Genomic DNA, 50,975 nt, shown 5'->3' with positions numbered 1-50,975 from the left:
ACAGAGTGTATTGAGGTAGTACAGGTAAAAACAATAACAGTACAAAGTGTCACAGTTACAGAGACAGTGCAGTGTAATAAGGTGTAAGGTCATAACAAGGTAGATCGTGAGGTCAGAGTCCATCTCATCGTATAAGGGAACCGTTCAATACTGTTATCACACTGGGGTAGAAGCTGTCCTTGAGCCTGGTGGTACGTGCCCTCAAGCTCCTGTATCTTCTGCCCGATGGAAGAGGAGAGAAGAGAGAATGTTCTGGGTGGGTGGGGTCTTTGATTATGCTGGCTGTTTCACCAAGACAACGAGAGGTAAAGACAGAGTCCACAGAGGTGAGGGCTGTGTCCATAACTCTCTGCAGTTTCTTGCGGTCCTGGGCACAGCAGTTGCCGTACCAAGCCGTGATACATCCAGATAGGATGCTTTCTATGGTGCATCTGTAAAGTTGGTGAGAGTCAAAGGGGACAAACCAAATTTCTATAGCCTCCTGAGGAAGCAGAGGTGCTGGTGAGCTTTGTTGGCTGCACCATCTGTGATTTGACCAGGACAGGCTGTTGTTGATGTTCACTCCCAGGAACTTGAAGCTCTCAACCCTCTCGACCTCAGCACCATTGATGTAGACAGGTGCATGTACACTGCCTCCTTTCCTGAAGTCAATGACCAGCTCTTTTGTTGACATTGAGGGAACGATTGTTGTCATGACAGCATTCCACTAAGCTTTCTATCTCCTTCCTGTACTCCGCCTCATCGCTGTTTGAGATACGGCCTACAACGGTGGTATCATCTGCAAACTTGTAGATGGAGTTAGAGCAGAATCTGGCCACACAGTCATGAGTGTATTGGGTGCAGAATAGAGGGCTGAGGACACAGCCTTGTGGGGCACCAGTGTTGAGAATAATCCTGCTGGAGGTATTGCTACCTACACTCACTGATTGTGGTCTGTTTGTTAGAAAGTCAAGGATCCAGTTACAGAGGGAGGTGTTGAGTCCTAGGTCTCGGAGTTTGGTGACAAGCTTACTTGGGATTATTGTGTTGAAGGCAGAGCTGTAGTCAATAAACACAAGTCTAACATAGGTGTCTTTACTGTCTAGATGCTCCAGAGCTGAGCGTAGGGCCAGGGAAATGGTATCCGCTGTAGACCTGTTTCGTCGATAGGCGAATTGCAGTGGGTTCAGGTTGTCTGGGAGGCTGGAGTTGATGTGTGCCATGACCACCTCTCAAAGCACTTCATGATGGTGGATGTCAGAGCCACTGGCATGTTACCTTGCTTTTCTTTGGTACCGGGATGATAGTGGTCTTCTTAAAACAGGTGGGAACCTGAGATTGAAGCAGGGAGAGGTTAAATATGTCTACATCATCATCAAGGCTGGCAGCTGAGTCTTTGAATGTGGACCAGTCCACTGTCTCAAAGCAGTCACATAGGAGCTCATCTGCTTCCTCAGGCCAGCACTACATGACTCTCAGTACCAGATCCTCCCGTTTCAGTTTCTGTTTTTATGCAGGGAGAAGGAGCACAGCCTGGTGGTCTGATTTCCCAAAGTGAGGACGAGGGGTGGCTTGGAAGGCATCTTTGATGGTTGTATAGCAGTGGTCAAGGGTGTTGGCACCCCTGGTGGAGCAGATGTGCTGGTAGTATTTTGGTAACACACTCTTGAGGTTGGCCTGATTAAAATTCCCTGTGATGGTGAAAAGGGCCTCAGCGTATCCTGTCTCAAGGTGGTTGACCACGGAGTCTCACTCATTGAGTGCAGGCTTCATGTCCATCTGTGGTGGGATGTAGACTGCCATCAGGATAGCTGAAGTGAACTCCCTTGGCAGATAGAATGGTTGACACTAAACCATTAGATATTCCAGGCTGGGTGAGCAGGAGCTCGCCAGGACCGTCATGTCCGAGCACCATAAGTTATTGATCAAGAAGCAGACCCCTCCACCTTGTATTCTATGGAACTTGTATTATGCCTTCAAATTTGATCTTCCAAAGTGTATCACTTCACACTTTTCCAGGCTGAACTCAAGGTACGGTGCTGGGATTCACTCCAATGTTGACATCCTCTGCCTCTGCCCCTGCCACTAACTAGGGCCAAGCAAGTTCTTCAGTGAAAGACAGATGTGGCATTGTTGTGCTTGTGTGTGTGAATTAATAACCCAGAGGCATTGGGTTCTGAAACAATTATATTTCCTTCACAGCCTCAGGTTCTTCCAAAACACTAACACAAGGTCTGTCCGTCCATTGTTAAAGGCCCTCAGGGCCTCTGTGTACCATCTCAGATAGATGGCGTGTGTGAGAGTGCAGCACTCCTTCGGTACTAGCACCAAGAACTGTGACTTCACTCTGTTCCCAAGCCTCTGATGTGACAGTGCGGGATTCTAAATTTAGATTACAAAGTGAAAACAGGATAAAAGTTCTTATCAGTAGAAGTGATAATGAAACTGTGAAAATCACATGAAATCTACTGGTTCACTGATGTCCTTTTGTGAAGGACACCTACCTTCCTACCCTGGTTACCCTCATCCTTTAATCCCACACCAAACACTTCACTGCCCTTTGATGGACCTGGTGATTCATTCAGTGGAGCAGAACAAGAAATACCGGCCTTGTCAGTGAGGGAACGACGAATCAATGTTTGGATACCAGCATCTCAGAAACTTGAAGCAAGTCTGCCTGTCAGCAGAATTGAAGGAACAGGATGACGACCACCTTATGTGAGCAGCTTCTCAGTGATTTAGAGGAGTTCAGGGTCACCCGGGAGATGGACAGAAGTGAAGGAGAGGATGGGTGAAGACTCAGGGTTCACGAGGACAGGGATAAAGACATCTTCAGATGACTAAAGGTCCTGGGGCAGATTTGGAGAGTGGGGTTGAGTACTTGTGTTTGTACATTTGTTTGACAACACTGGGGAAGAGGTCCATCAGGAAGTCCCAGGGTAAGTCAGGATGGAGCCTGTGAGCAATGGGGTGATGTGTAACCATCTCAGGTGGTGGGTAAATGGGGGAGGGAAGAGTGGTAAAAGTGCCAGAAACTGGGAGGTGATGGGTGGAAGTGACAAATGGCTGAAGATGATGGAATCTGAGAGGAGAAGGTGGTGGAGCATGGAATAAAGAGGGAGGTGGGGAGGGCAGAGGGGAGAAGTGAGGGGAACCAGTGTGTGGGTGATGAACAGATGGAGAGGGTGGAAGAGGGGAAAGAGACTGTGATGGGGAGCAGGTAGATCAGGAGGAGAGAGAAAAGGGACAGAGGGGGAGCAGTTACTGTAAGTTGGAGAATTCAGTGTTAATGCTGCCAGGTTGTAGGCTACCCAGGCAGAATATGAACACTCCCCAGGGCTCTGACGTTTACTGTGAAAGTCTTACCCTGGTTTGATTTCCCAAACTGCAACATCTCGCACAGAGTCACAGAACACAGAAACAGGACCTTTGGCCCCAGTTCATCCACTTTACCTGTCAGGCCTCTTGCATTGAAATAAATACAACTTAATCCAACAGACATTCCTTGCTCCCTGCCATGCTGCTGCTTGTCTTGTCGACTGACCTCGCTGGCATTGAATTCCATCTCAACTTCCAGCCTCCCATCAGCCTCACTGCTGCATTGGATCCCAAACCGCTACCAATCTAATTTAAACCCTCCCACCCAAATGGCACTTGCAAAACAGCCCTTCAGGATATTGGTCCCCCTCCAGTTCAGGTGCAACCTGTCCCTCTTGTATAGATCACCTCTGTCCCAGAACAGGTCCCAGTGGTCCAAAAAGCTGAATCTCTGCCCCCTGCACCAACTCTTCAGCCATGCATTCATCTGCCATATCCTGCTATTCTTACCCTCACTAGCACATGGCACAGGGAGTAATCCGGAGATTACTACCCTCCAGTTCCTGCTTTTTAACCTCTTTCCTCACTCCCTATATTTCCCCTCACAGGACCTCATTCCCTTTTCTACCTGTTCATTTGTGCCAATGTGTACAACCACTTCTGGCTGCTCCCCCTCCCCCCTTGAGAATGTTGTTCAACTGCTCAGAGACATCCTGTCTGAATTAAAACTCCACTTTGCCATTCCTCGGCCCACTTACCCAGCTGATCAAGATCCACTGTTAATTGTTGATAACCTTCACTGCCTACGATACCGGCTGTGTTAGTGTCATCTGTCATCAAATACTCAGGAATATGGGATCCATTCCCATGTGTAAGAGAACTCCTCCATCCAGGTATTATCAGTCATTTGGGCAAACCCCAAGGATGAGACTGAAAGGGAATGCCCCCTGCTTCAGTCTTTGTATACCTGGATCAGGTTTTAGAGACATACTCACATATGGGAGGGGGGAGGTTCCCAGTGCTCATAACACACAGTGCAGAGCAGGCCGTGAGGAGTGTGGCCTGGATTCAGATATTGGGTCGGTATTAGGAGGTTAATGAATATTGTATATACCCCTTCATTTACAATTCCAGAATGTGTTATCTCGCTAGATGCCGAGAAGGCATTTGGTAGAGTCAAATGGACTCGCTTGTCAAATCAACACGCTTGAGAAATTTAATTTTAGCCCAAATTTTATATCTGCGATTAAATTGATATACCATACACCTTTGGCTTCAATACTTACTAATAATCAGAGATCCCCCTGTTACGGACTCAGTGAAAGTCCCTTTAAGATAGAGAGTGTGTGTGTGTATGTGTGTGTGGGGCGTGCTTACGTCAATAGAAGATAAAGGACGTAATGATGTTGTTGAAGAAGTAAGAAGAAGAAGAAGGAGAGAGAGAGAGAAGGGAGAGAGACACCAGCCTGCTTGTTTTCTCTATCGATGGATGAGAAACAATAACTGTGTTTGCCACTGAAATCCATGTATGGAAGTTGAAGTAATCCGGTGGAGTTCACTTTGTTGCTGACCTGTAGAAGGAAACAGGTATTTGTATGTGGACGACCACGGTTCGGATGCTTTTCGGGGTGAGGAAGTCACTACCAAGTAAACACTGAAGTGTCGTTTGGGTTCCATCGTGGAACATTTGGATTTCGTATGTACTCTCTCTATGTTTTTCTACATCTACATCTTATCTTCAGACAACGGTGGTTGTTGAAGAAGCCCTTGCTCATGTTTCACCTTATGGCTTGCGGAACTGAACTTTAAAAACCATTCAGGAACTGGGAGTTTTGGACTTTGTCACACACACACACGAAGAGTTTAGTTTTGGGGTTAACGTTCGAGGTTTAACATTTTTGAATTCTAACATACTAACATTTTTTTTTACTTTTATTTTACGTATTATCATAAGTAGTGATTAATAAAATAGTTTTTAACACTGAATCATGCTCAGTGTGTTTCTTTTGTTGCTGATTTTGTGACAAAATTGGGGGCTCATCCAGGATAGTTCCCAAGGTTAACGTGATTCGTCCGGGATCGTTCCCCAGATTGACGGGATTCGTTTGGGATTCAATCCAAAGATTTTTGAGGGAGGTCTGATAAATTCCTTTTAATTGGCTTGTGTGTGTGGAAACCAGCAGCAATGGATATTAAGGCATTTTTGGAGTCACCAACCCAAAAGGGATTGGAGGTGGCGAAAAAGGATGATTTGATAAAGATTGCTACAAGGCTAAACCTTACAGAAGTAAAGCAGTCTATGAGAAAGGCAGATATTCAGAGACTGATAGCTGGCCATTATGTGGAAAAGAAGGTGTTTGAGAAGGAAGTGTTAAGACAGTTTCCTGGCAGTGAAATAGCAATTTCTGAGGCACAGGTGCAGCTGGCAAAGATAGAGGCTGAACGAGAACAAACCCAGTTAAAGATAGAAGCTGAACGAGAGCAAAAGAGATTAGAAGCCGAACGAGAGCAAACCCAGTTAAAGATAGAAGCTGAACGAGAGCAAACCCAGTTAAAGATAGAAGCTGAACGAGAGCAAAAGAGATTAGAGGCCGAACAAAAGAAATTAGAGACTGAACAAGAGATAACTCGGATGAAGTTAGAGGCTGAACGGGAACGGGAACTAATTCGGTTAAAGTTTGAGGCAGAGGAGAAGGAAAAACAGAGGCAGCATGAGTTACAAATGAAGCATAGGAGTTCGGAATCTGATTCTGATGATGGTTTTTCAGCCAGTAAGTAGGGAGGTTCGATTAGTCCCTCCGTTTGAAGAAGATCAGGTTGATCAGTATTTCCAACATTTTGAAAAGGTTGCTGTGAGTTCAAACTGGCCAAGGAAAGGATGGGCTCTTATGGTACAGAGTGTGATTAAAGGTAAAGCTCAAAAAGCTTATTCTGCTTTGTCTGCTGAGGATGCAGCTGATTATACCAAGGTAAAACAAGCTATTTTGAAGGCCTATGAATTGGTCCCTGAGGCTTATAGACAAAAATTCAGAGACTTGAGGAAATCTGCAGATCAGACTTATATGGAATTTGCCAATGGAAAGAGAATATGTTTTGAACGATGGTGCCTGGCTAAAAATGTAGATGGGGATTATGATAAATTGACAGAATTGATACTAGTGGAAGATTTTAAAAGATGTGTTCCAGCTGAATTAACAACATATTTAAATGAAAAGGCAGTGGAAACTTTACAAGAAACTGCTAGGTTGGCAGATGATTATGCTTTAACCCATAAATCCGAATAGGGACAACCTAAAACCTTTCAAAAGAGTTACAAAGACAATCCAGGTAAACCGGAGATTAAATTGAGAGGTAATCAAAAAGGAAAGGATGAAAAGAAGCCAGGGCTGGAGAAACCTGTTGAGCGTACTTGTTATTACTGTAGGAAACCTGGCCATGTGATATCTAATTGTGCCCTTTTGAAGAAAAAGAAGGAAGCTGGGCCCAATGCTTGCTTTCAGGCAATTAAAAATCAAAAAGGTTTAGGAGATGCTGTTAAAGATCAGACCTTGCAAGAGGAAAAGCGGAAAAGTTGGAGGAGGTGAGAAAAGAATTCCGTTCGTATGTATCAGAGGGTTTTGTTTCACTGAATGATGAGTCACCCCAGGTGCCAGTGAAAATTCTTAGAGATACTGGGGCTAGTCAATCTCTCTTGCTGGACAGTGTTTTAAATTTTGGTGAAGAAAGTGACACTGGTGAAGTAAATCTAATACGAGGCGTTACAGGTGAGACCATGTCTGTCCCTTTTCACAGGGTGATTTTAAAGTCAAAGTTCGTAGAAGGACCAGTCGAGATAGGGATAAGACCTAGTTTGCCAGTGGAAGGAGTTTCTTTGTTATTGGGAAATGACCTTGCAGATGGAGAAAGTGATCCTGTGGTACGGTTAACAACCAAACCAAGGATTGATGAGTCTGAGAATGATCCAGATGTTTACCCATCATGTGCGGTGACTCGAGCTAGAGCTAGAGAATTAGCCAAGACAGACAGTCCGGTGCAGTCTGATGTGGTTCCTTGTGACAGTCCTAAACAGGAAGAAAATTATGATGCCTTATCTGAGACTTTTCTGTCTTCACTGGAGGATCAACATCCTTATAGTGAGCCTGAATTTAAAGATTTGTCTTTGTCCAGGAAGGATTTTATGGTGGAACAGACAAAGGACCCTGAGTTGACAGAATTGAAAGAAAAAGCACTCTCATGTGAGGAGATTGAAAAAGTGCCAACTGGATACTATGTCAAAAATGGAGTGTTAATGAGGAAATGGAGACCTCCTCATGTTCCTGTTAATGAGGAATGGGAAGTTATTCATCAGGTTGTTGCTCCAAAAGTTTATAGGGATGAGATTTTAAACCTGGCCCAGAGTATGCCTTTGGGTGGTCATTTTGGTGTGAATAAAACTGTAGGGAAGATCTTGAAACAATTCTATTGGCCGGGTTTGAGAAAAGATGTGGTGATGTTTTGTCGAACCTGCCACACATGTCAGATGGTAGGTAAACCAAATCAAAAACCCCCTGTGGCTCCATTGAAGCCAATTCCTGCTTTTGGGGAGCCCTTTTCGAAGGTGATTGTGGACTGTGTTGGCCCCTTACCAAAGTCTAAGACTGGAAATCAGTATTTGTTAACCATCATGTGTGCCACTTCTAGATTTCCAGAGGCAATATCCCTTAGAAATATTAAGGCCAAGACGGTGTCAAAGGCTCTTGTAAAATTTTTTACCTTGTTTGGTTTGCCAAAAGAAATCCAATCTGATCAAGGTAGTAATTTTATGTCAAAAATTTTTCAACAAATAGTCTATAAGCTGGGAGCAAAGCAGATTGTATCATCTGCATATCACCCAGAATCTCAAGGAGCTCTGGAGAGATTTCATTCTACTCTCAAAAATATGCTGAAGACTTATTGCTTTGAAAACACCAAGGATTGGGACGAAGGTATCCATTTACTTTTGTTTGCCGTTAGAGAATCAATCCAGGAGTCAATAGGATTTAGTCCGTTTGAGCTTGTGTTTGGACATGGGGTGAGAGGACCTTTGGAGTTGTTGAGAGAGCAATGGGTTAATGAGGAAGTTCACTTGAGTCTGTTGGACTATGTCCAAAAATTTAAAACTCGGAGAGAGTCTGCCAGCTAGCGAGAGAGAATCTGAAAACAAGCTAGATAAGAATGAAGACATATTTTGATAGACGTGCTCGGCCTAGGACATTCGCAGTGGGGCAAAAGGTGTTGGTATTTTTCCCTAGCCAAAATAATCCCTTGCAATCTCGTTTTTCTGGACCCTATGTTATTGAATCTCGAGTGACTGATCTAACATATATAATCAAAACACCAGATAGACGCAAGAAAACACAACTCTGTCATGTAAATATGCTAAAACCTTATTATGAGAGGGATTCAGTTGTGGCCTTGGTGGATGATGTAAAGGTTGTTTCTAGAATGCCTGATGTTGATGTTGAGGAAGGCCAATTTAGACCAAATATTGTTCCATCGAAACTAAAAAACCAAAATATCCTGGAGAACCTTGAAACGAAGTTGGACCATTTACAAGTTTCACAAAAACAACAGATGAGAGAATTAATTTTAAAATTTAAAAATCTGTTCCCAGATGTTCCAAACAGAACATCGATAATTACCCATGATGTTGATGTTGGGGATGCAAAACCAATCAAACAACACCCATATCGAATGAATGTGGAAAAAAGTAAACTTGTTGATCAGGAAATAAAGTACATGTTGGAAAATGATATTATTAGACATTCTACTTCAAATTGGAGTTCGCCCTGTGTTATTGTACCTAAACCTGATGGAACTGTTAGATTTTGCACAGATTACAGGAAAGTGAATGCTGTAACAAAGTCAGATGCTTACCCTATTCCTAGGGTGGATGATTGCATAGACAGAGTGGGAAAGGCAAAATTTCTTACAAAGATTGACCTATTAAAAGGGTACTGGTGTGTTCCATTAACAGATAGAGGAAGGGAGATTTCAGCCTTTGTAACCCCTTCTGGATTGTATGAATACAATGTTTTGCCATTTGGAATGAAAAATGCTCCGGCAACATTTCAAAGAATGATTAATTCAGTGATTCATGGGTTAAAACATACAGATGCCTACATTGACGACTTAGTGACTGGGAATGATACATGGGAGGATCACATCTCTGCGTTAGAAAGGTTGTTTGAAAGACTTTCCAAGGCTAACCTTACAGTTAACTTGGCTAAAAGTGAATTTGGCCATGCCACTGTGACGTATCTTGGTTATGTTGTAGGTCAAGGCAAGCAAGCTCCTGTTCAGGCAAAAGTTCAAGCAATATCTGAGTTCCCTATTCCCACAGGTACGAGGACTGTTAGAAGATTTTTGGGAATGGTTGGATATTACCGAAAATTTTGTAAAAATTTTGCTGATATTGCTCTTCCCCTAACTAATCTTCTGAAGAAGGGAGTAAAGTTTGTTTGGACAGATTCTTGTCAAGAAGCATTTGAGAAGCTGAAAGCCATTTTATGCTACCATCCTGTGCTCAAAACACCTGACTTTGAAAAGCCATTTTCATTAGCAGTAGATGCCAGTGATGAAGCTGCAGGAGCTGTGTTGTTGCAGAAGGGTGACCTTGATGATATTGACCATCCTGTAGCTTACTTTTCAAAGAAATTTAATGAGCATCAAAGAATTATTCCACCATAGAGAAAGAATTACTGTCGCTTGTTTTAGCCTTGCAACATTTCAGTGTATATGTTTGCACCGCTCAGAAACCATTGACTGTGTATACAGATCATAACCCATTGGTGTTTCTGAGCCGAGTCAAAAACAAGAACAGAAGGCTGTTAAACTGGAGTTTAATTTTGCAAGAGTTTGATCTCATGATAACTCACATTAAGGGCAAAGATAATGTGATTGCTGATTGTCTTTCTCGATGTTAAATGGGAAACATGTATCTGTACTAATCTGATAGTCTGTAGTTGTGTAGCATGATAATTATTAACATTACTAACTGTATGCGCAGTTAAATTTTTCTTGGGAAAAATTTTTTTTTTAGGTGGGAGGTGTTACGGACTCAGTGAAAGTCCCTTTAAGATAGAGAGTGTGTGTGTATGTGTGTGTGGGGCATGCTTACGTCAATAGAAGATAAAGGACGTAATGCTGTTGTTGAAGAAGTAAGAAGAAGAAGAAGGAGAGAGAGAGAGAAGGGAGAGAGACACCAGCCTGCTTGTTTTCTCTATCGATGGATGAGAAACAATAACTGTGTTTGCCACTGAAATCCATGTATGGAAGTTGGAAGTAATCCGGTGGAGTTCACTTTGTTGCTGACCTGTAGAAGGAAACAGGTATTTGTATGTGGACGACCACGGTTCGGATGCTTTTCGGGGTGAGGAAGTCACTACCAAGTAAACACTGAAGTGTCGTTTGGGTTCCATCGTGGAACATTTGGATTTCGTATGTACTCTCTCTATGTTTTTCTACATCTACATCTTATCTTCAGACAACGGTGGTTGTTGAAGAAGCCCTTGCTCATGTTTCACCTTATGGCTTGCGGAACTGAACTTTAAAAACCATTCAGGAACTGGGAGTTTTGGACTTTGTCACACACACACACGAAGAGTTTAGTTTTGGGGTTAACGTTCGAGGTTTAACATTTTTGAATTCTAACATACTAACATTTTTTTTACTTTTATTTTACGTATTATCATAAGTAGTGATTAATAAAATAGTTTTTAACACTGAATCATGCTCAGTGTGTTTCTTTTGTTGCTGGTTTGTGACACCCCTTTTTCAGGCTTTCTCGAGGCACTAGATAGGGCTGCCCTTTTTAAGTCCTTTATGATTTGATATTGCCTTGGAGCCCTCGGCAATTGCCTTTTGGGACTTTTCTAACATATTTGGTATCACTTGTGGAAAGGGGACCCGTAAGATATCACTATATGCAGATGACCTGTTACTTTATATCTCTAACCTGGAGAAATCTATTCCTGCAGTATTATCACTACTTGCTCAGTTTAGTGTTTTCTCTGGTTACAGATTAAATCTTAATAAGAGTGAGTTTTTCTCATTAAATATGCAAGTCCCAATTTATAGGCAATTACCATTTAGATTAGTGACTGATTATTTTACTTATTTGGGTGTTAAAATTACCAAGAAGCACAAGGACTTATCCAAAGTTAACTTCTTGCCCTTAATCGATCATGTTAAACAATTGTTTAACAACAATTGTTTAACAACAATCGCCCCTGTGGCGACTCACTGGTATCGAACCGGCTCCCGAGATCGCAAGCGTCAGCAGAGGCCCCAACCCAAGATGGCACGGGGCCCTCCTCCATCGTTGGGCTAGGAAAGCCCGCACACGAAAAGGTCAAGTGACCCGCGCGTGACGTCAGCGCGGGAAGAGTTCGAGAATAAAAGGCGCACCGCGCCCCTGTCGAGCAATCGACTTCTGACTCCAAGCAACCGACACCGTGTTTTTATTTTAAAAGTAGTGTAGCTAGCCGGTACATTGGTGACCCCGACGGGCCCAAACATTTTGGACCTACGATGTCTGCACAGCAAGAGGTACAGGCAGTAGCCCTTAAACTGCCCACCTTTTGGACCCTCCGGCTATGTGTCTGGTTCGACCAGGCCGAGGCTCAGTTCCAGATTCACCAGATCACCAGGAACGACACCAAGTACTACTACGTGGTGAGCGCCCTCGACCAAGACACCACAGCCCAGGTCGAGGACTTCATCCAGGCACCCCCGGAGGAGAAGTATGATAAGTTCAAGACCCTCCTTGAGACTTCCGGCCTTTCCTGACATGAACGGGCCTCCTGCCTCCTCCACCTTGATGGGTTGGGTGACAGACCCCCCCCACCCCCCCGCACTCATGAACAAGATGTTGGCCCCAGCAGACAGCCACAAACCCTGCCTGATGTTTGAGCAGGCCTTTCTGGAGCAGTTACCTGACGACATCCACCTGCTCCTGGCGGATGCCGACTTCAGTGACCCCCCAGAAGGTGGTCGCCCGTGCTGATGTCCTTTGGCGGGCGAAGGAGGAGAGCGGGGTGTCTGTCAAGCGCGTTGCCACGCCACGTACCCAGCGGCCCAGCAGGCCAGACCCGGCAATCGACTGCACTCCACCCACCACCAGGTCTGAGACACCGACCGACCAATGGTGTTGCTACCACCAGCGGTGGGGTGCAGATGCCCGCAGGTGTCAGCCACCATGCAGGTTTCTGGGAAATGCCAGGGCCAGCCACCGCTGATGGCTACGGCGGTTGGCCACCCGGATAGCCTCTTGCATGTGTGGGACAGGCGTTCCGGCCGTCGTTTCCTGGTAGATACCGGAGCCGAGGTCAGCGTCATGCCTCCCAACAGCCATGAGACTCGCAACCGCACACCAGGACCCGCCCTCAAAGCCTCCAACAGCAGTGCCATCTGGACCTTTGGCACCTGTTTGGTGCAACTCAAGTTCGGCACCAGCAACTTTACCTGGAAATTCACCCTGGCCGCCATGGCGCAACCACTCCTCAGGGCAGACTTCCCTTTGCACCAACAGTCTGCTGGTTGACCTGCGGGGTAAGAGTTTGGTACATGCCAGGACCTTCCAAATGTTCTCGTTGGGTGAGGCCAAGCTACCGGCCCCACACCTCGACTCTGTCACTTTGTCAACCAACGAGTTTGCCAGGGTTCTGGCAGAGTTCCCGTCTGTACTAACGCCCCAGTTCTCCACCACCTTTTTCCAAGCACAGCATCCAGCATTACATCCCCACCCAGGGCCAACCCCTCCACTCCTACGTCCGACGGCTACCCCCAGACAAGCTCCACCTCGCGAAGGAGGAATTTAAGAAGATGGAGGAGTTGGGGATCATCCGAAGGTCGGAGAGCCCATGGGCCTCTCCGCTACACATGGCCCCCAAGGCAGCCGGAGGCTGGTGACCCTGCGGCGATTACCGACGCCTGAACGACATAACTACCCTGGACCGGTACCCCGTGCCACATATTCAGGACTTCGCTGCCAACCTGCACGGGTGGTCCGTTTTTTCCAAGGTCGACCTCATCCACGGCTATCACCAGATCCCGGTGCATCCGGATGACATTCCAAAGAGTGCTGATCACACCTTTCGGCCTCTTTGAATTCGTCCTTTGGCCTCAAGAGCGCTGCTCAGTCTTTCCAACGACTGATGGACGCGGTCAGGCACGACCTTGACTTCGTCTTCATATACCTCAACGACATCTTGATCGCCAGCAGCAGCAGCCAGGAACATCTTACGCACCTCTGCCAACTCTGTTCTCGCCTGAGGGATTTCGGCCTGACCATCAACCCAGCCAAATGCCAGTTCGGGCTCGAGACAATCAACTTCCTGGGCCATCGGATCGACAAACACGGCGCCTCACCCCTGCCTGCAAAGGTTGACACCATCCACCACTTCGCCAGACCCACTTCCACCAAGGGCCTGCAGGAATTTCTCGGTATGGTAAACTTTTATCACTGGTTCATACCATTTGCGTCCTGCATCATGCACCCGTTGTTTGCTCTCCTGTCGGGCGGAAGCAAGGACATTGTTTGGTCAGAGGAGGCTGACACCGTGTTCATCAAAACCAAACAGGCCTTGGCAGATGCGGTCATGTTGGTGCATCCTTGTACGGACGTCCCGACTGCCCTCATGGTCGACGCCTCCAGCACAGTGGTCGGAGGCATTCTAGAGCAGCTCATCGAAGGGCGTTGGCAACCGTTGGCATTCAGCAGACACCTTCGACCACCAGAGCTCAACTATAGCGCCTTTGACCGCAAGCTGTTGGCATTGTACCTGGCCATCAGACACTTCCGATACTTCTTAGAGGGCAGGCTGTTTACAGTTTTCACTGGCCACAAGTCGTTGACCTTCGCTTTCAGCAAGGTCTCAGATCCCTGGTCAGCACGGCAGCAGCAGCACTTGTCATACATCTTGGAGCACACCACTGTCGTCCGCCATCTGTCCAGGAAAACGAACATGGTCACGGATGCACTTTCACGGCCCACCATCCAAGTTTTGTCCTGGGGGTAGATTTCAGCACCTTGGCGGAGGCACAACAAATGGACATGGAGATTCCCAGCTATCGCACCGCAGTCTCGGGCCTGCAACTGTAAGACCTACTGGTGGGCCCCGGTGAGCGCACCCTGTTCTGCGATATCTCCACCGGTCAACCCTGCCCCATCGTTCCAGCTGCCTGGCGTCACCGGGGGTTTGATTCCATCCACGGCCTGGCACGGCTTGCATAAACAGGTTTCCGAATGGGCCCGGTCCTGCACACACTGCCTAACCTCGAAAGTACAGCAGCACATCAAGGCCCCTCTGCAGGACTTTCAACCTACCCACCGGAGGTTCGACCATATTCATGTCAACCTTGTCAGTCCCCTCCCAGTCTCCCGAGGAGTGCAGTACCTCCTCACGATTGTCGACCGCTGGCCCGAAGCCATCCCCCTCGTGGACACCTCCACCCGGTCCTGCGCACGGGCCTTTTTGTCAACTTGGGTGGCCCATTTTGGTGTCCCGGCCCATATCACCTCAGACAGGGGAGCTCAATTCACCTCCAGCCTGTGGTCTGCCATCGCTGACTTGTGGGGTTCCCAGATCCACCTCATCACCACCAATGGGCTGGTGGAGAGGTTTTGTCGGCACCTGAAGTGGCCCGCCTTAAGGGGCCCAACTGGGTGAACGAACTCCCCTGGGTCCTGCTGGGGATACGTACTGCGCCAAAAGAGGACCTGCATGCCTCATCCGTGGAGATGGTCTTCGGAATGCACTTGGTCGTCCCGGGCGAGTTCCTACCAGCCCCTTGGGGACCAGAGGAAGAACCTGCTGTGATGCTTGACCGGCTGCGCGAGTGGCTTGGCAACTTGGCCCCGATACACACCTCTCAACACGGACAGGCCCTGAACCATATGCCAACATCCCTCCGAGACTGTAAGTTTGTCTTTGTCAGGAGGGGCGCGCACTGAACTCCACTGCAGCGGCCGTACGAGGGGCCATTCCGGGTCGTCAAGAACAATGGGTCTACGTTTGTGTTCAACATTGGGGGGCGTGAGGAGGTTTTTACAATTGACTAGCTGAAGCTGGCTCATTTAGACCTGGACCAACCGGTAGTGGTATAACTTGCTTCTCATTCATGGGAATCAGAACCTTCCCTAAGATGATCAGGTATTCCCCAGCTCTGTAGTGTTCCCTGAGGTTGAGAATTAACCACAACATCTGGTTCTGGGGGTATTCCCCACTGTCTGGACCTTCAGAGTTTTCCCCAATGTCTATTCCTGGGGTGTATTCCTCCAATGTCTGGTCCTGGGTACCTTCCCCCAATGTCTGCCCCTTGGACTCTATCAAGTGCTGGTGTGTATCACCCAAATATCTGTTGTAGCCTATTCTATTCTTGGTTTGCATTAACTCAGTACCTATCCATGTATTCTACTCGTGGAGTGTTTTACCCCAGTATCAGGTGTAATTTCCTGCACTGGCATATTTTCTCATGATGTTCTCTCTTTCTGACATTACATGAAAACATGTTCATGGTCCACATCCAGCTCTGTGTCACCTGCACTTCTATCAACCCCTCCACTGCCTCTGACTTGGGACCGTGCAGAATGCACAGACTTTTCTTCATCTCAATATTGGGAAGACCAAAGAGGTTAACTTTGGTCCACACAGTGAATTCTGTTCCCAGGGCACTGACTCTGTTGTTAAGTCCCTTTTAAGTGACCTGAGAACAAATCTTCAGGCCGACTGTTCATTGTCGTACTGAGGGACAGAGGTGCCGCCTTTCAGCTGAGACACTGAAGTGAGACTATGTGTGCAGTGGAGAAGTTCTCTTCCCCACAGCTTTATGGGATGTGGAGTGTGGAGAGCAAGATAATACCTTTAAATATGGGATTGAGACACTCATTAGAACATCGCACAGTACAGGCCCTTTGGCCCATGATGTTGTGCCGACATTTTATCCTGCTCTAATATCTATCTAACCCTTCCCTCCCACATAGCCCTCCATTTTTCCATCATTCATGTGGCTATCTAAGAGTCATTTAAAGTCCCTAATGTATCTGCCCCACAACCTCTGCCAGCAGCGCGTTCCACGCACCCACCACTCTGTGTGTATAAAAAAAAAACTTAACTCTGCCATCCCCCTTATGCCTTCCTCCAATCACCTTCCAATTGTGCACCCTCGTATAAGCCATTTTCGCCCTGGGGAAAAAGTCTCTGACTGTCCATTTAATCTATGCCTCTTGTCATCTTGTACACCTCTGTCAAGTCACCTCTCATCCTCCTTCTCTCCAAAGAAAAATCCTAGCTCACTTAACCTATCCTCATAAGACATACTGTCCAATCCATGCAGCATCCTAGTAAATCTCCTCTGCACCCTCTCTAAAGCTTCTACAATCTTCCTATAATGAGGTGACCAGAACTGAACACAGTACTCCAAGTGTGGTCTAACCAGAGTTCTATAGAGCTGCAACATTACCTTGTGGCTCTTGAACTCAATACCCCGACTAATGAAGGCCAAGATACCATATGCCTTCTTAACTACCCTATTGACCTGCGCGGAAAGCTTGAGGGATCTATGGACTGGATCTCAAGATCCCTCTGTTCCTCCACACTGCTAAGTGTCTTGCCATGAACCTTGTATTCTGCCTTCAAATTCGATCTTCCAATGTGTATCACTTCACACTTTTCCAGGTTGAACTCCATCTGCCACTTCTCAGCCCAGGTCTGCATCCTATCAATGTCCCATTGTAATCTACAGCAACTTTCTACACCATCCACAACACCACCAACAAACTTACAAACCCACCCTTCCACATCTTCATCTAAGTCATTTAAAAAAAAAATCACAAAGAGCAGGGATCCCAGAACAGATCCCTGCAGAACACCACTGGTCACCGACCTCCAGTCAGAATACACTCCATTTACCATCACCCTCTGTCTTCTATTTGTGAGCCAATTCTGAATCCACACAGCCAAGTTTCCTTGGATCCCATGCCTCCTGACTTTCTGAATGAGACTTCCATGAGGAACCTTGTCAAACACCTTGCTAAAATCCATGTCCACCACATCCACTGCTCTATCTTTCTCGGGGTGCAGCACCCCAGTATTCCCACTATGGGAATCCCTTATGACCATGAGCAGTAAGGGTGGGGCTACACTCACACATTATAGGCTGGAAATCTCTCCAATATGTGTCCCGGGATGCATTCCCCACTTGTTGGATTTTGAGGCAGGTGAGGTTGCTGCAGTGGTGAGAGAACTAAGATGGGCTGAATGGCTTCCCTTAGTCTTATCAACTCCAATCATTTCATTTCCTTCTTTGTTTTTAATTCATCTAATTTCAAATCAAGACATACACTCCAGTGGAAAACTGAAAAATAAGCTATAGGCAATGATTTCCACAACATCTGATTTACAAAATATGACAGAGCAAGACCCTGAGCCCACCCTCCACCACACTCCCCCTCCCCAGGTCACCTTCGTGTCCCACGATATCAATACCCCCATCCTCACTCCCCTCTTCTCCTTCACACTGCCATCCCCTGCTCCCCATTCCCAAACATTAACCCTGCCTTCCTCTCCCCCTCCTGTATTCCCTTCCCTCCAGTGTCACATACCCTGACATGTTCCCACTGTGATGTCCTCTCCTGTCCCTCCCTCCCACCTACCCCTCTCTGTCCCCCTATTTCCCCTCCAGCACCCCCTGTGCATTTAGAGGTTTATCTCCTGAAATGAGCAGTTGCAGTGCAGTAGCCTAGGATTGCTGAGTGAGTGAGAGGGAGACTCCATTTCCAAACATCAGTAGCCACTCGGGGATTTCTTGACTGAATGTGGGGCGTGTATCTGCTGGTCACTGCTGAACCTGAAATATAGACAAGACAGTAAGATATTGTGTGTGCTGAGGTGCAGCACAGACCATAACCTGTAAGGACAGGGAAACCAAATAACATGCAGTCTGTCCTCATTCTAGGAGATGGGCCCCCAAGGACAAGTGTGGATACCACTTGGGGCCTCAGTTGGGCTCCTGTTATGGGTCCTGAGTACCCTGTTGTTCACTAAATACAACTCTTGTTTGATTTCCTTATTTAAACTCAGGGTCATTGCCCCAGATACCCAGTCACATTCTGTCACCTTTTGCTGTATCAAGGCCCAGTGGATAGGAGTAAAGAGGAAAGGTTCAAAGTCCCAGGGGATGTGAAGGGCCCCAGACTGCATTGTCTGTTGATTGTGCTGTAGTTGGGATCCCAGAGTCCGAGGATGCAATGTGGTGAGAAATGGAAGGTGAAAGTGTGGGCTTCATGGGATATCCCTGTTGTTGGTCATTTGGTTACCTTGACAACAGTGATGAAGGTGCTGTAGAGGAAACTGATAACGAACAGAATGGCAAAGGCAGCAACTGTAAGCACATTGTCATCTCCATCCAAGTCCCCCGGTTCTTCCTTCCCCTCCTCTCCTGTCAAGTCTGTGCAGGATTCTGAAACAATAGAGAAAGTGAGACTGTTAGTTTCCTGCAGATGTTTCATGAAGGTCAACAACACCCCAATGACATGAAGACAACTGCCTACCCATTGCCCCTTCCTTCTGTATCTCTCCGCTTTCTGAAGGACGTCACCAAATACTTTCACAAAGTTGATAAAAATACTTTTCCCTGTCCATCAACTTTGAATATTTTAAACCATTGACCAATCACGTTGATCAGGAATGTTCTATCCTTTGGACGGTGGAAACTATAACACACACACACACACACACACACACACACACACACACACACACACACACACACAGAGTGGCATGCAAAAGTTTGGGCACCCCTGGTCAAAATTTCTGTTACTGTGAATAGCTAAGTGAGTAAAAGATGATCTGATTTCCAAAAGGCATAAAGTTAAAGATGGCACATTTCTTTAATATTTTAAGCAAGATTACTTTATTATTTCCATCTTTTACAATTTCAAAATAACAAAAAAGGAAAAGAGCCCAAAGCAAAAGTTTGGGCACCCTGCATGGTCAGTACTTAGTAACACCCCCTTTGGCAAGTATCACAGCCAAAAATACCTTTGCTCATTGCGGCCAAGAAGTTCTATTTTAACTTAATCAGTCCACATGACCTGTTTCCAAAATGCATCAGGCTTGTTTAGATGTTCCTTTGCAAACTTCTGATGCTGAATTTTGTGGTGAGGATGCAGGAAAGTTTGGAGAAAAAAGGGTGCAGAATTTCATGAAAAGAACACCTCTCCAGCTGTTAAGCACGGGGGTGGATCGATCATGCTTTGGGCTTGTGTTGCAGCCAGTGGCACAGGGAACATTTCACTGGTAGAGGGAAGAATGAATTCAATTAAATACCAGCAAATTCTGGAAGCAAACATCACACTGTCTGTATATAAAAAAAAAAGCTGAAGATGAAAAGAAGATGGCTTCTACAACAGGATAACGATCCTAAACTCACCTCAAAATCCACAATGGACTACCTCAAGAGGCACACGCTGAAGGGTTTGCCATGGCCCTCTCAGTCCCCTGACCTAAACATCATTGAAAATCTGTGGATAGACCTCAAAAGAGCAGTGCATGCAAGACAGCCCAAGAATCTCACAGAACTAGAAGCCTTTTGCAAGGAAGAATGGGTGAAAATCCCCCAAACAAGAATTGAAAGACTCTTAGCTGGCTACAGAAAGCATTTACAAGCTGCGATACTTGCCAAAGGGGGTGTTAGAAAGTACTGACCATGCAGGGTGCCCAAATTTTTGCTTTGGGCCCTTTTCCTTTTTTGTTATTTTGAAACTGTAAAAGATGGAAATAATAAAGTAATCTTGCTTAAAATATTAAAGAAATATGTCATCTTTAACTTTATGCCTTTTGGAAATCAGGTCATCTTTTATTCACAGTAACAAATTTTGACCAGGGGTGCCCAAACTTTTGCATGCCACTGTATGTACATAAATATTTATAAATGCATACAGTGAAAGACAGACCAGAAAGCATCGATCCAAGGTCATCTGTTCCTCCCAACCAGGCAACACCTCCCACCCCTTGTGCAAGTCACTCATTTACTGTCTGCCCAAACATACCGGCAAGGAACACTGACAGCCAAAACCTTTCTGCATCTTCTTTATTGAATTTTCATTGGTTACACTGACACATACACACATTTAACTTCTCATGGAGCCTACACAGGTTTCAAACAGGATCAGACCAGACACAAACAAGTTTTAACAGGAATGCAGTATCTCAAATGTTGGTCACTGATATTTGATATGGATTTGATCATGGAATATATTTTCATTCTCAGCTGATGATATAGGACTTAATTTTGATTGTTTAAGTGAGGATGATGTCATGGTGAGGTAAACCATCAATTGGTGGTTGGCTAGTGGTGTTGTTGGCCACCCTGTCCATGGAAATCTCTGCTGCAGAGAACCCAGTGAGCTGACACATATCCATCTCATCTGGTGGGAAGGTAACCTTGAGACCAAGGCTACTAGGAATAGACTCTTTTATTCATCTGATGTTTACCTTGAATATGTTGCTCTTACACAGACCTCAGCAACTTTCATATCACTGGTGACCTCTCCCCATCTAAATATAAAGGCTTTTCTCTTTTGGAAATAAAAGAGAAATTGCTGAAAGTGATCAGCAGGACTGAGAACAATAGCAGAGAGAGAAGAAGATAAAATTTGAGGTGACATCACAGGTGTACTCTGCACCTCTGCTTTAACACTGGTTCTCTCCCTGGCTGAGTACTGTGCACCTCTCTGGGTTGCTGGAACTCAACAACTGTCTGGTGTCCAGTCACATTCCTCAATGCCTACTCCAATGGAACTCAGATATCTTCATCGGGGAGGGGATGGTGCAGTGGTATTATCACTGGATTAACAATCTAGATACCCAGGGCAAAGTCCTGGGGAACTGGGTTCGACTTGCACCATGGTAGATGGTGATAAATTCAAATTTCACTTCTGGAATTAAAGGATGACCATGAAAACCAGTGTCAATTGTTGTAAGGGGAGGAAATCTTCCTCCTGTCGGGGAAGAAATCTGCCATCTTTACCTGGTCTGGCCAACATGTGACTCCAGACACACAGCAATGTGGTTGACTCTGAACTGCCCTCTGAAATGGCCCAATAAGCCATTCAGTTGTAATAAACAACTGGAAAGCCAGAAGGATGCCCACACCTCAAGGATTGTAGTGGTTCAAGAAGGCAGCTCACCACCACCTTGTCAAGGGCAACTAGGAACGGGCAATTAAATGCTGGCTCAGCCTACGAAGCCCACATTCCTTGAATGAATATCTAAAGAAATATAAAGGCTGGTGAATATAGTCCTCCAGACACTCAGTGTGACAAACGACACAGAGAGATGTTAGGAGGAAAATGTGCAGAGAATCACCCTTCCGGAAATAACATCTAATCTCCGACCCAACAATAAAGCTGGTTGTGCTTGATCTTCAGTGAAAAACATGAAACACTGCAAATTGGATCAGAACTGGTGTAACGGCTGCAGTCACTTGGGCACAAATAGTGCATTAGGAGTTCGACAGAATGTTGGACAACTTGCCACCAGATGATTACACATCACCCCATTGCTCACAGGCTTGTACCAAGCTCCATCCTGACTTACCCTGGGACCTCCTGATGGAACTCTTCTCCAGTGTTGCCAAACAAATGTACAAATACAAGTACTCAACCCCACCCTTCAAATCTGCCCCGACCTTTAGTCATCTGAAGATGTCTTTATCCCTGTTCGTCGTGAGTCCTGAGTCTTCACCCATCCTCTCCTTCACTTCCGTCCATCTCCCGGGTGACCCTGAACTCCTCTAAATCACTGAGAAGCTGCTCACATAAGGTGGTCATCATCCTGTTCCTTCAGTTCTGCTGACAGGCAGACTTGCTTCAAGTTTCTGAGATGCTGGTGTCCAAACATTGATTCTTCGTTCCCTCACTGACAAGGCCGGCATTTCTTGCTCTGCTCCACTGAATGAATCACCAGGTCCATCAGAGGGCAGTGAAGCGCGTGGTGTGGGACTGAATGATAAGGGTAAACAGGGTAGGAAGGTGGATGTCCTTCACAAAAAGAAATCAGTGAACCAGTTAGCTTTTATGTGATTTTTGTTTCATTATCACTTCTACTGATTAAAAACAACTTTTTTCCTGTTTTTACTTTGTAATCTAAAATTAAAATCCCACACCATCACATAAGGTAGTGTGTTCAACCACTCTCGAGAGGCTTGGGAACAGAGCAAAGCACAGTTCCTGGTGCTAGTACTGAAGGAGTGCTGCACTCTCACACACGCCATCTATCTGAGATGGTACTCAGAGGCCCTGAGGGCCTTTCACCATGAACGGACAGACGTTGTGTGTTTTGGAAGAACCTGAAGCCGTGAAGGAAATATAATTGTTTCAGAACCCAGTGCCTCTGGGTTATTAATTCACTCACACAAGCACAACAATGCCACACCTGTCTTTCACTGAAGAACTTGCTTGGCCCTAGTTAGTGGCAGAGGCAGAGGATGTCAACATTGGAGTCCCAGCACCAATCAGGGTTGTTTAAAGGTGGGTTGTTCCTCTCTGCTGACCACCTTTGACTGGGAAAGCAAAACAAACATCAGGTAACTTATTTCGTGGGGAGCCAGTGGGACTTCAAGATAGTTGCAAGGCTGTGCGACATTTAGCTGCTATGCTGTCAATAAAATGCAATCTCAGAGCTGCGAAATGCAATGAGGGATGCAGTTTTTGACCAAAGAAAACATTTCCTGAATTTTTCTCGTCTTAGTGCCTGTTTGGGACTGTCGATCCATTTGTGACATTGGGCCTGCTGAATCATTGAGGTCTCTCTGTTTGGATTGAGCCTGGGATTCATCTAGTTTGAACATCCTGATGCTGACTTTCAAATCTCCCATAACCCTGCCTCTCGTATTCTCTGACACTTCTTCTGACAAGCACAATTTAGAGTCAAGGCCAACGTTCCTGATGCTCCTACTGAGGGACTGCTGCTCCATCAGACATGCTGCAGAGATGCCCAAACAGTGAACTGATCTGTCGTGTGACCATGAAGTTTTAGTGTTGGCCTCCTCTGTGACCTGGTTATTCAGGTGTTTTGGAAGAACCTGAAGTTGTGAAAGCACCTAAGTCAATATAATTGTTTCCTAGTCTGAGCCTCTGGGTTATTAATTCACTCACACAAGCACAACAATGCTACACCTGTCTATCACTGAAAACTTGCTTGGCCCTAGTTTGCACAGGATATCAACACTGGAGTGAATCCCAGCACCATACCTTGAATGCTTTTCACCTCCCGGCTGACACTGCTGTTGGAGGGGGGATCAGACACTGTACAGTTGAAGACTGAGCCTTTCTTCCACTCCTCGGTACTCACAGTCAGGAAGTGGCTGGCACTGAATGCACCCCGCTGCTCCAGAGCCTGGGATTCATCCAGTTTGAACATCCTGATGCTGACTTTCAAATCTCCCATGACCCTGCCTCTCTCCACCTCTGTAACTTCCACCAACAAAACAAGAATATTCAGAGAATATTACACTCCTCCCACTGTGGTCCCTCAGTAAACAGGACTCCTGTGACCGGTGACTGTGCCTTCTCTGTCATTTTGGTCACAAGCACTGGAAGTCACTCACTAAACCTCAGTGGTAAATCCCCTCTGTCCTCCTTCAAGCTACTCCTTGAAACAACCACATGTGGTAAGGTAGCATATTGGTTCAGCGACTGGCCTGGAGACACCAGTTCACAACCTCACAAGGCAGCTGAGAATTCAAATTCACTGAAACCAATTCTGCGATAAATCCAGTGTCAAAATCACTGACAACAAGACGACTGCATTGTTCAAACCAACTGGTTCACTAACGTTCTTGATAGAAGGAAATCTGCCATCCATTCTTGCTCTGGTCCATATGTGACTCCACACCCACTTTTGACTGCTCTCAGAAATGGCCCAGCAAGCCCTGACCTCAAGTACATTTCGGGATGGGCATGTAATGCTGGCCTTGTCACTGAGGTCCAAATGCTTTGAATGAATCAAATATCTTTGACCAGGTTTGTGGGCACCTGTCCTCTGGCTTGGTGACAGCTTTGTCTGTTAATGTTCCAGTGAAGTACTCAGTGTGTTTAATTTTTTCAAAGGAACTATTTGAAAGGAACTTGTTGATGGTCACCAGGCAAGGAAAGATAATTTGCAATGGCCGTGCAAGACACATGAAGTAGAATATTATCTGAATGTTGTCACAACCTTCTTCTCAAAGTTGTGTTCACTTCTGCAGAGAGGTATTTTACCCCAAATTTCAAACCTGAATCATAGAACAGTGCAGTACAGGAACAGGCCCTTCAGCCCACAATGTCGTGCCAAACCAATTACATGAGTAATAAAATGTCCAACTAAACTGATCCCTTCTGCCTACACAATGTCCATGTCCTATCATTTCCTTCACATTCATGTGCCTATCTAAGAGCTTCTTGAATGCCCCTATCGAAATTTGCCACCTCCACCACCACCCCAGGCAGTGCATTCCAAGCACCCACCACACTCTGTGTAAAAACTTTGCCCCACACATCTCCTTTGAACTTACCCCCATCACCTTAAATGCATGCCCTCTGGTATTAGACATTTCAACCCTGGGGAGAAGATACCAGCTGTCTACTCAATCTATGCCTCTCATAATCCTATGAACCTCTATAAGATCTTCCCTCAGCCTCCGCCGCTCCAGAGAGAACAACCAAGTTATCCATCCTCTCCTCATAGCACATGCCATCGTTGGATGAGGAACAGAAAGTTTGATCAATTATCGCATGTATTCTACATTGTCACCCGTCTTGTAAAGCACCACCGTCACTTCAGATACCCCTCAGCTCACTGCATGTTCTGTGCACCATCCACACAAACATTCACTCTGGTCCACATTGACTGATCTCACTCTTCAAGACTTGTGTGGAGATGGTGCCTGTCTTTGTGTTAAGACTGAATCCTACAAAGGTAACAGGAGTGAACTGCTTTGGCTACAGGTTGAGCTGAGGGCCTGTTGACAGGGCCCTTTCTTCAATAAACTTACAGTGTTCTCTATTTCGCTCCACTGATGTCTGAACAAGTTTGGCCAATTTCTTTTCAAACGTATTGGAGAAACGGAGCACTGCAACATTCTGTAGTCATAGATTGGTAAAGTTTGGTCAGAGTTTGGGCAATGATTTGTGAATTTAGGTTCAATCAGCAGTGCCCTGATGTTGAAAATTGCCAAGTGTTCAGCCCTGTGCTGCCGTACTAATCCAAAAGCAGTGTTTAATTTTGTAAACCTTAGGGTGGAATTTAACCAAACACCACCTGAACTTGAGAATACTGAATTTCTATCATTGACTGAATTCAGTGATTGGGAGGCAGGAAAATGGAACCGTTATAGGTTTTGCTTCTGATGCAAATCCTAATCTGCGGGTCATAAGAATATAAGAACACAAGAAAACGGGGACACAAGACACTGCAGAGGCTGGAATCTGAAGCAAAATCAAAATACTGGAGGAACTCAGCAGGTCAGGCAGCATCTGTGGAGGGTAATGGACAGTCGATGGTTTGGGTCGAGACCCTTCATCTGGTCTGATAGAGGGGAGATCGAGGTGAGGGGAAGGGGTGCAGCAAGAGCTGGCAAGTGATAGGTGGATCCAGGTGATGAGGGGTGATGGGCAAATGGAGGAGGAAGAGTGGAAATAGCGACAGAGGCTTGGAGGTGAGAGGTGGAGGTGACAAAGGGCTGTTTATGATGGAATCTGATTGGAAAGGAAGGTGGGGCATGGAACAAAATGAGGGAGGTGGGGTGGGCAGGTGGGAACAGTAGGGGGAGTGTATCGGTGATGGGCAGATGAGTTGGGTGGAGGAGGGGGAAGAAACAGGATGATCGGGTGGCTGGGATGGGTTTAGCAGGAACTGGGGAGATCAGGAGGAGAGGGAAAAGGGACAGAGGAGGATCAGGTTACCTGAAATTGGAGAATTCAACATCAAACACTGACGTCTCCAATTCCATGCAACCTGCTCGCCCTCTGTCCCTTTCTCCTCGCCACACAATCCATCTGCCCATCACCCACACACTCCACCCATTGGTCCCCTGTTCCCATCTGCCCTCCCCACCTCCCTGGTTTGGTTCCCTGCTCCATCTTCCTCTCCTATCAGATTCCATTCTCTGCAACCATTTGTCGCCTCCACCAATCACCTCCCCGCGTCTGTTGCTATTTCTGCTTTTCCCTCCTCACCTGGATCCACCCATCACTTGCCAGCTCTTGCTACCCCCCTTCCCCTCACGTCTTTATACTGGCAACATCTCCTCCACCTTTCAGTCCAGGTTATGGGTCTTGACCTGAAACATCGACTGTCCAATGCCCTCCACCGATGATGCCCGACCTGCTGAGTTCCTCCAGCGTTTTGTTTTATGCAGAACACAACAGGAGCCGGAGGAGACCTCCTGGCCCCTCAGATCTGCCCCCGTCAATGATCTCACTTTGCTGCAGTTGTCCTGTTCACTTCATCTATTGCCACCTCGACACTTTAAACCTTCCTGCCACACTTACAATGGCAACTGCTTTTCAGTTGCTGGAAGATCAGAGAAATGGCTTTGTATCCCATGATCTACGTCATTAATGTCAGTTCATAGTTACAGTGTCAACAAAGATCATTGCAGGATACTGCTCATCATCACATCCTGCTGGGTTCAGTACCAATCCATCATCTCTTCTGTCTGTCTCCTGTCATTCTGCCAATTCCCAACCCAGCTGAGCACACAAGATGTGGCCATTTCCCATCGGCTAAGTGGGAGTTGCTTCAAGTACATTTCGACAGGTGGACGAGGAACGACTGAGGTCCAATCTGTTCACCTTCTGTCACCCTGACTGTCACATGACACACTGATAATGGAGCTGTGGACAAATGATTGCAAACAATCTCTGTCCATTAGTCTGCAGCAGATCCAGGCATGGTGTAGGGACACCCACTGGTGGAAGGTGTTGGCCACCGTAGATCCAAAGTCACCTATTTCTCGTGTGTCTGCATCACCTACCACACCTTATGTCCCAAGGTACTCGTTTAATGTCTCCCAAAACACACCAGCATTGTGGAACACTCACAACCCAGACCTTTTCATATTTCCTTTGATTGGTGACACTGACATACATTTAACCTCTCATTGGGACTACACAAATTTCATGTGTGATCTCCAGTCACATTCCACAATACCTGTTCCAATGGAACTCAGAGAGGCTGGCTCATATAGTCCTCTGTACATTCAGTGTGATAAACGACAAGGAACGATGTTAAGTGGAAGCTGGAGGAAAGTGTGTCCTCAATCACCCCTCCAGATATAACATCTAATCTCTGACTCAACGATAAAGCTGCTTGTGTTGGACCTTCAGTGAATTGGATCAGAACTGGTGTCGCAGCTGCAGTCACTTGAGCACAAACAGTGCATTAGGATTTCAGCGGAATGTTCGTCACAACCCTGTTTAGATTGTGAACCATGTAACAGCATTCTGCACTCTGCACACAGTATCAGTGACATTCTGGAGATACAGTGAGGGATGAGGTCCTAGTGGAGGAGGACTGAGGCCAGCGAATCGTTAGAAGGCCTCCCTCTGTCTCTTTCTTGGTCTGTCTGTCTCTGTCTGCTTTAGCCTCTTGGTTTGTCCTACTGCCTTCCCTCTTTGATTCATTCACACACTATTTCTCTCTCTCTCTCTCTGTGTCTTTCCAATTTCATCTTTCGTCTTTGTTTGCAATTCTCTCCGTCTCTGTCTCCACTTGTCTCACAAGAATGAAAGAAAATGGGAGCAGGAGTGGATCACCAGGTACCTCAAACCTGCCCTGCCATTCAGTATGATCATGGCTGATCTGTGCTGGCCTCAACTCCTCTTCTGTGCCACTTCCCCAAAGCCCTGAATTCAAATGTTTATCTTTCTCCACCTTAAATATATAGAATGATCTGGCCTCCAGCATCCTTTGGGGCTAAGAATTGCAGAGATTCACTCCCCCTGAGGGAAGAAATTTCTTCACACCTCAGTTTTAAATGACTGGCCCCTGACTTTGCAACAATGTCCCCTTGTTTGTGACTCTCTCACTGGTGAAAACATCTCAACAGCTACCCTCCTATGTCCCTTTAGGATCTTGTATGTTTGAGTAAAGACATCCCTCATTCTTCTAAACTCCAAGGAATACAGACCCAGACCATCCAGCCTCGCCAGCGTCTGACAGTCCTGAGACACAGAGGTTTAACTGCGCCACTGGAATAGAACAATTCCCAACATTGAGATGTTTCTTTTATTCAGCCTCACATGTGCAGACCTGGTGAGCAACAGCAAGCTGACTGAGGACAGTGATCCCCCTTGTTTGACACAGATGTCATGTGTGGGTCAGTGGTTCACAATGTCTCCTCTTGGTCAGAGGTTGTGAGTTCTAATTTCTCTCCAGGGCCTTGCACCGATAATCAAGACCAACACTCCAGAGAAGTCCGGAGGGTCAGATCCACCATTCGAGGTGCTGTCATTGGGATGAGGCTTTAAGGGGAGGCTTATCAAGTAGATCTCAGTCATCCCCTGACACAGCTGGAAGAGGAATATGAGAGTTCTCCTCGGAGTTCTCAGCCAATATTTATCATGCAATGAGCAGCTGAACACGGAAGGTCTGAACAGATCCGATTTGCTGTGTGGGAGTTTGCTTGGAGTACATTGTGACAGTGAGACTCAGAAAGACCATGGTGCAATCCGTTCACCTTCTGTCACATAACACAGTGATAATGGAGTTGTTGGCTAATGATCGCAAACAATCTCTGTCCATCAGTCAACAACAGATCCAGGGATGGTGTGAGGACACCCAATGCGGGAAGGTTTGGGACACCATTGATCTAAACACACCTATTTCTCCCTGAGTGTGCATCACCTACCACACCTCATGTCCAAAGTTACTCATTTCCTGTCTCCAAAAACCACACCAACAAGGGACACTCACAAACCAAACATTTTCATGTCACATTTATTGAACTTGGATCAGTACATTGACACATACAAAGATTTAATACCTAGTGCGATCCCACACAGTATTGAAATCCTTTTGAACATGGCAGAAAAAGGTCTGAAACGGGACCCAGAAGCTCCGAGATTTGTGGTGAATCATGTTTGTAGCTTAATTGGATTCTTGATTCTAATTTTGTTCGTAATTATTTTAAAAGGTCCAAATTTTGATCATGTTTTAATGAGTTAAACTATCCTCTGTGACAGTTAATAATCATAAAACTATCAAAACAAGGGTTTTATTGATTGAATCGTGTGGTTTTATACACAAGATTTAAAACTATCAGTCAGAACAAGTGAGAGATTGACCAGGGTGGGTTTGCTGTGAGATTTATTGATGCTTCGGAACAGACTGGTTGTGATCGACTCATGTCCCACCACACAGGAGAAAGTGGTGCCGCTATTCCAGTCCTCTGGAGAAACCTTCAACTGACTGGTCATTGTGTTCCAGCCATTTCTGGTATCCTTGGTCACCAGCTGGTTCACGAACCCTGTCTTCAGAAGGGTGTCATTGGCTATCCAGGCCACGTAGATCTCTGCAGGAGAGAAATTGGTGACCAGGCACATCAAGGTCACCATCTGATCTGTCTCTACCTCATCCGATAAAGGGGGGAGGAGGTAGACGTGAGGACGAGTCACAACACCACCTGGGAACAGAGAACCTCAGTAAAACCGAATCTTTCAATAATTCCCAACGCAACATATTCTGGTCTTATACCAACATGGGCAACATCTGCATTTTGAGGGACTTCACTTTACCTGAAACTAAAGGCTTTTCCCTTTCTGCTCATTGTTGGGATATGCAGAGTGGAAATCTTAAATCTGATGCATTTTATACCTTCCAGCGAGGTTAGTCTATTCAGTTTAACCAACGGGAGCCACTGAACACAGACTCGACAGAAAGTGGAACTCAGCCCCTGGACTTGTGTCATCCTGTGCTGTCCGTTCTACCTTCAGTCCGTGCCTCAATCTCCCTGCCCTTCCAGTCGCTGACTTGACCCAGTCTCAACATGCTATGAAAGGTACAAATCCCTCTCCCTCTACCCCATCACAGGAACTCACCACACAGGAGCCAATGTGGTTTTGGGTGAGGCTGTTGTGGGGATTTGGAATTTTACTGATGTGGTTAATCAGGAGGGTTCAATCTTCTTTTGGTCCCTCACACCCTCTGACAAACTGTACTGGGCATTCACTAGAGTTTAGAAGAATGAGAGGGAATCCCATAGAAACCTGTCAAATTCTTACCAGGATTGGACAGACTGGATGAAGGAAGAATGTTGGGGGATGGTGGGGGAATCCAGGACCAGGGGTGGCAGTCTAAGCTGTGTAGGTGTGAGAGGGAGTGAGAACCTGTGGAATTCCCTCCCACAGAAAGCAGTTGAAGCCTAGTCATTAAATATATTCAAGAGTGAGTTGTATATATTTCTTTGGGTGAAGGGATCAAAGGATATGGAGAGAAAACAGGAACAGGGGACTGAATTTGGATGATCAGCTGAGACCATCTTGAATGGCTGAGCAGGATGGAGGGACCCAATGACCTCCTGCTCATTTCCTGTCGGTCTGTCACAGTGCTGGAAGGCGATAAATCTGTCCATTTGTGAAGATCAGACTCACACCGAGCTCTGTCCACACGTACCTGTGTCCTTCTTGATGGATCTCTTCTCTGGCGTTGGCAAACTCTTGTCCTCCACCCGACACAAGTACTCAGCCCCGCTGTCCCACTCTGCAGCAGGGACTGTCAGTCTGCTGGTGATCGTGTCTTCACCTCTGTCGCTGTGTGGACCCTGAGTCCACACCCCATCTTCTCTTTTCCCTCCGTCCACCTGCCAGGTTACCCTGAATCCCTGTAAATCACTGTGAACCACCTTACACAGAAAGGTCACCATCCTGTTCGTCCAGATCTCTTCGAAGGAAGGTTTGCTTAAAGTGACTGAGGGGCGGGTATCTGAACATTCATCTGGGAGAAACGTCACAATTATTATTTCATCATTTCCCAGTGGACGAGTGCGTCACTGACAGGACCGACATTTCTTGCTCATCTCCAGTGAATGCTTTGCCGGTCCCATCAAGATCAGTTGAGACTTATCTACACTGGTGAAGGAATGAAGCTCCCCTATTGAGCAGAGAGGGTAAACACCCCGAAGGAATGTACATGAACAAGTTTGGCTCTTACATTATTTTTGCTGTTTCACTTGAACAGTTATTAAAACAAATACAGAAATTACCCAGCATTTCAGGCTGTGTCTGTGGAGAGGGAAACACAGCTAACCTTTCAGGTGAAAACTATTCCAGCACTTTTCCTTTATATTTTAAAATTTAAGCATCAGAAATATTTAGTTTTTGTCACAAAAGTTTAAATGCATTCTCTCTCGATTAGAACATGGAACAGTACAGCACAAGAACAGGCCCTTTGGCCCACAATGTTGTGCTGAACTAATTAAAGTAGTAATTAAATGCCCAACTAAACTAATCCCTTCTGCCTACACAATATCCATATCCCTCTATTCTCTGTACATTCATGTGCCTGTCGAAGAGCCTCTTAAACACCTCTGTTGTATTTACCTCCACTACCACCCCTGCCCGCGCATTCCAGGCGCCCACCACTCATTGTGTATAAAACCTGCCCTGCACATTTCCTTTGAACTTACCCCCTCTCACCTTAAATGCATGCCCTCTATCTGGTATTAGGCATTTTGACCTTGAGAAAAACATACCAGCTGTCTACTCTATCTATGCCTTTCATAATTTTATAAACTTCTATCAGGTCTCCCCTCAGCCTCCAACACTCCTGGAGAATAACCCAAGTTTGTCCAACCTTTCCTTATAGCACATGCCCTCTAATCCAGACAGCATCCTGGTAAACCTCTTCTGCACCCTGTCCACAGCCTCCACATCCTTCCTGTAATGGGGCAACCAGAACTGAATGCAATACTCCAGATGCAGCTGACTAGGGTTTCAGCGAACAGAGTTAGCGTTTCAGGTGAAAAGTATTCCAGCATATTTGCTTTATGTTTTAAAATTCAGGGCTCTCCAGGGTGCCTGTCCAGTGAAATGGTTTAGATTGTCCTCAAATTATGAAAACATTTTCAGAGATGCAATTATTTGCATCTGGGACCCTCACTCTGTGTGATTTTTATTAACGACCTGGATGAGGAAGTGGAGGGATGGGTTAGTAAGTTTGCAGATGACACGAAGGTTGGAGGTGTTGTGGATAGTATAGAGGGCTGTCAGAGGTTACAGCAGGACATAGATAGGATGCAAAGTTGGGCTGAGAAGTGGCAGATGCAGTTCAACCCAGATAAGTGTGAAGTTGTTCATTTTGGTAGGTCAAATATGTTGGCGGAATATAGTATTAATGGTAGGACTCTTGGCAGTATGGAGGATCAGAGGGATCTTGGGGTCCGAGTCCATAGGACGCTCAAAGTGGCTGCGCAGGTTGACTCTGTGGTTAAGAAGGCATATAGTGCATTGTCCTTCATCAATTGAATTTAGGAGCCAGGAGGTATTGTTGCAGCAATATAGGTCCCTGGTCAGACCCCACTTGGAGTACTGTGCTCAGTTCTGGTCACCTCACAACAGGAAGGATATGGAAGCCATAGAAAGGGTGCAGAGGAGATTTACAAGGATGCTGCCTGGAATGCGGAGCATGCCTTATGAAAGCAGGTTGAGGGAACTCGGCCTTTTCTCCTTGGAGCGAAGGAGGATGAGGAGGGACCTGATAGAGGTGTATAAGATGATGAGAGGCATTGATCAGGTGGATAGTCAGAGGCTTTTCCCCAGGACTGAAATGGTGCCCACAAGGGGACATAGGTTTAAGGTGCTGGGGAGTAGATATAGAGGAGATGTCAGTGTAAGCTTTTTACTCAGAGAGTGGTGAGCGCGTGGAATGGGCTGCCGGCAATGGTGGTGGAGGCGGATACAATAGGGTCTTTTAAGAGACTGCTGGATAGGTACATGGAGCTGAGAAAAATAGAGGGCTATGGGTAAGCCTAGTAATTTCTAGGGTAGGGACATGTTTGGCACAGCTTTGTGGGCCGAAGGGCCTGAATTGTGCTGTAGGTTTTCTATGTTCCTATGTTTCTATTTCTCTGGCTAGACTTCTAGATTATCATTTCACTCACATAACCACAACAGGGCTGCACCATGTTTCAGTGTTGACCTTGTCTGGCAGAGTTTATAGTGCAAAGCAAACAATTTCAATTATGGGGTGAGGCCCAGTCCCTACCTTGGATGTTCTTCACTTGCTTCTTGATACAGGTGTTGGAGGGGGGATGTGTCACTGTGCAGCTGAAGACTGAGTCTGACTTCCACTCCTGTAAGCTCACGGTCAGGAAGTAGCTGGCACTGAAAGTAGCCCCCTGCTCCAGAGCAGTTGGTGTAGCGCTGGTGTTGGCGGTGATCACGGAGCTGCCTTTCTCCCAGGTGACGTTTATAAGGTCGGGGTAGAATCCAGAGACCACACACTCAAGGGTGGCTGTGCTCCTATTCTTAGTCTCTTCCTGTGGTGGAGGCAGCAGTCTGACCTTGGGACCCTTTGTCTCAAATGGAATAGACAAGCAAACAAACAATAGACGAGTAAACCACTTTTACTCAGGTAACTAACGTTGGCCATTTAATCATTGATCTCTTGCCCACCTTTGGTACTTTTTGTTGCTGCTGACACTGGTGTGGATGGAGGAGGCGCTTGAGCGGAGCACACATACTCCACCCCACTGAACCACTCCTCCACACTGGTCCGGAGTTCACTGATCACTGTGTTTTGGATCCCTTCCCTCTCCGGTGGTTGGGTCACAGCTTCTTTAGTTCTGTCCTTCCCGCTCACCTCCCAAGAGATGTGGACCTTGCTCGGCTCAGTACAGATAATGGTGCACTTCAGGATAGCGGTCTTGTTGATCCACATCTCCTCAATGCCAGGATTTTGAATAAAGACAGACAATTCTGTGGATTGAAAATGGAAAAGTTCAGAATCTTACTGGAGACTTCTCTATTGCTTATGTTAGGTCAGGACAGATCATCAGTACATTACAGCTGTATTTACTGGAAACAGAATGACAGAAACACCCAGAGTTTCACATATTGCTGCAAGTTTTGACTGTGAAAATAAAATCAGAACAAAAGATGTGCCAACAAGGTTTTGAATCCCTTTCCAATGACTCTGACCAATAAGTTTACAGTGAGGCTGAGCAACGTTTAGTTACTGTGAGAGAGAGAAGCATGCAGGTTCCTTAGTGAGACGCAGTTCAGTATATTCTCTGCTTGGAGCCCCTGTGACATTGATGAGTAACACTGAGCACTGTGAATCAATGAGAATCCTTTTCTCTGTCTGGGCTGAGCCTGGGATTCATTCAATTTAAAAACTTCACATTCCAACATTCCAGTCTTACTATGACCGTGCCCTTCCCCATCTCTGCAACCTTCACCTCCCACACAACCTTCAGTAAAGGTTGCATCCTTCTAACTCTGGTCACTGATACACCTGCACTCCTTCTGTTGGTGGCTGTGTCTTTAGCAGTCTTGCTGACAAACACTGAAGCTCACTCTGTAAACTTCCACTCCAGTCTCTCCTCCTTGAAATGAGCAGCTTATGCTAAGGGTGTATCCATAAATTGCTGGGCTGATGATCTGGTGATGGAGTTCAAATCCCACCTGGCAGCTGGGAATTTAAATTCAATTAATAAATGCATTCTGGAGTAAAAAGCTTGCATTGGTGGTGGGGACTGTGGAAAGTTTTGTACTGTCATAAAACCCATCCAGTTCACTGTTGTTCTTCAGGGGAGGAAATCTGTCATCCACATCTGGTCTGGCTGGTATGTGACTCCAGACCTGCAGCAATACGGCTGAATCTGAACACCATCAGAAATGGCCCAGCAAGCCCCTCAGTTCTAGAGCAATCAGTGATGCACATGAAATTCTGGCCTTGCCATAACACACAAGTTTTTGGGCATCTGTCCTGGGTTATTCTCAGTTTTGTGTGATTGTGCTCCAGTGAAGTTGTTGAGGTGTTTCAATATTTCAAAGGAATAACTTACAAGGAAGTGATGGATGGATTCCTGTGAAGGAAGGAGTTAATTGCATTGATCATGTAACCCGTGAATCAGAAGTTATAGAAATCTTCCTCTCACTACTAGTTGGGGATTATTTCTGCAGAACATGTACTTTCCCTCACTTCACAACTGAATCACTGGACTGGGAATAGAACGACTGAATAATTCATTACACATTTTCTGCACCACCACTTTCCTCCCAAAGCAGCATCATCAATTCAGTTAAACAGATGACTCATGTTCTGCGTAGCATTTACAGGCCTGGTCACTTTGATCTTGGTTGATTTCACTCTCTAACATTTATGGGGGAAAGGTGACTCTGCCTGTGCTGGGTGCCTCTGGCCGCTGTTTGAACTCATGTTCTGCAGGACTGTAAGATAGATGAATGACTGTAAGATAGCGGTCATTTTGGTAATGTCTGATGATATCTACTTCTCAACCCCCAGCCATGCCGAACAGAGGCCCTGTTGTTTTGTAATGTAAGATGTTGTCTTTTCATCAACCGCGGTCTTTTTAAAAAATGGTCAGCACCTTCCTTCCAAAACTAACAATGGGTTGTTATTGGTCTGGACGAGGACTGTCACATTGTATAGTCAGGGATTTGTGAACAGCGGTCGATAGACACTGCAGGTTATCAGCGATTTGTGAATTCAAGTTTAATCCACTTCATGATGATGTCGAACCCTTTTTTCTTTAAGTGTTCACTCATTTCCTATATCAGACACACTGCCTTGATGTACAGCTGTCCCTGACACATTTTGGTCTCAAGGTTTGCCGCATCTAGGTGGCCAGTGGGAGTATTCACTTCTTGTTTAACACTTTATTGGCAGCCCTGGGGTTTGAAACACCTCCTCTTATGATTGCAAAATGCTAATATTATTCTTCCAGTATTTTAAAATCTATTAACCCTTGGGGCATTCTTTGTGATTACTGAATTCTTCTCATCGACTGATATCAGTGTCTGGGAGATGGGATAATGGAACTATATCAGTTTTTGCCATCCAGAATTTTCATCCACAACCTATGAGACTGAAAGGACTCCAAATAGATCCTGTGTCCTCTCTCTCCAATTTGCCCCAGGATTAACATTTTTAAAAGGTTCACTCATCATTTTACTGCACCAGTGAGATATTTCACTCCCATCCACCGTCTGCACTTCCTGCGCAACAGAATAAGCTTCCAGTTCTTGCCAACTGGAATCAGATGGGTGAACAGGACTGGTCAAACAGTGGGACTGGAGCCTGAGTCACACTGAACCAGCAATGTCCACAAAGAAATGGACGAGTAAGAGGGCAAGAGTCTGAATTGGCTGTTATCTCCACCTACCATGACACTTTGATCCCAATGGATAACATGGGTTGGATTTAAATCCACTAGAAAGATTGTAATAAAATTCAATAACAGATTCAATACACAGCCAATCACTTTATTCTGCAAATTCCACTGTGGCATTGATACTGGTGCTGAGTACCATCATAGAGTGACACACTGATATTGGTCTGGTAGATGAACATTGGCACACACTTCGAACAACATTCTGGACATTTTCCATCTGGAACTGGAAGATCTATAGATTTAAACATCAGACATTTTCAACTTCTGGGAAGTTCCAAATCTTCCCAATACCTTTCCTGTACTTTTAGGAAACTATAGGCATGAGGTCACGCCAAGCATGATAAGCTGCTTCACCTTGACCAACACTGTAGAAGATGAGGACATAAACCAGGCTTTAAGAGCTTGGGGTCATTTCAAAACTAACCCAGGAGCCCTACATTCCAGTGAGTGCACAATCTGTAGAGCAGGCACTCGCAGCAAAAAGTGGAAGCAGATTTTGGTGACTTGGGATAATAATGCTTGGGAAAAAGTGTGAAGTAAACATTGAGGTTTTAACCACAGGCTCTGTAGGTGGGACATGTATTTTCCTCAATGCCTCATTCTCCTAACCAGTGGACACAGTGGCAACTAAAACCATGAGAGTAAAATGGGGCCATTTTCCACCCAGATGTTGGGTTAAAATTAATGGTAAGTTCAGCATCTGAAAGCAAAACACTGAACATCTTTCCTCTCCCAACAATGCTGACATTTGGGACGTGAACTTGGTGCAAGTGTCAGCACAGTAGCTCAATACAAGGCTGAGTTGCTAACAGTAAATTGATTTGCCCTCAGGTACCACTCACCATTTTGATATGTTATGCTGATGCTCTTGCTGAAACTAGAAGGTGTGTGGGTCACTTCACAAGTATACTCGTCTCCATTGGTCCATAGGCACCATCAGGTAATTGATGGTTTCAAAGAAAGAGCAGTTTCTCATTGTAAAACGGAGAGGAGTACCCATTTGAACTGATCCAGCTTTTCTCCAGGAAACCTGTATATTGTGGGGATAGAATCCGGATATCAAACAGCCCAGGATAGCTTGTTTTTGAATCTGGACATCCTTCAGGGTTGGAACAAGGGAGCTGATCTCCGGAGCTTGAGCTGTAATACATTATTATATGTTTAAATGATTAGCCACAGTGAAGATGGACTCCATCCCCCCAACATCTGGGGCAAGTTCATCAACACCAGCCATCTCCACAATGTTGTTGATTTATCATTGACCTGTTGACATGGTAGAATCCACAATGAGATGCTGGGATGAGCTGTGATTGGGAGGGCTGGCAGCATAACAAGTCTCCCAAGCAATGTGTCCCACTGTACAGTGATGGGGGAGAAGGGTGGGTAAATGGGATTGAGTTGCAGCCCAGCCATCATCTAATTGTTTGGTGGAGTGGGCACAGGGAGCAGGAATCCAACACCTGTTGCTGAGTGTAGGAGCAGATGAGCTGGAACTGTTTTCACTGGCAGGAGGCTTGGGAACAGACTTTGGTTAAAGAGGCCAGACAGATTTGAGGAAGTTTTTCACAAATGCAGCCATTTGTTCAGCTCTGGATGTGGGTGATGGAAACAGATTCTTTGGTAATTTTCATGAGAGAATTAGATACTTACTTGAATGGGGATAATTCCAAGGCCAAGCAGAAATATTAGGGGCAGTGGGACTAACTTCACCTCCCACATAATCCTGGCATAGGCACAATGGGCCAAAGGACATTCATCTGCCCTGTGTGATTCTATGAACCAAGAAGTCAGGAGGAATTCAGAACTGGACACGGATGAAGACACAACAGGGAAACATCTTCAGCCGGCTGTGATCCAATCCACCCAATATTCAGTTTTGTTGACAGCAAAACTGGAGAACTGATTACCCAATGTGACATATCACAGGCTGAAAATGCAACCAAAATTTTGCCCTCGTCCAATTTCACACCAAGACTCATTATTTTCCACTTCATCTGCAGCACCACTGGGATAGTAAATACACACAAGAATTCATTACTCCACACAGGTCAGCAAAGGTTCCTGCCCAACTCCTGATGTCAGTGAAATTTAGAATTGCAAATACTGTCTTGTACTAACTTTTTATTTCACGTTTCTGCACCTCAGCTTGCTTTATTTTATCTGGCTTGTATCCTGCCTTGCAGGAGTAGACTTTATTGCTGTTCCAATCTGTTGCAGGAACTCGGAGCAAGCTGCTCATCATGTATTTCATACTTTGCCCCAAGACGACTGGGTACTCCTTGATTCCAGTTGTGATCTCTCCACTGTTAGTGGACCACATTGAACTGATGCTGACAGACTCAAAAGTCCTTGACCAGGCAAAGGAGGCTGACCTCTTGGTTAGATTCTATGCTGCTGGAAGAGGTGATGTGGACTGATGGTGAGGACTTGACATCTGAAAGGTAAAGAAATTCATGCAGATGTGGCTGTAAATAAATGTATGGCACACAGATTCAGCTGGAGAGATGTTATATATTAAACCAGCTCATTTCAAAATCCATCACCCAGCTGCACTTACCAATTTAAATTTGTATGTCTCTGAGGTGCAAGGACGTGGGATTGAACCCACTCCACTGACCTGAGCTGACACTCCAGTGCAGCATGAAGCCAGTGATGCAATGTCTGGCTCTTGAATTAACCCCAAAGCCACTTCTTCTCCATAACAATGTTAGCAGCAGATCAAAGGAGTTTACAGAAAAGTTGGCACTGAGCTATTTGAATAATCAAGCTGTTTTACAGGTGGTGTTGAATAAAAGAATACAAATATTTACACCATTGTTATTTTCATTCTGTCTCCAGCACGGAATGTGAGGTTTATTAGTGACTGCGCATTGAACTCTGCTTCTGAAACGTAATTCAACTTACTACAGCATGCAGCTGACGTCACACGGCAGGTCAAACACATGCAGCCCCACAGATCCTACATAAATTATTGACCCACCTGCAGGCAATGATAACATGGGTGAGAAAAAAAAGGATCTGTGGAAATACACTGGCCTGGATTACACCAACAGAAATGGCAGTGATTTTGAAGCCCTGAGCAAGTGCTTGAAATGCTGTTAGCTGTCGATGGTATTTCCCTCAATGCACACCTGGTGGGGGTGTCCAGTGAGGGAACATTGTGGCAATTCCTCACCAGTTATGGTGCAAGACCCACTTGAAACAACTCGGTCCGAATTCATTTCCCTGGAAAAGACGCATTGTTGATGTATTGAAGTAAGTAGTTGACTTTAATTGAATTATTTCAGACATTCTCAAGTATTCATAAGAAATGTAGGTTCAATATTTTTTATTTTCTTAATGGTTTGAATAGATTCAAATCTAGTTGAATGTTCAGTGTTCTCACAGCTTTGACAAGAGATTAAGTCAGGGGATGTGGTTTGACTATTTGTCAGAATTATCTTCAGCAGAGTTGTGGACAGGGCTTGTTCTGGCCCACCTACATGATGTCAAATACCTGCCAAAGGCAGGTTGCCAACAGTGGATGAGGCTAACGTTGCCCAACAAGAGTGGGTTGACAAGAACTTGCAGGGGCTCTGGGAGCAGGAAAGACAAACATATGAATTCGGAGCAGGAGTAGGTCAGTCAGCCCCTCAAGTCCTCTCTGCCGTTTAATAAGCTCATGGCTGATCTGAAGGTAACCTCAAATGCACATTCCTGTCCACCCACAGTAGCCTTTTACCTCTTGCTTATCAAGTATCTTTCTACCACTGCAGAAAAATATTCAAAGACTCTGCCCTAAGATGAAAAGTTGTAAAGACTCACAACATTCAGGGAGAAAATAGTTCAACTGATCTCTGTTTTAATTGGGCCATCCCTTATTTAGAAAATATAACCTCCTATTCTTGATTCTCCTACAAGAAGAAACATCCTCTCCACATCCAGCCTGTCAAGAACCTTAAAATCTTATCTGTTTCAATCAAGAATTCCCCACACAGAGTGCCAGAGAAATTCCGAAATCACAAAAAGCAATTTATATCTGTGCAGTCGGGACTGTTGGGGTCAGAGAGTGTGTCCAGCCTTAATTTAAAATATGAGGCTGATTTCTTTTAGCTAAAAGGATTTAAAGAGAGATAGGAAAAGCTCGTTTATGGAAATAGGTTGTAAATCAACCTCAGCGTCACTCCACGGCAGAACAGGCATAAGAGGATCAGTGCATCCTCCTGTTGCTACATGCCTAGATTCCTTGCTGGTCAATGTTGTGGTGTTGGTGATAAGTTATCACACTTCTTTTGTAAGAATATTGTGTATATTTACTCTTTAAGACCATGTCCAGTTCACAGCATGCCCAATATTTTGGGTGTGCTGAAAAAGAAAGATGTTTTTTTCTGTACTGTTGGGCGGTGAGTTTGTCTCATCAGTAATACCTATCAGGGGTTTACCGGTAGTAGTTTACAGTCAAGATGTAAACCCACTGTCCCTGGAACCAGTCTAGTGAATCTTTCCTGCACCCACCCAATAGTAAGGAGATCAAAACTGTACACAAATACTCCAGTTCTCATCTCACAAACTCCTCTACGATCACAAAAGTCCTCACTCCTGATGTCACACCCTCTTGTAATGAGGGCAAACATACCATTGGCCCTCCTAATCACTTGCTGCACCTATATGTTAGCCTTCAGCAACATCTGCACAAGGCCCTTTTAAGGTCAACACCACCCAGTCTCTCACCATTTAACAACTACTCTGCTTTTCTAATATGTGCACCTGAATGGATGACATTTTTCCACAATATATTCCATATATCACATCCTCATCTGCTCATTCAGCTTATCCATATCCCCTGGAAAGTTCTTTACATCCTCCTCTGTACTTACAATCCCACCTTGGTTAGTATCATCAGCAGACTTGGTGAAATGATGTCATACCCTCAGCCAACTTGTTGATGTAGCCCTTGATTAGCTGGGGCCCAAATACCAATCCCTGTGGTACCCCACTGGTCAAAGCCTGCCAACCAGAGAAGAATCTGTTTATTCCCACTCATTGATTTCTATCCAGTGATCAATTCCCAAAACATGTCAGTGCATTATCCCCAATTCCATATCCTCTCATCGTTAACCAATATCCTGTGCAATACTTCACAGAAAGCCTTCTGGAAATCCAAATACACCACATCCTCTCATTTCCCCTATCTATTCTACTTGTCACATCCTCAAAGGACTCCAGCAGATCAATCATACATGACTTTCTCTTCATCAGTGTGTCATCCCAATTTTAAGTTCCCACTCTTGCCTGCTGCAAAATCACACAGTGCCACAGATTAATTCTGTTAAAACGCGTTTATTAGCAGTATACTGCTAGGGAGAATTCTCCTGACTCTCATTTAGAGTTTTTATTGGAGGTCTCCACAATACAGAGGGGCAGACATCAACTTATACCATCCTTGTCACACACACTTAATGAATGCGGCTCCACAAGTTTCGATCAGGATCCTGAGGTTCAAAGACAGACATCGCACTCATTGTTCAGTATAACTGATTTACAATCAAGAGATTCAAAGACAGGTATCACACTCATTGTTTAGGACAAACCTCACACTTACTGTTTAATACAACCATCACCCTTATAGTTTAGTATAATTGGCTTGCAATCAAGTTCTGGACACAGTAATTACCACCTAGTCCTGAGTCAGGGGTTTGCCTGCGTGGTATTTTTTCATTAGTTATATGTACAGTCACAATTTCTTAACCCTTTACTTCCTCAAGTGGATGCTGACTCTGCTCTATCCTATCATCCTTTTCAAGGTGTTTTGTTATTCCATCCTTTATTGTAGATTCCAGCATTACTCTGCCACTGACATCAGGTGAACAGGTTGGTAGTTTCCTACATTCTCTCTCCCTCACAGTGCTGTTACATCTGCTACCCTTCAATCCACTGGTACAATTCCAGAATCAACAGACCCTTGGAAAAAATAACCAGAGCATTCACAATCTCTGAAGTCACCTCTCGCAAAACTCTGGGATGTCCTTGATACGTAATAACCTTCAAGTTCACCCCCATCTATGGTGCTTGTTTTAGACTAGTACATCAAATAGTTTCAAGTGCAGTAGACAAAGGCACAGTAGTGTAACGGTGAGGTGGCTGTTTGATGTACCGGTCAAAACGCAAAGTTTGGAGAAAAACAGTGGGTAAGTCAAGGCCAGAACAAAATGATATAATATCTACTTCATAATAGTTTGCTTAGGAGGAAGGAGATAAAATGCAAAAATCTTGTTTTCAAATAGTAGACAAAAGACAAGAGAATTGGGCATGATTTAACAAAGTGGTCAATATTTTGAAGAACCTTTTCCAGGTGATGCTGTCAGGATTGTTAACTCAGAACGTTTGCATTCCTATGTAAACACAGGTGATTCAGGCTGACAGAAGGAGGACAGGCAGAGCAGAGAAATTGTCCCTTTCTAATTCCTTTCAGACTGTGTCTGAAACAACCAGTGAAATGCTGATCTCAGACTGCCCATTGGAGAGACAACTTCTGTCAAACAGCAGGACAAGCTGACCTGTGCTGTGGGTGAAGTGTCACAGGACAGGAAGCACAGGGCATGGTGCCAGCTGGACCATATCCACACACACCGGGCTGAATGGTGCTGGTTCTAACCTGCTGCTGGAACTCTCCCCATGCTGCTGCACAGGGAAAGGTGGGACCTCGCTGGGCTTCTGGATGCCGGAGGCCTGCGGTGAGGTGTGTCGAGGCCTCAGCATTGAGTAGCCTCAGGGAGCACACTGCTGGGTCTCTGGGCCCAGAACACCCTGACACAAGGTAAACCTGGGGTGTCAAAGCTGTCATTTAATTTAATAGGTTTTAAATGTCTCAGAGACATTTGATTTAAATTCCTGCAACAAATAATATTTTGGTATGTTTTGTTTAAAATAATAAATTTGTGCACTGAAAACAGAATAATTGCCCAGAAGTCATTCAGAACTGTCTTCCCTACTCTGCAGGCCCAGAGTCCCCAGTCAGATGAATGGGGACTGTGATTCTTTGCCAGTTCCGGCCTGGGAGGGAATCATTGAGGTGGATTCCCCAGTGTAATCCTGGGAAATCCAGCAGGGCCCGGCTCCATGTGGTGGAGGGTGGTGACAGGCCCGGTGGCATCTGCCGCTCAGTAAATCCCAGGGTACAGTGGGTCTGTGGAAATCGGGACTGACTCCAGTGTAAGTGGCTGAACATTGGTGGTTCCCTTTAGAACTGCCAGCCACAGCCTGCACCATTCGTCCCACAGTATCCTCAGCTTCCCGAGTAATTGACAGCTCAGGAAAGGGAAGGTCAGCAGTGGACTGAGGAACTTTGCTGCTCTTCATCGACATTAACCCCGATAACAGGGGAATTGCTGGACCAAAGACCTGGGACCATCTGGATGGCTTTCAACCAACCAATGTCTACCTACCCATCTACCGCAGAGTCAGATTTCAGATGAGGTGTCCCCAGTGGTGGAGAGCTTTGGGAACTGCAGGCCCAAAGTGACCATTCCCTCCCAACATCACCCAAACTGAACATCAGGTCATTTTCTGGTTCAGTTTGTAGGACCAAGATGCAGACAAGTTGGATGTTGAGTCCGCCTTGTGTATAATGTGACTGCACTGCAGAAGTACTTGCTGGACAGGGAAAGGCTTTAGGATGTTCTGGGGTGTGGAAGTCAATGAAAAACAAATTGTTTTCAACAAAACAAATCCAATAAAATAAAAATAGAAACAGTGTGTTGCCAGAAACCTGATTGAAAGTATTTGATGAAAGCTCACGGATGTGAAATTTTAACTCTCTTTCTCTCGTCACAGATGTTCCCTGAGCTGCTGAGTGTTTCAGCACTGGAGATACATCAACGTCAGTCGGTGTGATTTGTAGCTGAAGATCGTTTACATCCTGGGACCAGCAGGTGGCAAGTACAGTTCCATCTGGATCAGTGTTCCCAGTGGTGGGCAGGAGGTGTATCAGGGTCTTTGGAAAACACCCAAGCTGTCAGCAGGAAGCTGGGGTGAAGGGGGAACAGGAGCTGGGTGGGTCAGCAGGGAGCTGATTTTCTAAAAGAAGAACCTGGGGATGAAATTACACTTGGGTATTTGTTCAAAACGCTCACTGGTGAATCAGCAGCTCGGGTTAGACTCGGCCTGATTTTACTCTGTACTGTTGTAAGTGGGCTGTGTGCACCACAGGTTGGTGATGTTTGTTTATTGATCTTTTGGGATCTGGGCATTGCCAGTAAAGTCAGCATGAATTACCCGTCTGAGCTGCTATTCGGAGGGCTTTTGGAGTCAACCACATTGGTGGGTCAGGAGTCATAAATATCTTGACTGGGTAAGGATGGCAGATCTCCTTCCCCAAGGGACAGCAGTGAAACTGGCTGATAAGCTAAAACATGTCGATGTTAAGAAGGGGGATGAGCTGGAACTTTTGAAAAACATTTGGATAGATAAGTCCCCGGGGCCGGATGGGATATATCTCAGGATACTACGGGAAGCGAGGGAAGAGACTTCTGAGCCCTTGGCGATTATCTTTGTGTCCTCACTAGCCACAGGAATAGTACCACATGGTGGGAGGATGACAAATATTATTCCATTGTTCAAGAAAGAGAGTAGGGATAACCCTGGGAATTTTTGACCAATGAGTCTTACTTTAGTGGTGGGCAAATTATTGGAAAAGATTCTTCGGGACTTATGGCTTTAAGGTTATGGGTGGGAGGTTCAGGGGAGATGTCAGAGGGAGGTTTTTCACCCAAAGAGTGGTTGGTGCATGGAATGCACTGCCTGGGGTGGTGGTGGAGGCAGATACACTGAACAGGTTCAAGAGCTTGTCGGTTAGGCATATGGAGGAACGTGAGATAGAGGGATATGCGGGAGGAAGGGGTTAGGTAGTGTGAGGGTGGTCTGATGGACGGCACGACACGGTGGGCCGAAGGGCCTGTTTTGTGCTCTATGGTTCTATGGGACAGTATTGATGAGCATCTGGAGAAACATAGTCTGATTCAGGATAGTTAGCATGGTTTTGTGAGGGACAGGTCGTGCCTCATGAGCCTGATTGAATTCTTTGAGGATTTGACAAACAAATTTGAGGATAGAGCAGTGGATGTGGTGTATATGGACTTTAGTAAAGCATTTGATAAGGTTCCTCACAAGAGGCTCATTCAGAAGGTTGGGAAGCATGGGATCCAGGGAAACTTGGCTGCGTGGATTCGGAACTGGCTTGCCCATAGAAGGCAGAGTGCAGTGGTAGATGAAGTGTATTCTGCCTGGAGGTTGGTGACCAGCGGTGTTCCACAGGGATCTGTTCTGGGACCCCTGCTCTTTGTGATTTTTATAAATGACTTGGATGAGGAAGTGGAAGGGTGGGTTAGTAAGTTTGCAGATAACACGAAGGTTGGTGGTGGTGTGGATAGTGTAGAAGGTTGCTGAGGGTTACAACGGGACATTGATAGGATGCAAAGCTGGGCTGAGAAGTGGCAGATGGAGTTCACGCCAGAAAAGTGTGAAGTGATTCACTTTGCAAGATCGAATTTGAAGGCAGAATACAAGGTTAATGGCAGGATTCTTCACAGTATTGAGGAACAGAGGGATCTTGGCTTCCAAGTCCACAGATCCCTCAAGTTGCCGCACATTGATAGGGTTGTTCAAGAGGCATATGATCATAAGACAAAGGAGCAGAAGTAGGCCATTCAGCCCATTGAGTCTGCTCCACCACTTCACCATGAGCTAAACTATTCTCCCATCTAGCCCCAATTCTCGGCCTTTTCCACATATCCCTTGATACCCTAACTAATTAGATACCTATCAATCTCCTCCTTAAACACCCCCAATGATCGGGCCTCCACAGCTGTATGTAGCAATGAATTACATAAATCCACAACCCTCTGGCTAAAGAAATTTCTCCGCGTCTCTGTTCTAAATAGGTACTCTCTAATTCTGTGCCCTCTTGTCCTGGACTCACCCACCAAGGGAAACAACTTAGCCTCATCTTCTCTGTCCAGTCCTTTCAACATTTGAAACGTTTCTATGAGGTCCCTTCTCGTTCTTCTGAACTCCAATGAACACAGTCCAAGAGCCGACAAACACTCCTTTTCATTCTGGGAATCATCTTCGTAAATCTTCTCTGAACCCTCTCCAACATCTGTATATCCTTTCTAAGATAAGGGGCCCAAAACTGCACACAGTATTCCAAATGAGGCCTCACCAGTGCCCAATAGAGCTTCGTCAACACATCCTTACTTTTATATGCTATTCCTCTTGAGATGAATTCCAACATAGCATTCGCTTTCTTTACCACCAATCCAACCTGGAGGTATGGCATGTTGGCCTTATTAGTCAGGGGATTCAGTTCAAGAGCCATGAGGTAATGTTGCAGCTCCATAAAAGCCTGGTTAGACAACACTTGGAGTATTGGGTTCAGTTCTGGTCACCTCACTATAGAAAGGATGTGGAAGCTTTGGAAAAGGTGCAGAGGATATTTACCAAGATGCTATCTGGATTGGAGAGCATGCCTTATTAGGATAGGTTGAGTGAGCTAGGGCTTTCCTCTTTGGAGCGAAGGAGGGCGAGAGGTGACCTGAAAGGTGCACAATGAGAAGCATAGATCGAATGGACAACCAGAGACTTTCCCAGGGCAGAAATGGCTAACATGAGGGGGCATAATTTTAAGGTGAGTGGAGGAAAGTACAGGGGGGATATCAGAGGCAAGTTTGTTTGTTTTTTTTTACACAGAGTGTGGTGGGTCCATGGAACGTGCTGCCAGGAGTGCTGGCAGAGGCTGATACATTGGGGACATTTAAGAGGCACATGGATGATAGAAAAATGGAGAGATATGTGGGAGGGAAGGGTTAGATTGATCTTAGACTAGGTTTAAAGGTCGGCACAACATCGTGGGCCGAAGGACCTGTATTGTGCTATAATGTTCTATGTTCCCTACTCTACAACAGGGCTGTACTGTGAAAGTACTACATTGTCTGTGAAGTGCTCGGGGACACCATGAAAGGTGCTCTGTAAATGTCAGCACTTTATCTCACAGCTGCCTTCACTGAACCACAAACAACACTGGTTAATGTAGGAAAGTGCTTGTTAAACATACCCAGTTGGGTGATGGAGGAGGGCAAGAAATTAGAGCAGTTGCTCCGTCTGTGAACTGAGAATAAGCAGTTCTTTTGAACAGTAAAGCTCAGAAATATCAAGCAATTTGACTTGGAAGCTAAACTACGAGCTGTCAGTGAATTCACAGTGATGGATAAAATATATTGAGTTACTGATGACCTCTAACTGTTGAAATTCAACAGAAAACGCAAAGGAAAGCTGTTGTGCCAAGCCTACATTTAGGATCACATGTAACATTATCTCTTTGTTCAAATGAATCATTGTTTTGAACTTTTGTTTTTGAATTAAATGACATCGTTGTTTTCCAATCTAAAGAACCTCCTGTGTTCTGAAGCATTTAGCCTGGGAGTGTTTGACAGAGCAATGTAGAGAGAGCTTTACTCTATGTCTAACACTCTGTCCCTGTCCTGGGAGTTTGTAACAGGATAGTGCAGTGGGAACTTCACTCTGTCTAACCCATGCCCTGGGAATGTGGGACAGGATAGTGTAGAGGGAACTTCACGCAGTGTCTAACCCATGCCCTGGGAGTGTGTGACAGGATAGTGTAGAGGGAACTTCACTCAGTGTCTCACCCATGCCCTGGGAGTGTGTGATGGGACAGACTGGAGGGAGCCTCACTCCATGTCTAACTTGTGATGGGACAGTGCAGAAGGAACTTTGTATTGAATCCATAGCTGACAGGACAGTTGGGGGAGCTTTATTCTGCATTTAATTTGTGCTCTGTGTGCTCTGGGATACTTGATGGGATCTCTTTGAGGAAGCATTTGCCAGATTTACAAAATAAATAATATTCCATTGAATGACAGAACGAGGCCATTCATCCGATTTGTATCCGTGCTTCCCTTTAGTTGCGCTAACACAATAAACCCATTGCTCCCTCTGCTCTTTCCCTGTATCCCTAGAAAAGGAGGATCTCCTCCTGTTCCCTCTCTACAGTCACTCTTCAGTCGGCTACCACCATCATTCAGGCAGTGTTCCAGGTCACAACTGCTGCATCAACAGACGTTCCCTTTAATGCTCCCCTATTACCCATTATTGATTCTGAATGTTTCCCTCCCCACCCCACCCACCAATGCAAGGCTGCCTGGAATGTATGAAGTAATTGTGCCTTCAATTCCCCGCCGTACCTTTCCTGCACCACTCCCATTGCTGCCTTCTCAAATCCAAACAACTTCTCCCACCGAACCCCACCTCCCCACCAGGGAATAAAACGAAACCCTTAATCCCATCAATTAATCCTGGGATATTCTCAATGTGCATTTAGTGCTGCCCAATACTGTGCTGTATCCTGGGACTGGCCTCACACCGGACATTCCAGGATGGGACCGACACCCACCTGTACCCTGCGGATATTGAGCCATCAACCAGATCATACATTTGCAGACCATTCCCTCACACTATGTCTTAATCCAATTAACTTCAACATGAAAGCAGCGGACAGTAAAACCTGACCCAGTAACTTGACCCTGAACAGATCCATTGTTGTTATTGACAGGGAACACGTTAAACTGCACTGAAACGCTCAGCCCCTGAATGTGGGTTCAGTTGGCGCTTAGTATCAGAACCCAGACATGAACCAAACACTGAGCTCACTCACCACAGAGGGTTCATCGGCTGGTGTCGAGGCACAGCCAAAACCTGAGGACCAGATCCAACCCATTCCCCTGCAGCCTTTTCCCGGTCTGTGGACAGCTCACTAGTGGAGTGGGGAATGTACCGTCGTACTGTTCCTGGGTATGTTCTGACTCTGGAGAAACCCGCCCGTCTCGGGGCGATTCATGTCATTGCTCCAAATATCTCACCGATTTCAGGTGAATCACCGAATTCGCCAATACCGTAAATTAATGAAATACAAATGGGTGAGGATGGAATTGAGAATTGGTCTTACCTGAAGTCACCGTCAGCGAGGTTCCGTTCCCCCAGTAGTTAAGCACACTGCTGCGTCTCCCCACTGTCCCAATGCAGTAACTTCACTTGTCCGTCACATCCAACAATCCCAGCAAAGTGTCAACATGAACCGTGTCCGGACCTGGAGCAGCCGCTTCCTGTATTTCCATCCCAAACTCCGTGCTTCTCTCTTCCGGGAGTGGGAAGAAAGAGGCATTTTTGCCGTTGTCCTGTCTGCGGACACCGGCTCCCGCCGTCGCCCAGAAACACAATCAACTCCTTTTGGGCTTTTAATTGCCCAGAAATGGACATTTCCCCCCAGCCGTGGAGACAGGCTGCGCTGCAGACGCTCATTTGTCGGGACCAGTTTGTGTTCAGCTCCCCACCGCCGTGGTCCATACCTCGCACAGTAATAGGTGGCCGTGTCGTCCAGTCTCAGGTTGTTCATTTGTAGATAGACGGTGCTGCTGTCCTTGGAAACCTCGCATCGGCCCTTGTCTCCAGGCGCGTAATATTTGCCACCGCTAGAGCCCATCGTCGCCACCCACTCCAGCCCTTTCCCGGAGACCTGTTTCACCCAGCTCACGTCATTCTTGCTGAGATCGAACCCACTGACTGCACAGGTCAGTCGGTGGGACTCCCCGGGCTTTACCACCGCTGACGCGGGCTGTGTCAGCACGATGTCCGACCGCACGCCTGTAAATAAAAGAGAAAAGAACGGACCTTAATAAACAGTTCCACGGGCAGAGGGTCACAGAACCTCCGAGAAGCAGCCAGGCCCCGGGTGGGGCACAAGCCACGGGGACACCCACCTGCCAGACAGGACAGAAGGAGACAGAGATAAAGAGCAACCCCCATCGCCCGGTGCACTGAGCCAGACTTGGACACTCCAGAAATCGGCGGCTTCAGCTCAGGCCGGCTTTGTCGGCAGCCGCAGTGAGCGCTGTTTAAATAGGGACGTGGGCTGTGAGTGAGAGAGGCAGCTGCGGCTTGAACAGACTCCCACCCACTGAAACCAGAGGCGCAGCTTCCTGACCCCACCCCCAGCAGCGATTTAAATTCCCCAAAAGATGTTTGTCTCCACAACAGGGGGCAGGTCAGCGGCAGTGATCAGATCCAGATTAAAGATCTGTCACACTCTGCTCGATTCATGAACTTCACTGTTGAACCGTTTGTGCAAACGGAAACACCCAGAGACCCCAGAGAGGGACTGAGTGACACCGGTCAGTGTACAGATATCCCCCCGAGGGACTGAGGGACAC

The 50,975-nt window shown here is 45.9% G+C and overlaps 1 protein-coding gene across 1 annotated transcript; it reads right to left on the bottom strand.

Moving 5' to 3' along the window:
• Window positions 1-29,284: 29,284 nt before the first annotated feature.
• On the bottom strand, window positions 29,285-50,641 carry LOC127576613 (immunoglobulin gamma-1 heavy chain-like). Its single transcript, XM_052027199.1, is given in 12 exon segments — window positions 29,285-29,985; window positions 30,975-31,295; window positions 33,564-33,876; window positions 33,923-33,927; window positions 33,974-34,276; window positions 37,560-37,645; window positions 37,647-37,857; window positions 38,836-39,061; window positions 39,063-39,151; window positions 49,715-49,761; window positions 50,115-50,409; window positions 50,526-50,641. Coding segments are annotated over 12 exon segments (2,328 nt in total). The 5' UTR covers window positions 50,572-50,641; the 3' UTR covers window positions 29,285-29,599.
• Window positions 50,642-50,975: the final 334 nt, after the last annotated feature.

The sequence above is a fragment of the Pristis pectinata genome, chromosome 12, assembly GCF_009764475.1.
Source record: "Pristis pectinata isolate sPriPec2 chromosome 12, sPriPec2.1.pri, whole genome shotgun sequence".
Lineage (NCBI taxonomy): Eukaryota > Metazoa > Chordata > Chondrichthyes > Rhinopristiformes > Pristidae > Pristis > Pristis pectinata.
Note: the sequence above shows the minus strand (reverse complement) of the source record. Positions and strands in the feature narration are given on the sequence as shown.